Genomic DNA, 72089 nt, shown 5'->3' on the forward strand with positions numbered 1-72089 from the left:
CCTTTCTAATAGACCCACAACTGATCCAAATCAAATAAACATTCAAATCACACAGCTTTTGTGCCGTTATTCAAATTGCATTTTCACTGCAACCTAGAGTAAAAAAATTACTCACTTGTAAACAATAATGTAATTATTGCAATTATGCAGTGTGGTGTTGTAGGCTAGTCTAGGTAGGATAATTGTATTGTCCCTCAACAAGATCAATAGGGGAGCTTTTTGAGCTGCGTGTCTCATGTCTTCAATGTTCTTTCATGCACAATGATGCACCTGGCCTCTCCACTGCCTATCAGCTATTGCTATTTGTTCTTGTGGATTCATATTGAAAAGTGATGCAGCTTTAAATGCTTTTATGTGTGGTATGATTGCTAATAGCCTATTGCAGACCTGGACAGACGATCCATCTCACTACCACTATTGTCACTATGAATGGTGGATAGAGGGCAGGATAGACAGTTAGACTGGTAGACTATATTGACCTGTGGTATAGTAAAAGTTAGCATAGTGCTTAAGGGAAGTAGCAAAACACATCGGTATAGGTGAGGCACATGGAGGCAGATGAGGAAATGTGGCTATGATGGAAGAAATGATATCGTAGAACCTGCAAAATAGTCCATGCAAACCAGGGAAAAACACACTACCCTTCCCAGTGCCCAATAAAAAAACACACAGCCCTCCCCAAAGCAAAAAAAAAGTTAGACAACCCTCCCATATTTAAGACCCATTTCAAACTGTCCCTCTGTTCAACAATATATTGATTTGCATGTAGTCTCTCTGACAGAAATAAATCAAGCTACCTAGCATAAGATTTGGTTATGGTATGGCTATATATGAGAATAATTTGGGTTTGATATGAGGGAACCTTATGTGAGGGGGGTTGTCTGGGAAACATGCATGGTTACAGTACTTTGCCCTTGAGCGAAGCATTGTGTGATCACCTCAGTACTAGCAAGACTGTCCCAAACCGACCAGTACAAGATGTGGGCGGTTGTGATTTTGAACTATAAGCATATTGTAGGACTATCATTTGGCCGTGTTTCTATTTTCTAGAGGAGTAAGCGAAAAGCTGTCTGAGCACCATCAAATCAAACTGACATTGTCCAGTCTGATCCAGTGTAATGTAATTACTTTCTGTAATGTAGTCACACCACCCTATGATAGCTGTACTGTAGCTCTTTAAATGAAGAGATCTTTGTGTATTCCACATGTAATGCTAGTGTTATAAGACGGACATTATCAATATATTTTTGATTTGACATCAGTCTTTAATTTTGGCATGGAGACATGGGCTGTAGTTAAAAAGTCATCTAGTGCTGTCAGAGTGACCCAGCACTACGTTTGTAGAATGATAGATAGGCTGATCCATTCCTCTGTGAGGTGAATGAACAGGCTGCTATGCATCGGGATTAGTAGTCCTTCCACAGACTCCCAGATCAAAGACTGCATAAACTCACTCTCTTGGCTGGAACGGCAACAAAAGTGTTGAAACCTGTCTGAGTAAAAGAGATGCAGCAAATAAATTACGTCTCCCTTGTCTTAAGTAAGTATGTAAAGATTTCAGTCTCAGTGGCTGAGTGCTGCTTTCTTTTTAAGCTACCAAGCCACTGTGTGTCGAATGCAATTGTGATATGTCCTCTGACAAAAGGACAAATAAAATGTCATCTTAAAGTACTTCTTTGTCTGTGTGTTCCATACAAAGGCCTTGGCATTTATAACCACAGAGTAGGCCTACTCCCCACTGGGCAAAGACGTCAGATCAACATCCAATTTTGATGGGATTGTCAAGAAACATGAATTCAGTTTGGGATTAACCAAACCCTGGAAACACTGTTGTCGATGTTTGTTTGAAGATTTGGTTCAGTTAAAATGAAAACTATGTACATTGATGTATTTTTGTTCATTCTTAAAAGAAGAAAACATTTATCCACTGAAACCATATGGTATAGTGAATGTGAATTGATTGATGCGTTGATGGCTACTTCAATGAGCCATCGGTCAATCTTCCTGGCTAGACCAATTCAGTCCCATTTATTTTCCTATTTTCCATTAGTCTATATTTGTGTTGAAGCATTAACCGTGAGTGTCTAGTATACACAAAATTATATTTCCCATCAAAACCGTGTTAAAAATGCTCTCACCGTGAGATTATTTATCATGTTCCCCGGGGACGGTTGTATGAAAGCTGTAATTTATTTTTCTCACTCTGATGTTCTAGATGTTGCCTGTTACCCTGCAAGATGATAACAAGACAAGATCAGACAAACAAACAAAAATATAAAAGATTATCATTACATGGGACCCTCACAATGTGAAATCTTTGAACAATAGTTTATGTTAAGAAAGGTTTTGTTTTCATTTATATTTCACAGATGTTTTAATGGGTTTAATAAGTCAGGATCCTCACAGACGAAATCCTTGAATGATTCTGAAACCTACTGTGTCTGTAGCACTGTACAGCTCATTAGGCTGCAGTAGATTCATCAGAATAGTCACTCACTGCAAGTTCAGCCTGCTACATGACGTTATCTCACCCCTCTACCAAAACCTAGTAAAAGTAAGCAATCGTTTATCGTTATACTGTGGCAAGACTGGCCAATCACCTCTACCTTAACTGTAGGACCTCATAATAGCATCTAGTCATTTCCAGGGGCTAATGGCAAACTATGGTGTTAGGGAACTGTTCAGGGATTTTACAGTAACTATACATTATATACAGTATCATTAGGCTTAAACAGCATGCAACCTGAAGATGCCACATGCGCTCAGTTGTAATGGAAGTAATTCTATGCTCATGTGCCTTGTCTGTATGTTTGCTTTAGTCTATATTTATTGCTTTAATGGCATAACACAGGAACTATTTTCTTGCACCATTGAAATTAGTCCTTGATAAAGCTCAATGGTGCGGTGAGGCTGTATGTATTTAAATCTGCTGTATTGATTAATCTTGTTGCCTTGGTGCACAGCAGAGGCAGGGCTGTGGCCTCCCAGAGTTTATAAGACTCAGTCCTTGGTTCCCTCTGGCAGGACCCTTGCGCAAACAGATTGCAATTCAAATTAGCCATGATAAGCTAGCAGCCTTGAATACTAACGGCAGAAAGCAGCCAGTTCACAGGCAGGGATTGCGTTCAACTCACCTCCCTATTTGGATCTGTCTACATCCATTATTGGATGTAGACAGATCGTTAATGGTTGTCTACCGTAACAATCTGTTGAAAAAAGTGGCTTGACAATAGCCTACTTATAATAACAACATACACATTAATAATAATAATGATAATAATGCCATGATCATCATCATTATCATTTTAATCATTATTTGGATAATTTTGCAACATTCAAAAACGTATTTTTGTGTAATAATACACAATAATACCATTATAAGGTAGTGAGAACTATCTTTACACTGTTCAGCAATATCTCTTCACCCTGATACTGTCTAAATCCAATTTAACGCGCTTTAAATCTCGGCAGGCATTTACTGAATGTGTTGGATGTTGAAATTATTGGTCACCGGTGCCACACCCCCTTCCTCTCTGTAGCATATGGTATATTCCAGTGATGCTGAGTTGGTGATTGTGTCCAACAGGGAAGATTTGGTTGAAGATGAGCAGTTGAAAGATAACCCTTAGAAAAAAAGCTAGTAACTTTTAATATACGCGTTCCGGCATTACATTTCAAACGCTGTCTTGCAATTCTCTTCGAGACATTCACCGGAGCATCATAGCCTATTCAGCTGAAGCAAGTGGAGCTCAACCATCACCATTGCGTTATTTTCCAAGGATACACGAGGATACAACATATACAAATATCAACAGTCGTATTATTTATCTGAAGTGAAGCTATGACATGGGAATAAGCCTCCGGAATGGTCACATCACGCAAAGGTGAGCCATTTGTGTAGTAGGCTAGCTACTGCTTTCAGATTGTGTGTATCGCAGAATTTCTACGTGGCGCGCAATAGTCTTATCGCTTGTGAATCGTGGTAGCCTCAGGTGCACAAACATTGTGTATCGAGAAACGGGAATGAAGAGTGTAGTGATAGCCGCTTATCAACACACAAGGTGCCGGCCAGGCTATTCTCATTCCGTGGGCCCGTGATGCTAATGTACATTACCTTTATGTTCCTAGCTGGTGATACCAACTCTGAGGAAAGAGACATTCTGTGGTAACCTACCCAAACATGACGATGTTGCTAAAGGCTAAACACCTGACACGTAAACTTTACAGACAGATGGGTCATTGAGTTGACATGTCGGTCACTCACTGGGCACAAATGTGATCTGAACGCCTAGTTTCGATTTACATTTGGTTGTGAATTCAACATGAAATCAACAAAACATGTAATTGGATTTAGATTAAAAATTGGGTGAAATACGAAATTCCCTAACGTTGATGACGTGGTGTCAGTTTAACACGTTGATTCAACGTCATTCAATTGAATTGTTTTGTTTAAATGAGTGGAAACAACGTTGATTCAACCAGTTTTTCCCAGTGGGCAGTGAGCCAGTGCATTAAAATATATTTGGCTACTTGTATACAGTAAGGTTAGGTTATAATGTAGCTCTATTTCTAAATGTAGGCTATCATGGTAAACTTGTGTATCATATGTATTATCAATGGTAGGTAGTAGTATTAGACATTCAGTAGCCTATGTAATGTCTGAGAACGTATCCTTGAGAACCCGCTATCAGTTGATCAGCTCCTCAGGTAAAGATGCAAACAAGTGCATGTAGGCTATGTCAAATGTAATGCCAATGCTCTTGACTTGATGGTATGACCAGAAACAGAATATACAGTATGTTCCAACTGTCAAGGATGAAACAAAATTATTTTATAATAATATCTCAATTCTGTCTATGGCAGGTTGTATAGTTGCTGCAATCTGTTGACAACCTTGTGCAATGTGCAAGACAGACCCATCTTATACTGGCAACACAAATATGTGTTACTCAGGGGTGTCCAGTAATAGCTTACTAACATGGAACCTATGTTTCGTTGAAAACAACTATTACATATTATTACATATTTGTTACCTGCAATTATGATATTAGATATGATATCATAAGGCCACTGCGTATGATCAACACACGGCTTTCATTTACTCTCAGGCACAACCTGAAACACACAGGCTAATATAGTCAGAACAGGGGCAATGTTGCGCTTCCATTACTGCATTTTTGGAAAATGTTAATTATATTAATCTGCATTGAGTAGGCTAGATGAAACTTCTGCAGACTCCAGATGTGTAATGTAAAAGTAATATTCCGTTATGTAGGCCTACCTCATGTACTGTAATGGATATATGATGATATTCTTATCAATTGCTATGAACCTCTCCGATAGATCAATACGAATATATAATCCGAATAAAACACCACTCATAAATCTGAAAACCAGTATTGGACTGAGAAACAGTGTGACAACAGTTACTTTTCTAGATAAAAGGACACAGTCATTTTTGAGAGCCATTGATTAACAAATCTGTACAAGTAGGTCTGAGGGTTATATTTTGGGCTGTCACTAAGGAAGCGCAAGTGTCAAACGCATGTTAGTTTGCAATTTTGTCATGTTAAAACTGTCGCACTGGCATTTTCCAGCCCTAAAGCCAGGTTTGGAAATGTACCTGTCTAACATCAGCTCGCTTGCACTGAGGTGAGAGGGATGGCAATATTTGTAGTGTCTCCTTAAAAACAAGCACAAAAGTGAGGTTCATGCAGTGCTAATGGGAAGTTTGGAGACCCACAAAAAGCCAGTCTTAACGGTAACACCGCTGATAATGGAATGGATTTTGAGAGTGGAAGCTCAGCCTATCCAGCCATGACGCGCAGTGCCCTTGGAAGAGAGATTCCTTGTGCCGGTGAATTTCGTATTTAAAAACATTTTTAAAAACTATTGGTTTCCCCCCATTTCGTTTAATTTGATCAAAAACCAAGCATAGCCTACCATCAAGGCTGTTTTAACTGCATTGCATAGGTGCGTATTTTTATCCTGGCCATTAGCCAAGTAGCCTATGAATGAAGGGTTTTAAAAATATTTGGTTTTTGCCCTCATGCCTTTTAATTATTCATAATTCACTGCATACTTAATTTCGCTTGTTCAAGTAGGCTATCCATCCCCATTTTCAAAGAGTGCCCCTCATCCGCTTACCAAACACACACTCCTCCAAACTATTCAGTACTCCTATACAGCCATATCAACTGCATTTAAAAAAAAATCTGCCTTGCACAACAATACAATTGATAGGGGCTAGTATTTTGTGTAGGTGTGCAAATGTGATGCATAAAGACATTTAGGCCTACATGTGCATACAGTGAGTGCCATGGAACGAGAGAAGCGATTTATGATATCATGCTTCTGACCCCATCCTATTTAGAAATATTGTTGTTGTTTTAAAAAACTGATTGCTTGTTTTCCGTTTCATATCAAGTCCTGTATATGTATTTACTAGGGAGCAGCTCCTCTTCCTGGGGTCTATACACATTAAGGCACTTACATTACACATAAAACAAAAGATAAAACAGTGAATCATATACCATTGTTACACCACTACATATCTACAACACAAAATGTATAATACCACCATACAACAATATTACAATGTACGTGTGTGTAGAGTGCGTGTGCTAGTGTGTGTATGCACGTGTCTGTACTTTTGTGTGTCTCTTCACAGAAAGAACCCCACTGCTCCATAAGGTGTATTTTTATCTGTTTTTTTTTTATCTGATTCTACTGCTTGCATCAGCTACCTGATGTGGAGTAGAGTTCCTGTAGTCATGGCTCTATGTAGTACTGTGCACCTCCCATAGTCTGTTCTGGATTGTGGATTGTGAAGAGACCTCTGGTGGCATGTTGTGTAGGGTATTCATGGGTGTCTGAACTGTGCACTAGTGATGGGAGAAAAAATCCATACAGTTACATATCGGGATATTATTTTTGACAATATATCGTATTGCATCATTTTGACAAAATTGCAATATTGTTTTTGCGCTAGTTGGCTGTACCTGTAGTAAAACCCTAGTATTTTCCCTTCATAGCTTGTTCTCCATCTTCTTTTTAAATTATTTGATTGGAATTGATGACAATGCAAAGATCATCAATAACCTACAGAACTTGAGACCAACACATGCAGTATTAAACCATGGAACGCGTTGATTGGCAACCCACAATAAAAAATATTATAGTATACTATGGTATAAATACTATAGTATTCAATGTAGTTTTTTTGCAGACTTTACTGTAGTATTCACTGTAGTATTTACTAGAGGTCGACTGATTATGATTTTTCAACGCCGATACCGATTATTGGAGGACCAAAAAAGCCAATAACGATTAATCGGCCGATTAAAAAAATAATAATACATGTATTTGTAATAATGACAATTACAACAATACTGAATTAACACTTATTTTAACTTAATATAATACATCAATAAAATCAATTTAGCCTCAAGTAGATAATGAAACATGTTCAATTTGGTTTAAATAATGCAAAAACAAAGTGTTGGAGAAGAACGTAAAAAGTGCAATATGTGCTATGTAAGAAAGCTAACGTTTCAGTTCCTTGCTCAGAACATGATAACATATGAAAACTGGTGGTTCCTTTTAACATGAGTCTTCAATATTCCCAGGTAAGAAGTTTTAGGTTGTAGTTATTATAGGACTATTTCCCTCTATACCATTTGTATTTCATTAACCTTTGACTATTGGATGTTCTTATAGGCATTTTAGTATTGCCAGGGAAACAGTATAGCTTCCGTCCCTCTCCTCGCTCCTCCCTGGGCTTGAAGCAGCAACACAACGACAACAGCCACCACATTGAAGCGTTACCCATGCAGAGCAAGGGAAACAACCACCCCAAGGCTCAGAGCGAGTGAAGTTTGAAAAGCTATTAGCGCGCGCTAACTAGCCAGCCATTTCACTTCGGTCACACCAGCCTCATCTCGGGAGTTGATAGATTTGAAGTCATAAACAGCGCAATGCTTGACGCACAACGAAGAGCTGCTGGCAAAACGCACAAAAGTGCTGTTTGAATGAATGTTTACGCCGCTCAGTCAGATACTTAGATACTTGTATGCTTGTTTGCTCAGTCAGATTATATGCAACACAGGACACGCTAGATAATATCTAGTAATATCATCAACCATGTGTAGTTAACTAGTGATTATAATTGATTGTTTTTTATAAGATAACTTTAATGCTAGCTAGCAACTTACCTTGGTTTACTGCATTTGCGTAACAGGCAGTCTTCTTGTGGAGTGCAACGAGAGAGAGGCAGGTTGTTATTGCGTTGGACTAGTTGGATCCCCCGAGCTGTCATTGAAAATAAGAATGTGTTCTTAACTGACTTGCCTAGTTAAATAAAGATTAAATAAAGGTGTAAAAAAAAAACGGCAAATGGGCGCCCAAAAATACCGATTTCCGATTGTTATGAAAACTTGAAATCGGCCCTAATTAATCGGCCATTCCGATTAATCGATCGACCTCTAGTATTTACTGTAGTATTTACTCTTATCTATAATATAAATACTGTAGTAAAATAAAACGGTAGTATATACTATAGTAATTAATGTTGTGTATTTGCGGATTGAGTATACTGTAGTATTTACTGTAGTGTTTTTGCTGACATTACTGTAGTATTTACTATAGTTTTTTGGTTTTATTATCTTTGACTTAGAAACGCAGTCTTTCTCCTTGAGGAAAACTACTGGGGAAATACTAAAAGAGCACATTTTCCATAACCTGTATGTTGGTAGGACTGGGGTCAGAATGGATAGTTCTGAACTGCTCTTTTCTATAACTTGTAGGGAACACAATATGGTTTGTACTTGGCATGTATGTTTTTCACTTATGGGTTGCACAAATTGGGACATGGGGTAGGGGAATGGACAGGGTATATGGATATTAAATACTGTAGTATTTACTATAGTTAAAAGAGTGTAGTGTTTTTGCAGACTGTAGTGTTTTTGAAAAGATTACTGTAGTATTTACTACAGTGTTATTTTGCTGATAATACTGTAGTATTAATTATAGGATTCTGCACTGTACTACACATGATTGAGGGATACTACAGTGTGTAGTATATTATTCTACAGTATACTACAGTTTACTACAGAATTCTACAGTAAGTACTGTAGTATTTTTTCATATGGGCAGTGAGTGGCCAAGCCCTTGCCACACCTACAACTTGTTTATTCATCAAAACCCAGGTGGGATCGCGCCACTGCCAGATAATGCTCTCATAATTCTGGCTGTGAGAGATTTACCATTGCATCAGGTTTGTTAAAATAGAGCTCTCAGTGTGTTTTGAGAAGTCATGTACACTGAATTCAATTGGTTTACATGGTACACTACCAAGCAGCCATTCCCTATGCCTTATTTCTCACTCAATTCAAATTAAACCACTGGGTTTAGTGGTAGAAAAAATTGAAATGCAAGTTTCTAAATGATTAGGACTTCTAAATAGTTTGCTTATGATATTCTGCATTTATGGCCAAGCACTAGTCAGGATCCAGAATAGGTCTTACAGTTTGTACAGAAACACAGTTTGATTTGTATGATGCTAAACCAATACCTGGCCTGTCCATCTTACGTATCCTAACAATTCATCGCAGTTGGTTACTCATCTGCATAGTCTATCTTTAAACCAGAGGGGCGCTAAAGTAAATGTTTCTGTTTCTAGACCTTCATTTCACAAAGAAACCTTCTGTTATTATGTCATTCCATTACTTTTATTTTAGTATATATTTTCACAGTTCAAGGCCTATAACCTTATGCAAGGGCATTTGCCTGGAAACTTTGCTGACTTGATTGCGTTTCACATTAATCAATGGTGTATTTTAAAACAGTTGTTAGTGACTGAATGCATTGTGTGATACAATAAATGATGTATCTTATAGGTTAGGTCACAGTTTGAAGACTGGAGGATAGTTTGAATCAAATCTTAAATCAGTAAATCAGTTATGCAAATATATTCCATTCCACATCCCACACATAAACTAATGGGAGATGCAGTTTGGTTATTCTTTCATTTAATGTCCAAAGGAAATATGGAAACATATTGTTGCGACATTTGATGTCTGAAGGTGGTGAAAACAAGATCATTAGTATGCATATCTTTCCATTCCTAGATGAATGTTGGCCTGCTCAGTGACCATGCCGAAGCATACCTACTAAATGTATGAGACACAAGACTACTGTATGTGTCATTGTCGAGTATGCCCTGCTGTTTTTGCAGAAAAGTACAAGGTGACACTTTATTTAATGGTCTGGTTTTGAATTCTTAATGCATTATCACATAGTTTTAGAACCATTAAATTAAGTAAATACATATGGCCTGTTGTTCACTGGCCCTTCTAATATCAGGTTAAAACATAGACATGTATTTCCAAACGTCCATATGCATGGGCAAAGGACATACAATCATAAGCAGTTTATAAGAGGAGATGTACCAGGACAAGGAGCAAAGCACTGAGGAATGTTGGTTCCTGGCTGATAGCTGATAGCTGATCTAAGGGCACTGTTGGAGGTGCAGTATTGTTAGTGGCAGTGTTTTTTTAGTGACAGTGTTGGGGGTGGTAATGGTAGTGGTGAATGTTGTGGTGGTGGTGGTAGTGGCAGTGGTGATGCTAGTGAGTTATTCTAGGGAGGGATAACCTTTTAATTAATTACCTTTTAGTTATTTCCTTGAGACCTGCAGCTGTCTGTTTTTCTGCGTTATTGGGGATTATGTGTATATATTTTCAAAATGGTTAAGTTAATTACGTTTATTTTGCCATGTACATGTTTTGGTATCTAAATCATCCTTTATTGTCAATTTATTTTGATCATTTATCAGCATGTGACCCTTATGGAGCCCAAAGAAACCACCTAAAGGCCTAAACGTTTTCAGTTTTCTCATGTCAGATTCTATGGTTGTAATGAGGAATTCAGCATACCACAATCTCCAGTATGCATAATCATCATCATCTTCTTCTTCATGATCAAACAATTATGTCCATTAAACAATCATTAATCCATACGTTCTAGTTGCATTAAGTGTGAACTCTGCCTCTCTCCCATTGGCATTGAAACAATCAATTGTTTTCATGTCTGCCTAACCATAATTGTGTTACTTTGTATTCAACTCGTGATAAAAACATTTATTTGAAGTGAAGTTTTGGATTAACATTTCCCATAGCTCATAGTGTATATTATTTAGGTTTCTCCCCATATCATGTGGTTGTATGAGCAGGTATTTTCCCATGCACCAAGATCCCATTCTGCCAAATGTCAACTGCCTATTTTCTATTCAATTATTTGTCTCCACCTACCCATGCTTGTCTTCTCAAATGATGCCGTTGGCATACAGTACAGTACCCTGTAGTCAAATGGATTGTAGTCTTTACAACAAAGGCAATAATTTCCCCGACCCCCCCATCCTCTGCATAGCCTCCCACTTCAGCAGTGGCTTTCTCACACAACTACTGTATTATGCCTCACATTTTTCCTCATATTTATATTGTACACAGTATTTTGTCCCGATCTTATGTTATAAAATGTCAGTCTTTATAGTCATGTGTCACTCTCCATTTTCTTTTATCAGGAACGTACTGATCATAGACTATACACTGAGTGTACAAAACATTAGGGGCACCTTCCTAATATTGAGATGCAGCCCATTTTGCCCTCAGAACAGCCTCAGTTCGTCAGGGCATGGACTCTACAAGATGTCGAAAGCATCCCACAGCGATGCTGGCCCATTTCGACTCCAATGCTTCCCACAGTTGTGTCAAGTTGGCTGGATGTTCTTTGGGTGGTGGCCTGGCATCTAGTACCATATCCCTTTCAAAGGCACTTAAATATTTTGTCTTGCCCATTCACCCTCTGAATGGCACACACACAATCCATGTCTCAATTGTCTCAAGGCTTAAAAATCATTTTTTAACCTGTCTCCTCCACTTCATCTACACTGATTGAAGTGGATTTAACAAGTGACATCAATAACGGATCATAGCTTTCATCTGGATTCACCTGGTCAGTCTATGTCATGGAAAGAGCAGGTGTTCCTAATATTTTGTACACTCAGTGCAGAACGACTGTTAAAACTTCCATGATATATTAGTTTAATCTCTAAATTGTATTGATATAAATGATGCAGTTAAAAAACTAATAATTTAGAATTTCAGTACACAAGCCCATTGAAATGTCCTGAACCTATAGGCGCAGTACCTGACCACATTCATTTGGCCTCTCACTATCATGGAGAGGTGTATTGGGGCAGTGAGTTGGAAAGGAAGGGACGAACATTTGTGAGTGAAGATGAAATTCTCTCTTGACTGGAGAGGATACAGCCATAAAATGGATATTAGTAATGCACCATAACGCGTATCATGCTGTACAGTAGTGGCACTAAATCTTTGTGGATATACAGTACCTGGCTTGGGCCTGAGCAAGAGCTCTTTCTTCATTCAAGGAGTTGCTCATTGAACCATGATTTACCATGGGTTAACCCTATACTGTACTAGAAAAACGACTGTGTTGAGTACAGCATTGTCAACATGTAGGTTAGAGGTTAAAAGAAAGATCTTGAAGCCAGAGATATCTTTGAGTTATGTGTATGGAATACCCAAAGTCATATTTGTTTGCTCTTGTATAACAGAATGTGTCTGCTGAACTATATTAAGTGGACTCTAGGGAGAAACTTGATCAGCTTTTGTAGAAGTTCTTGAAATGCTAATAGGGAGGAATTACATTTTGCTTGGTGGATATGTGAATCATTGTTGTTGTCTTCTGCATACCTTTCTCTTCCCCATAGAATCTACATTATGTATAAACTGAGACTAATGACGCTAGCATTGAATAAAGCAGAGCTGGTATAAGACATTACGAAGGAAGGTTTGTTTTGAACAACTGAAGATTTCGAAAGTTTACCTCGTGCCACTAGAGACCAACGATCAAAAATAGTGCATCTGCTCTACTGTTGTCTTACAACAAAAGAGCTACAGTAACAACATCTACAAATATTTGACTCACAATCCAACTCAGTGGTTTCTATAAGGATCTATGTTCCTTATCAGAGAGGGATCAGAACGACAGACAAGACAGGATGCTTTCAGCTGATTAGATGGTTCAGAAGAAAGGACAAGGAAGCTCTGCTGTGGAGATTACTCCAGTTAACGACAGCAACACATAGTACCAAGATGAAATAAACAAATGAATGGATGACAAGGAAGAACTAAAGTAGTCTGATGTAGAATAAACAGCTTCAATTGGAATTGGAAGAGCAGTGGAGCTGAATTAAATGCATATATTCAACTACAATAGTTTTCACACTTTGCATGTCAGTGTTATTAGTTTTCGAGCAAAGCAATTATGTTTTTTCAAATGAGTTTTGACTGGTATGTGATTTAGTGTGTTCAGTACATGGCACATACATTCCATGTCTAGCACGGATGATTGGTTTGAAGGACGGGCTTTGGAAGGGCCGGCCCAGCAGAGTGGATGGGAGGCTGGGAGCAGCCAGCTGTGATGCATGGTGGAGACGCACAGTGGAGAGAGAGGCTTGACAGACGTGCCGGTAGGGATAGTGAATAATGTGTTGCATCTAAGGGCTTGTCCATGCGGGAAGGATGGAGCCAAAGTTGAATGTCAAACGGTATACTGTTGAGGGATGACAAAAGCGTGAGTGTCATACAGACATTTGACATTGGAAGATTCTGAGTGACACCTTCTTACACTCAAAATGGATGATTTGCAGCTGCAGCACAATGCAATGAGGACCATGAAAGTGGAAGATATGTCTCATACAATAAATTGTTCCCTGGTGCCTGTCAAAAGTGCACGTGCCTGAGTATAACGCCTCCATTTGATACATGGCTTGGGAATAAAGTGGATGTATGCCTTTATGGGAGTTTTCTATTCATCCTTACAATAAGATGCCATTCTCATAAGAGATCCCTCTACTTTACTTATAACCCTGGTGCCCCAAACTTGGCTTGTAATGTGAGCGAGCATCAAGAAAAACATTAGTTCTGTTGTAATCCATCTTGAGATCCATGTTGCCTGCATTGGTCAATTCATCGAAAAGCTTTTATGTGCAAATGCACATGCACATTGCTCATTTCAGTGGTACCATGCAACCGTGTTTTAATATATGGCGTAACATTGGACTATTTGACCTTATTTCCATAGGGGTTTTTGATAGGTCAATGGTTTTTATTTAAATATTCAAACAGTGTAGTCTAGAGTGATCATCTCCTTTGATATAAACAGCAGTACCACCCACAGACTCTGAACTCTCCAGCTGTTTTCAAATCATAGTTCCAGTGCTTTTAGTTCAAGTCCATTATGTGTCTGTGTCTACTGGCAGTTTGGAGCATAAGCAAAGAGATGACTTGTTGTGTCATTTCCTTGGAACTTCAGGACCAGTAATGGTGGGGAGCACCTTTAAAACCAAGTCGTCCCATTCGTCAAACTGGGAATTAAACCAGCCTATAAAAGGGTTGTACTAGTTCCCATAAACCACCAAGGATTTCTGCGTAGCTAACCATGCATACCAGGCTTATAAGCCTAGTAAACTCTGAATTTCGTCTTGAGCTAGAACTGCCCACACTCTGGGTGGGTTGCCGCATGCTGAAAAGGTTACAGGCTGGTTGCTTCAAGGGCCAAACTGGAGTTGAAAGAAAAACAAAGCAGACACCCCACCACTGTTTTGGTGAAAAGCTGAGGGATGGGGCTGGAGGAATGTACAAGGACTGACCATCTATTATATCAAAATGATGTTTTGAGGCTATACAGTGTTTGTTTACTTTTATGTTGTTTACAAACATTGGACTAAAACAAGCTTATATTTGGGGTTCTGATGGGGTACCAAAGTTGAATGAAACTCATGAGGCATTTCTAAGTTATATTCTTCAAGAATCAATGGGTATAAATCATAAATGTGTACGTCAAAAAATGTATGCGGCAACTGCAGATTTCCCTTTTAACAAATTATACTTTTGGATGTTTGTATAAGGGAGGATATCCCCTGACTTTGAGGCTGCCTACAATAGCTTACAGGGAGCAGCAGATATCAATTGCTGCTACTCAGATTCCAGGAAATATTAGGGTGAGCTCTCATTCACAACAGATAAATGCAACAGACAATTGAGCACGGTTACATGCACACAATAATATATTATATATTAATATAATAGTTCGTTTAAAACATTTATATGCATTGATATTGCAAGAAGAACGATTTCACTAATAAGCCTGTTTACATGGAAACATCTGAAATCAGGCTTCTGATGTGCCTTTCGTTAAATGCAGAAAATCTTAAATCAAACTAAGCGTTCTACCATAGTGACCGTGCTATTTGATTCTGAGTTCGGACATGTAAAGTTGTTATGTGAAAACTGTTTCTAAGACGCACTCACAAAGATGCTTGCACATACACAGATCAAATACACCGATTAAGCTGTTTACATGTCCTAATAATTCTACAGATTGTTCAGAAAACAAGGTGTTTTAATCGGCATATGCTTACTTCGATTAGGACCTTACGCTGATTAAGATAAGCAGAGTAAGGTGTTTACATGACTAATGCCATACTCAGCCATAATCAGTTTAAAATCAAATTATTAGTGTGCATATAAACGTACTTGTTCCGTAAATAGGTACGGTAGACAGCCGGTCGACGAGACTGTTGTATCGCCCATGGTAATCCCCTATAATATTGAATTATCATTGAATTATGTATACTCACCATCAAGCATACCATAGGCTTTCATTTGTGTATTTGTAGTATTTGTCTAATACACTGTATGCTACAGTGCCTTGCGAAAGTATTCGGCTCCCTTGAACTTTGCGACCTTTTGCCACATTTCAGGCTTCAAACATAAAGATATAAAACTGTATTTTTTTGTGAAGAATCAACAACAAGTGGGACACAATCATGAAGTGGAACGACATTTATTGGATATTTCAAATCAAAATCTGAAAAATTGGGCGTGCAAAATTATTCAGCTCCCTTAAGTTAATACTTTGTAGCGCCACCTTTTGCTGCGATTAAAGCTGTAAGTCGCTTGGGGTATGTCTCTATCAGTTTTGCACATCGAGAGACTGAAATGTTTTCACATTCCTCCTTGCAAAACAGCTCGAGCTCAGTGAGGTTGGATGGAGAGCATTTGTGAACAGCAGTTTTCAGTTCTTTCCACAGATTCTCGATTGGATTCAGGTCTGGACTTTGACTTGGCCATTCTAACTCCTGGATAGGTTTATTTTTGAACCATTCCATTGTAGATTTTGCTTTATGTTTTGGATCATTGTCTTGTTGGAAGACAAATCTCCGTCCCAGTCTCAGGTCTTTTGCAGACTCCATCAGGTTTTCTTCCAGAATGGTCCTGTATTTGGCTCCATCCATCTTCCCATCAATTTTAACCATCTTCCCTGTCCCTGCTGAAGAAAAGCAGGCCCAAAACATGATGCTGCCACCACCATGTTTGACAGTGGGGATGGTGTGTTCAGCTGTGTTGCTTTTACGCCAAACATAACGTTTTGCATTGTTGCCAAAAAGTTCAATTTTGGTTTCATCTGACCAGAGCACCTTCTTCCACATGTTTGGTGTGTCTCCCAGGTGGCTTGTGGCAAACTTTAAACGACACTTTTTATGGATATCTTTAAGAAATGGCTTTCTTCTTGCCACTCTTCCATAAAGGCCAGATTTGTGCAATATACGACTGATTGTTGTCCTATGGACAGAGTCTCCCACCTCAGCTGTAGATCTCTGCAGTTCATCCAGAAGGATCATGGGCCTCTTGGCTGCATCTCTGATCAGTCTTCTCCTTGTGTGAGCTGAAAGTTTAGAGGGACGGCCAGGTCTTGGTAGATTTTCAGTGGTCTGATACTCCTTCCATTTCAATATTATCGCTTGCACAGTGCTCCTTGGGATGTTTAAAGCTTGGGAAATATTTTTGTATCCAAATCCAGCTTTAAACTTCTTCACAACAGTATCTCGGACCTGCCTGGTGTGTTCCTTGTTCTTCATGATGCTCTCTGCGCTTTTAACGGACCTCTGAGACTATCACAGTGCAGGTGCATTTATACGGAGACTTGATTACACACAGGTGGATTGTATTTATCATCATTAGTCATTTAGGTCAACATTGGATCATTCAGAGATCCTCACTGAACTTCTGGAGAGAGTTTGCTGCACTGAAAGTAAAGGGGCTGAATAATTTTGCACGCCCAATTTTTAAGTTTTTGATTTGTTAAAAAAGTTTGAAATATCCAATAAAAGTCGTTCCACTTCATGATTGTGTCCCACTTGTTGTTGATTCTTCACAAAAAAATACAGTTTTATATCTTTATGTTTGAAGCCTGAAATGTGGCAAAAGGTCGCACAGTTCAAGGGGGCCGAATACTTTCGCAAGGCACTGTATGTACTGTAGGTACTACCAATACATCTTTGGAGATAATTTGGATTCTCTAAAACTATAAAACTCTCTTCTATGAACAGCCTCTTTTGAGCCCCAGAAACAAACATGTCTCTCTAAAGCAGAGAAATCAATGCCTCCATCACTTAATTTGATAGCCTCATGTAGCTAACAGTGCATTACGTGCTGTGACAACCAAGAGCACTCTTTGAATGTTTACGATCCGTAGGTGTCAAAGCACAAAGGGAAAGTCACAGTGAAACATGCTGCCTATCAGGTCGTCACCTAAAATATTCTGCAAAACTATGAAAGTTGAACCTGCGTTTATGGATTACTTTTTCAGGAGATGCTGCTTGTACTAGATTCTGGAAAGGGTTATTGCATTAGGAGGAGTCACCTTTAATCTGCACATAACAGGGTAGGAAAGAGAGGATTTCAGTGCGTCCCTCGCCTCCTCCATCTCTGGGCCCGCTTCATTAACACTGGTGGTGGGGTGGGGAGAGAGAGTGATCTCTTCACAGTCCACAGGCCTGCCTTGCAGGGCCCTGTGACAAGGTGAAAGATGATGATTGAATACAAGACCCCAGAGTTGTATAAGAGAAAAGGAGGAAGAGGCCACAGTCAAGTGCAATGGGTACCAGCATCCAAAACAGTGCTGTGGGTGTTAGTGTGTCCCTTGTTGTGGACTTCCTTAGGCTACCATTAGATGTTGGCTGTGATTACTTGGGAGACCAGTGCTACAATTGATGCAAGAGAGTAACAGTAACTATATCATTTTTAGAGTCAGAACAAGAAGCAACTGTTGACCATTCAGCAACAAGCTTGTAAAAGTTATTTCCCGAGGTGTGGGTCCTGTTCATCACTCAGAAGGCCATACTATACAATTCCATTTCACCTGTTCACCTACTGTATACAACAGCAATCAAACAGGAGAGGATAATAGTCATATATTTGTATGCCATGAATGTACAATAGTGGGATGTATAGTTTAGTGAGATATATAAAAGCTATTGAGCAAGAGACACTGAGAGTGAAAGAGAGGCCTACATGTTATTGAGCTGTAATCAAATGTTGTTATAGTACATCCAGTCCCCCACTCTGCTCTGCTCCGCAAGCTGTGACATCTCCATGTGAAGAGACAGGTGTCACAAAACAATCCCAGCACTCACTTAATTGGACTCCTGTCTTTCCTGGTGGAATGGACAGAGCAGAGCTGGTGTACTGTATATTACTCACTGTAGTGATGCACCATCTCTATAATTAACTCTTACTGGTCTTCCATACAAAAAATGGATGGACCTGCATAACTGTGTTGTCGAATATTTGACTGTGCGCTGTTAGATGGGTTTCTTACCTTACATATGACCTAGGTTAAAATAACATCTCTATCTCTTAATTCTGTACCTGCTGCTTGAATGAAGCCACATCCACATGCAGAGCTATATTGGTGAGATTATTTTTTAGGTGTACTGTAGGCCAAAAGAGCCCTGCCGGTAACCATAAATATATCAGAATGAACTGGTGGGCCCTTACGGCTCCGCGGACATTTAAGTATGAATTGGCCTTTAGTTAGCGATGGGTCGTGGTGAGGCATTGTTTGATTAGTGTTGTCACATGGTTGAGCTGCAGTAATTGACCAAGTGGGGCTGCTGCTTGCCATTGTATCCAGACACTGCTGAAATATTAATTTGATGTTTTTGCGTCCCTGTGAGCATTGCTGTTGTTTTATAGCCTCAGAGGATTACCACTTAAAAGATATATCTTATTTTCGCTATTTAGATTTTCTGCTATTTATTCATGAGTGCTGTTTTTTCCATAATGAAAAACCATAGAGTATGGGACTACTCTATTCACCTAAAACAAGAAGGAAGCCCGCTGAATATACAATAATACATTCATTTCTATAAGCACAAGTAATATACAGTGAATAAAATTGCAAATATATTCATGGTTTATTATTTAAGCGTATCAATTATTTATGGGAATCCATCTTCTATTTATGTCGCACAAATTTCCAATTTTTGAATAAGCTTACAGTGTATTAATGATTTATGATCATAACTCTTTTATGTTGGAAGAAAAAGAAGAAGAAAACTATTTTGACATTTAAATTAGTGGTGGGGATTTTTCCTCTGGAGGGAAAATTACACATGGCAACCTTGGGCAGGGCATGCCAGAATTGGGTTAACTTACATAAACAATTTCTTTGTGTGTCTGTACATGTGGGTGTGTATGCACACGTGGGTGTGTCTGTACATGTGGGTGTGTATGCACACGTGGGTGTGTGGGCGTGCATGTGTGTTCTTATCCATGTAGTGTGTGTGATGTGCAATAGCTGCAATTGTTATAGTAAATGTGAAGCAGGGAATGGGGTGTACACAGTGGATCTGAGGTGTTTTCTGTCATATACCCCCAATAACTAGTTTGGCAGTAACCCTAGATAGCTGCAGGTGCTGGGGACTCCATGGTACTTAGTGGGAACAGTAAAGCCTTTTATCACTGAGTCTTGTGGATTATCTCTAGTGCTGCTGAAGCAGAATTCCTCTCTAGGAGGCAAGAGAATCCTCTTCCTACCTGTTGACCCTATGTCCCTCAGTGAATGTGTATACCTTAAAAGCACATTCTTGGAAGATGTGGATGCCATACAAGGCTGGGCCACCAACAAAACAATGGAGCAAATGCATCCCATGTAGGTTTGCAAAGGGAGGGTATATTACTTGAAACGTTTGAAGTTTACCAGGAAACTACCAGTATTTTGGTGTCTTTCAAGGGCTTTATGTAATCTCTCACAAGAAGTAAACTACCAGCATTTTGGTGTCTTTCAAGGGCTTTATGTAATCTCTCACAAGACATCTAGTGACCCTTTTGGGTACTTCATATTATCACAGGTGTCTAATTATCTATGGCCATATGTGTGGCTTTATCGCATGTAAAATATAGGAAATACTTAAATAAGATGATTTAGAAATGTAAAATAGAATGACAAAGCAGTTAAACATTAGGCTAAATATAAACCATCAACTTAGTGAATATCATTGGTGTTTAATATTTCAGCAATATCCTTTCTATTTTTTTTACACACTTTATTTATTTTACTATGTCAGAATGTATTTGTTGTCTTTTGCTTTGGTGTCAAGCTGGTGGCAGTTGTGAAAAAAGTAAATAGTTGGAAGAGTTGCTACTATAATAATGCCATTGTTGATTAGATGCTATTTTAATTAGGCAATTTTCTCTTGAACCATATGGTTTATCTACTAGAAACTCATGGACAATATGGACACAGATATCAACAATGTATACTATATATATATATATATATATATATATATATATATATATATATATATATTTTTTTTTACCAAAGTTACTGTTAATTACCTTTCTGTTAATTACCAACATTACAGAAGATTCCAGTAACTTTTGTAAAATACCACTAATTGTGCAAACCTAATCCCATGACATTTTCATGCTACCTATTTTATATTGTGTAGGAAGGAATTACTGTCCTCCATGAACAACATTACCTTTTCTCTTTTGAATCTGTCAACATGATTTTGTTTATCTTATGCCAACAAATCATAAACTATGGAGTAAGGTAAGACAATTACACCAATATAATTAAGATATTTATATCACCATTAATTAAATTACACATCATTAATTAAAATGACTGAAAATCTAACAGGCCTTACGATGTCAAATAGTGTTCTGTTAAATACTGTCATCCTATTTCTCTTTCATTTACAACAAATTAAAACAGAACCTGTTAATGTGTGAGTTGTATTGTTGAATCTAAAACCTAGCCCAATTAATCCTCACACAAATGAATCACAACAGAATAGGAATACATGTTCTGTCAGGTTACAAAACTGTATCACTCAAACATCTCCTAAATACTAATCTACGTGTTCTATAAAAGTAGCTAGCAGACAATACTCTCTATCTCCTTTCTGCTCCTCTATGAGGGAACACAGACTTCATTATGAATTACTGGGTCGTTGCACAAAATGAGTGCCGTTTGGGTCCCTTTGGTATTTTAAATAGAAATTGTGCACCAGTATTGCATTTTAAAAGCCTGTTATAATAAATTAAGTGCCCTTTAATATAGACCACATGGAGAATTCAATCAATCTGATTCTTTCTATGAATATTACGCTAAAGTGCCAAAATTCAGCATTTTGACATGTCCCTCCGTCACTGTGTCACTTCTACGAAGATTTAAACCCACTTAATCCCCACATTTCTCAAGATTTCACCATCATTGTAATGCCCTAGTTATTTTGTTGCTTTGAGAAGGTCATTTCTGAAGATGATTATGTATTTGAATGTGGGTGGTTCGAGCCCTGAATGCTGATTGGCTGAAAGCTGTTGTATATCACAGGTATAAAAAAACCCATGTATTTTTACTGCTCTAATTACACTGGTATCCAGTTTATAATAGCAATAAGGAACCTCAGGGGTTTGTGGGACAGTATATTGCCAATATACCACGGTTAAGGGCAGTATCCAGGCACTCCGAGTTGCATCATGCGTAAGAACAACCATTAGCCATGGTATATTGGACATATACCACACCCCCTCTGGCCTTATTGCTTTATTTTATGTGATTAGTGATTCATTTGTCTGTCCTTCATTTTAAGGTCAACCCTTTTACGTGAACTGAACTCTTTTTTCAATAAGGTGAAACTATTCCTTTTTAAATATATTTTTTTGCCAAAGAAACATTGAAAATCTAATAGTCAAATCATAGAGTAAAAGCAGGTTCTACTCTTTTTGGCCATTTTCTGGTGTTTTGTGGTGGAAAACTGAGCGGGTCGAGCAAAACACATCAACCCTGTTACCCATATATAGACAGGCTAGAAATGTTTTAACCTCTTAAATGTTAAATCCCCTATTTAGGGGAACTTCCTTTTAATTTAATTGTTTTATCACGACATATCAGGGTAATTCACTTGTAAATCTACATCTGTTAGGCCAAATCGCTTCACTGCAGTTCTGCCGCTTCCCTGCTTCAATTCAGTTGACCTCAAATTACTCTGGGGCATCAGGTTACATATCCACAGCCATTGGAGGCTCGGGAGTACCGCCTTAACGCTCATTCGCTGATTGGACTGTCCATCAATTTGTGGAGGAACGGTACATCTCAGGCACACAAGCTGCATAATGCTGCAAAGCTGAGAGTCTCACATCGTTCTATGACAAACACACATCGATTTATATCAAATTTAATAAAAAAACAACTCAAACACAATTTGAAGATGTGAAACAAAACCATTTTGTGTTCATCACAGAGGGACAAATGTTATATTAGACGAAAGCTGAGATCGTGACGAATCAGTAAATTTGTGAGCCAACACAAGTTCACAGATTTTTCCTGACCACTAGTTATATAAAACATTATTACAGTAATAAGGCAGCTGAAATCTTATAGCATGTCAACTGTAAAATGTATTGTGAGTATATGTAGATTATCAACAAAAAATGCCAAGCCCTATTCCCCCTTTTTTTCAACGGTAGGATATTCATAGCATATACAATTTCAAAATGAAATTTACGATATTCTATTTTTCATACTATTTACTATAGCAGTGCATACTAGTGCAAAATGTACATATAAATCATAGATAAATAACATATTCCCCCAAAAAAGTATAAGGTATTACTAGTTACTGTTCATGGCCCTCTCATGAAGATATGTTTTATACGGCCATCCACTTAACATTAACATTCAACAGGTTACACTATTACAGGTTACACATATTACACTAGCTGTTATTAGCAGAGAGGTTTGGAGGTCTCTTTTCTTATTGGTCTATTAACCAATTTACCACATGGTGATGTCATCAGGCAGAAATTTCAGGCAGTCTTTTCAAACAGCTTTTACACTAAAAGGGCATTATCACAATGTTCACAATTTCACAGTATTATTCCAACCTTATAGTGTGGAAGAATACATAAAAGACAGGGAATTACGTTTTTGACTGCACTGGGCCTTTAATTAACAACATATATATATTTTTGTGAAGCTTGCATTCAATTGCCTCTTCCTGTTGCACACAACAAGCTTCCATTCCCCCGTCATATGGGGATTTATGGCTGATTTAAGAAGAAATAATCAACCCTGTTACTTTATTTAGCAATTATAGGCACTTACTATAGTCATTTTTATTCATCCTCTTCAGATCGTAAAACATGTTTTTTATGAAGTTGAGCTCTTTATGACAGAATGTTAAAATTGGGTGAAATCAAACATTACTCTTCTCAAAAGGCACCGAATTGGTGGAACGACCCTACTGTATGACTTGAGCTTAATTTCCCTTTAAATGATGCAGAGGACAGTGGCCTATTCCTTATTTTAATATGTTGTTTCTTGGTGGTTTTAGAGGCCATTATTAGGCAACTAGGAACAGTGAGAAGATAGTAGTAGGTAGTGTGTGGTACTGTAAGAGCTGGTCAGTTTTGCTTCATGTGTTTAACTGAGACTGTCAACTGAGACTGTCATTTGGGGCGGCAGGTAGCCTTGTGGTTAGAGTGTTGGGCCAGTAACCAAAAGGTTGCTGGATTGAATCCCCAAACTGACAAGGTAAAAATCTGTCGTTCTGCCCTGAACAAGGCCGTTAACCCACTGTTCCCTGGTAGGCCATCATTGAAATAAGAATTTGTTCTTAACTGACTTGCCTAGTTAAATAAAGGTACATTTGTTGAGTGCATCTACTGCCTTCAGTTCACTCTCTATCAGTAATGGATTTCTGACTGGATCTCACATTAAAATCAATAGGAATTGTTCTCACCAAACTATCAGATCCAGTTATTTATTTCCAACCAGTACCTGGTGTCAGCCGTGAATACACATAGGGACATTGACAAGATACACAACCTGCTACAGTGTTGGAATAATTAGCTTCTTCTGAAAGGAGGCAGTGATGTGTGGCGAGCTGTGGATCTTACTGGCATCTCCTCTGGGAGACTGTTGGCTGTATTTCAACTCTATTACCATTAAAGTTATTCTATCATGTATACGTTTTCTCTAAATCATCTTTTAATGAGGTGGGGTGTTGTTTTGCTGTGCCTCATGGAGAACACCATCATTAGATGGACATATGAATACAATAATGTCGACCAGGGATGGGCAACTCCAGTCCTCAGGGGCCTGATTGGTGTCACACTTTTGCCTCAGCCCCAGCTAACACACCTGAGTCCAATAAGCAACTAATCATAATCTTCATTTTAGAATGCAATTAGTTTAGTCAGCTGTGTTTGCTAGGGATACAGAAAAAATGTGACACTTACTTCGACCCCCGAGGACTGGAGTTGCCCATCCCTGATGACAACATTTTGGGACAACTATGTTGTAAGTCATGGGGCTGGAAACTACCTTTAACAGGCTAAACGTTTTGTATAACTTGTTGTTTATTAATGTTATTAAATTGTATAAAATACACTAACCCCTAGTTATTATATGTATACTTCTGGAATTCATAAGCATTTTTGTATTGGTTATTATTGTGTTGTTTCCATGAACAAATGGGAAACAGGAGATATGTTGATGTAATTGTGGGGTGATCCCACTACAAAACCAATGCTCTCCGTGGGACTTGTAGTAGGCCTATATCCTAGGTTTATTTTCAGTAAAAATCAAGAGTACCAATGTGAATTTAAATGTGATTTTCCTCAGGTGCATACCTCCAGCACACTGCATGGGTGTTATATGATGTTCCTGGCAGATTTTACATAATTGCGCTCAGTGGTCACCAATGAGGTGGGTAATTCTCTTTAATCATCATTGATTATTGTAGATCCCTAAGTGACAGCCCATGTTATTTTGGGTCTGTTTAAAATAGACAAATAAATAGCTAAACAACAGAGTGAGTTTGAGAGAATCTGTCATATTGCTCCTTGTAATGTTGGCACTTTACTAGAGGCTGAGGCTGAAAACTACTTTGATGTGCACTGTTAAGAGAAGATTAAAGACTTTGAATTATGGTAATGATTCAGTGGCCTGTAGGTTCTTTACCGTGTGTCCAAAATCATTGGGAAAAAACTTTGATCATCCGGGCTAACAAGGGAAGGTTTCCCTCTTTGGAACACGCTGTCAGTGAGTAGTAATTGGTTTTGTGGAAGGCAGTCACGGACCTATAGGTATGCTATAGCATTCTTGGGGAGGCAGTGATGTTGCTGTTGCTGTTATCCAAAGAGGGGTGTGTACTGTAAGTCAAGAACACTGGCAAGCATTATGAAGGTATTTGACAGTCTCGCTTTTGGGGTCATGTGAACAGAACAGGTTTGCTTTATAATGAATAATCCAACATGTCTTCCTGAAACTCCACCTAGAACACATCATCCAATCAATCAAGGAATGAGAGCAAAACATGATTTGGAGTATGTTGTTAATATCACATAGTATTACTGCCTACTCACACTCAATGTAGACCATGTCAGCCAAGTGGAACTAAGCTATTTAGCATCATTGTGCTTCTGTATCACATGGCTTTTGTAATATTTGTCTTGACACATGTCAGAAATGATATGTATTCCATAACATGCAAAACGAGACATCAAATTAAAAACAGAAAACTCATGCTTTAAAATATATTCATGTCAGTGTAGATAAATCACCACAGACAGATGACATGGTGCATCATAGAGAACTGAGCCAACCTGGGGCTATCTATTAAAAAACGTTCAAATGTTCAAAGATTCCTCTTTCATTTTTAGTGAAGGGCAGGCTTTCAGGTCTCATATCAAAGAGAAACATCAAGCCACCAAATGGGCTTGACGCAGAGGGGCCAGCATGAGCAGATCTACACAACCTGTGAACCCAGAGGGAGAGTATTATGAAAAAGAGACAGGAAAGAGAGGAACCACAACATTCCTTGTTAGGACATGGCTTGGCCAGTCTACATTTGTAAATAACACCGCCTCTGTAGAGTGTGTAATGCTCCTAATATAATGTAATCTAATGGGTTGACCTTATAGTTGCAATTAGAGTATTTATGGGAACACTGAAACCACAGCTGTTTATTTCATCACTTTGATTCTGAAATGCAAAATAGTGAACTAATTGGAGAAATAGATAGCTACCAGGCAGCATTTTGGTAAAGTTGGCATTATAACACTGAGCCAAAGGAAATACACAATGCCTAAGGAAATACTTGCAAATATTTTGAACCAGAGAAAAATGTATAAGTAAAAATGTGAGTATTTGTTTCAAAACCTAGATGATGTTGTGCGTTATTTGAATAGTCCCAAAATGTGATAACATACTATGCCTTCTTGACAGATTTGTTTAAAATGTGAGTACCACTTTCTAACAGCAAGCATGGAAAACAATATACAGGTAGTTGACATTTCCTCTCCTCATTCCCAGAGGCTATGTTTTGCTCTCTGGCCCCACTGTCATATCTTTTGCATGATATTACATACAAATTCTACTCCTTGTTGCAAGTTAAAAAGATTAATGTTGAGGCACTTGCTCTTCAGCACCATGGAAAATTGCCAAGAGCAAAGAGGTATTCTTAGTTGACCCCGAGCTTGGCTTTTACATTTACTGTTATTTACTGCTTCAGTGTCTGTGTGTGCATGTGTGCGAATGCACGTACAGTGGGGCAAAAAAGTATTTAGTCAGCCACCAATTGTGCAAGTTCTCCCACTTAAAAATATGAGAGAGGCCTGTAATTTTCATCAACTATGACAGACAAAATGAGATAAAAAAAAGTTTATCTCAATACTTTGTTATATACCCTTTGTTGGCAATGACAGAGGTCAAACGTTTTCTGTAAGTCTTCACAAGGTTTTCACACACTGTTGCTGGTATTTTGGCACATTCCTCCATGCAGATCTCCTCTAGATCAGTGATGTTTTGGGGCTGTTGCTGGGCAACACGGACTTTCAACTCCCTCCAAAGATTTTCTATGGGGTTGAGATCTGGAGACTGGCTAGGCCACTCCAGGACCTTGAAATGCTTCTTACGAAGCCACTCCTTCGTTGCCCGGGCGGTGTGTTTGGGATCATTGTCATGCTGAAAGACCCAGCCACATTTCATCTTCAATGCCCTTGCTGATGGAAGGAAGTTTTCACTCAAAATCTCACGATACATGGCCCCATTCATTCTTTCCTTTACACGGATCAGTCGTCCTGGTCCCTTTGCAGAAAAACAGCCCCAAAGCATGATGTTTCCACCCCCATGCTTCACAGTAGGTATGGTGTTCTTTGGATGCAACTCAGTATTCTTTGTCCTCCAAACACGACGAGTTGAGTTTTTACCAAAAAGTTCTATTTTGGTTTCATCTGACCATATGACATTCTCCCAATCTTCTTCTGGATCATTCAAATGCTCTCTAGCAACTTCAGACGGGCCTGGACATGTATTAAATATTCACTCCATGTACATGCTTCTCGTCTCCAGCGTCGATCCTCACAGAATGCTGACACGTCTATATGAAGCATCAGGGAGGTTTTTGTTTTGTTGGTGACGTCGGGTCCGGGTGCTGCCGCCGATGGAACTGGGGGTGCCTCAACTGGGTCTCCGGGCTTTCACGCCTTAGTTGTTTGGAGAGGTTTCCTTGCCCCGGTTGGGTCGGCAGGCTCCCATCCCACATCATATCTCAGCCTGCTCGTCGGGCTCAGAGAGGTAAATGTGGAATAATCAAATAATTATAACATTTATTTAACAATCCCTTGAAAACGGAACATACTTGTTAATGATTTTAGTAATGGTGTAAAGTACCTAAGTAAAACTACTTGAAAGTACTACTTAAGTAGCTTTTTGGGGTATCTGTACTTTACTATTTTTAAAATATTTTTGACTACTTTTAGTTCACTACATTCCTTGCAAGCCGAAGAATACCATCCCAACCGTGAAGCACAGGGGTGGCAGCACCATGTTGTGGAGGTGCTTTGCTGCAGGAGGGACTGGTGCACTTGACAAAAGAGATGGCATCATGAGGTAGGAAAATTATGTGGATATATTGAAGCAACATCTCAAGACATCAGTCAAGAAGTTAAAGCTTGGTCGCAAATGGGTATTCCAAATGGACAATGACCCCAAGCATACTTCCAAAGTTGTGGCAAAATGGCTTAAGGACAAGAAAGTCAAGGTATTTGAGTGGCCATCACAAAGCCCTGACCTCAATCCTATAGAACATCTTTGGGCAGAACTGAAAAGTGTGTGTGAGCAAGAAGGGCTACAAACCTGACTCAGTTACACCAGCTCTGTCAGGAGGAATGGGCCAAAATTCACCAAACCTATTGTGGGAAGCTTGTGGAAGGCTACCCGAAATGTTTGTCCCAAGTTAAACAATTTAAAGGCAATGCTATCTAATACTAATTGAATGTATGTGAACTTCTGACCCACTGGGAATGTGATGAAATAAATAAAAGCTCTTATAGCTAAATAAAAGCTCTTATAGCTAAATAAAAGCTCTCTTATATTGTTTTGACATTTCACATTCTTAAAATAAAGTGGTGATCCTAACTGACGTAAGACAGGGAATATTTACTAGGATTAAATGTCAGGAATTGTGAAAAACTGAGTTTAAATGTAGTTGGCTAAGGTGTTTGTAAACTTCCGACTTCAACAGTATATTTTAGTAATTACATTTACTTTTGAATGTTAAGTATTTTTAATACCAAACACTTTTAGACTTTTACTCAAGTAGCATTGTATTGGGTGACTTTTTCTTGAGTTACTATTAAGGTATCTTTACTTTTACTCAAGTATGACAATTGGGTACTTTTTCTACCACAGGGTTTTAGTGGAGCTTGTGATCTTTTTGCAGCCAAATCGAACGCTCTGCACCGTATTGTGACATTGAATTGATAATGACCTATAGAGTTTCAGACACTTGTAGAATCTATGCCAAGGTGCATTGAAGCTGATCTGGCTTGTGGTGGCCCAATGTTTCCTTTATTTTTGCAATTACCTGTACACCTATGAGTTAAGCGGATGGAAGCCCAGGGATACAGTTCTCCCTGTAAGGCATTGTTGTATATCTGAGCACTAAAATAAGAAGTCTGATATAAGGGGTTGTATTTGGCCAACACCTCAACAACAGGGGGATGGTCTGCCTTGTTCTACATTTTGTTGACCAGTAGGTTATGACTGGGGGAGGAAGCCCATCCTCGATTGTTTGCAGAGGTTGTTCAATATGGTTTTTAAGAACCATTGTTGTCTATAGTTTGTCCTTCCATATTGTACCAAGGCTTACTAAAGGGAGCATAATGCTATTCACTGTTGTTTTACTGGCTTTGTCATCTAAACAGTATGCAGTGTATACAAATGCATTTGTTCTCCCTTGGGGAGGTCAAGAAGTATAGATGATCACATTAGTCAGGATCCTTCTCTGTGGTCCATGCCAAGCTCTATGAACGTGCGTGAGTCGTTAAATCAGTAATTTCTATTAAGAGTCACAGGGGAATCGAGTTTAGTCTGAACCTCATTGCCATTTCAGTCAGAGCCCTGCTTTTAAGGATTTTATCCTTTTTCCTTGTTTTCTGTTTTCTGTGCGTGTGCAGCTAGTCTTACCAAGGCCCACTATTACAGTAAGTGTATTCAGTTGTCATATGACTCCACGAAAGCTACAGGATAGGACATTTCATAATATCTATGAATAATTGAAATGGTTCACATTTTGGTGGGATTACTGCCAGTAACACAGATACACTGTGGAGGACCTCTTTTTTTTTGTGAATTGTCAGTCTTATATTATTCATCTTTTAAATAAAAATCGTTGCTTTTTAAGTTCATTTTGCTGTCTGCCTTCACTAAGTATTTCTGGCTTGGGGGAGGTGGATGGATAGGTGGGTCATGCCAGCTTAGTGCTTCCCCAGGAGAGTGGGTCTATGTGGGGCATGTTAAAGTGGGATGGAGGGATGGAGGTAGCTAGCCATAAAGCCTGTAGTGTAGTTAATTCTGGACCTGTCTGTCACCTGCTGGATGTACATTCTGAAAAATGATATTACTTTGCTGACATTTCTCTCATCACTGAGCTGGGGGAGAAAATCTAACTGTTGATCTTGGATCATTACCTTGAAGTATGACAGCGGGCAATGGGTGGATATTTGGTCATCCTATTAAGATAAATAACTTGCAGAGAAGTGTTTTTTTAATGTATTCTATAGGGATGTAAGGATTCACTGATACGCATCGGTCCCCAAATGTTTAAGATACAAGTGCATCGGTCTGCGGACCCCAAAACCCAAAATATAAATATACATGTTTTGCTCATATTAGATTCTTTATACCACCCCCCCCCCCCACAAAATGTCATATTTTGTGACAACTGATGCATCCTCTCCTTCAGTGTTGAACTGCATGTACAGTTGAAGTCGGAAGTTACATACAACATAGCCAAATACATGCAAACTCAGTTTTTATTTTAAGAATGTGAAATGTCAATTTCTGTCATCACATTCCCTGTGGGTCAGAAGTTTACATACATTCAATTAGTATTTGGTAGCATTGCCTTTAAATTGTTTAACTTGAGTAAAATGTTTTGGGTAGCCTTCCACAAGCTTTCCCCACAATACGTTGGGTGAATTTTGTCCCATTCCTTGTCGATATAGGACTCGTTTTACTGTGGATATAGATGCTTTTGTACCAGTTTCTTACAGCATCTTCACAAGGTCCTTTGCTGTTGTTCTGGGATTGATTTGTACTTTTTTGTACCAATGTACATTCATCTCTAGGAGACAGAATACGTCTACCTTCCTGAGTGGTATGACGACTGCGTGGTCCCATGGTGTTTATACTTGCGTACTATTGTTTGTACAAATGAACGTGGTACCTTCAGGCGTTTGGAAATTGCTCCCAAGGATGAACCAGACTTGTGAAGGTCTACCATTTTTTTCTGAGGTCTTCAATTTATTTGGATTTTCCCATGATGTCAAGCAAAGAGGCACTGAGTTTGAAGGTAAGCCTTGAAATACATCCACAGGTACACTGTTGACGTTTAGACTGGTGTTTAATGAAGCTGCCAGTTGAGGACTTAAACTTTTCTGTTTCTCAAACTAGACACTCGAATGTACTTGTCCTCTTGCTTAGTTGTGCACCAGGGCCTCCCACTCCTCTTTCTATTCTGGTTAGAGCCAGTTTGCACTGTTCTGTGAAGGGAGTAGTTCACAGCATTGTACGAGATCTTCAGTTTCTCGCCAATTTCTCACATGGAATAGCTTTCATTTCTCAGAACAAGAATAGACTGACGAGTTTCAGAAGAAAGTTATTTGTTTCTGGCCATTTTGAGCCTGTAATCGAACCCACAAATGCTGATGCTCCAGATACTCAACTAGTCTGAAGAAGGATAGTTGTATTTTTTCTTTAATCATTACAACAGTTTTCAGCTGTGCTAACATAATTATAAACTTGGATTAGCTAACACAACGTGACATTGGAACACTGGAGTGATGGTTGCTGATAATAGGCCTCTGTACGCCTATGTAGATATTCCATTAAAAATCTGCCTTTTCCAGCTACAGTACAATAGTAATTTACAACATTAACAATGTCTACACTGTATTTCTGGTCAATTTGATGTGATTTTGAGGGACAAAAAAAATGCTTTTCTATCAAAAACAAGAACATTTGTAAGTGACCCAAACTTTTGAACGGTAGTGTACATCAGTTACACACACACACACACACACACACACACACACACACACACACACACACACACACACACACACACACACACACACACACACACTGTACATGTATATTGACCCATTCCCCCCCCAGCTCATGAGCTCCATCAGCAGCAGATTTTAGTTTATGATGGAAAATTAATGTGTTTATGCAGCAAATGTTAGTCTATCGAATTGTATTGTATCGCATCGAACTGAATCACATTGATTATTTTGCTAACCAAACTGAAATGCACTGAATCAAACTATGGCGTATCGTTCCTGTATCGTATCGGAGCCCATGTATATATATATAATCGTCTTGAAAGGGAAAGATGCATATCCTTAGTATTCTACTGTGTTGCATAATCTGGGAAGGACATTTTCAAATAAAAAACCTTATGATGCATCTCTTTTGAAATGTTTTAATTAAAGTAGCTAATGTTTTCTCACACATGCAGGTGTTTCTACAGTTTGCAACTGATCTGCCTCTAGTGTGGTGGTTACTGTTCGCTTCTTACTTTACAAGCCCTTAACCACAGTGCAGATCAAGAAGAGTTAAGAAAATATTTACCAAGTAGACTAAAATAAAAAATAATAGAAAGTAACACAATAACAATAATGAGGCTACAGTGCCTTGCGAAAGTATTCGGCCCCCTTGAACTTTGCGACCTTTTGCCACATTTCAGGCTTCAAACATAAAGATATAAAACTGTATTTTTTTGTGAAGAATCAACAACAAGTGGGACACAATCATGAAGTGGAACGACATTTATTGGATATTTCAAACTTTTTTAACAAATCAAAAACTGAAAAATTGGGCGTGCAAAATTATTCAGCCCCTTTACTTTCAGTGCAGCAAACTCTCTCCAGAAGTTCAGTGAGGATCTCTGAATGATCCAATGTTGACCTAAATGACTAATGATGATAAATACAATCCACCTGTGTGTAATCAAGTCTCCGTATAAATGCACCTGCACTGTGATAGTCTCAGAGGTCCGTTAAAAGCGCAGAGAGCATCATGAAGAACAAGGAACACACCAGGCAGGTCCGAGATACTGTTGTGAAGAAGTTTAAAGCCGGATTTGGATACAAAAAGATTTCCCAAGCTTTAAACATCCCAAGGAGCACTGTGCAAGCCATAATATTGAAATGGAAGGAGTATCAGACCACTGCAAATCTACCAAGACCTGGCCGTCCCTCTAAACTTTCAGCTCATACAAGGAGAAGACTGATCAGAGATGCAGCCAAGAGGCCCATGATCACTCTGGATGAACTGCAGAGATCTACAGCTGAGGTGGGAGACTCTGTCCATAGGACAACAATCAGTCGTATATTACACAAATCTGGCCTTTATGGAAGAGTGGCAAGAAGAAAGCCATTTCTTAAAGATATCCATAAAAAGTGTCGTTTAAAGTTTGCCACAAGCCACCTGGGAGACACACCAAACATGTGGAAGAAGGTGCTCTGGTCAGATGAAACTAAAAATTGAACTTTTTGGCAACAATGCAAAACGTTATGTTTGGCGTAAAAGCAACACAGCTGAACACACCATCCCCACTGTCAAACATGGTGGTGGCAGCATCATGGTTTGGGCCTGCTTTTCTTCAGCAGGGACAGGGAAGATGGTTAAAATTAATGGGAAGATGGATGGAGCCAAATACAGGACCATTCTGGAAGAAAACCTGATGGAGTCTGCAAAAGACCTGAGACTGGGACGGAGATTTGTCTTCCAACAAGACAATGATCCAAAACATAAAGCAAAATCTACAATGGAATGGTTCAAAAATAAACATATCCAGGTGTTAGAATGGCCAAGTCAAAGTCCAGACCTGAATCCAATCGAGAATCTGTGGAAAGAACTGAAAACTGCTGTTCACAAATGCTCTCCATCCAACCTCACTGAGCTCGAGCTGTTTTGCAAGGAGGAATGGGAAAAAATGTCAGTCTCTCGATGTGCAAAACTGATAGAGACATACCCCAAGCGACTTACAGCTGTAATTGCAGCAAAAGGTGGCGCTACAAAGTATTAACTTAAGGGGGCTGAATAATTTTGCACGCCCAATTTTTCAGTTTTTGATTTGTTAAAAAAGTTTTAAATATCCAATAAATGTCGTTCCACTTCATGATTGTGTCCCACTTGTTGTTGATTCTTCACAAAAAAATACAGTTTTATATCTTTATGTTTGAAGCCTGAAATGTGGCAAAAGGTCGCAAAGTTCAAGGGGGCCGAATACTTTCGCAAGGCACTGTATATACAGGGTGCACTGGTACCGAGTCAGTGTGCGGGGGTACATGTTAGTTGAGGTAATATTTACATTTATTATGGGGGTGAAGTGACTATGCATAAATAATAAACAGCGAGTAGCAGCAGTGTACAAAAAGGGAGGGAATGTAAATTGTCCGGTGGCAATTTAATTAATTGTTCAGCAGTCTTATGGCTTGCGGGTAGAAGCTGTTGAGGAGCCTTTTTGTCCTACACTTGGCGCTCCTGTACCGCTTGCCATGCGGTAGCAGAGAAAACAGTCTATAACTTGGGTGACTGGAGTCTCTGACAATTTTTTGGGCTTTCCTCTGACACCGCCTATTGTACAGGATGGCAGGAAGCTTGGCACCAGTAATGTTCTGGGGCGTTCACACTACCCTCTGTGGTGCCGTACGGTCAGATGCCGAGCAGTTGCCATACCAGGTGGTGATGCAACCGGTCAGGATGCTCTCGATGGTGCAACTGTAGAACCTTTTGAGGATCTGGGGACCCATACCAAATCCTAAGGGGAAAAGGTTTTGTTGTGCCCTCTTCACGACTGTCTTGGTATGTTTGGACCATGATAGTTCTTCGGTGATGTAGACATACAAGTATTTTTTATGTATGTCTATGAAGACATCTTCAGTTCACACAAGAATCAGTTACATCATACATTCTAAGTGATAGGTTTGTGTGCTCGAGGCGCTCAAACCAATCCCTTTGGGTACATACTAACCCTGACCTAGGAACAGTGCTTATGTGAGGGAATGAATGAGCAGGGGTGAAAATACAGTAGGGTAGAAAACACTCACCACCAGATGCATACTGTATAGAGCAATGACAATGACAGATCTCTCTCAGTTGGAAGAAGAGGTATAACTTCAGAGAATCTCTATGACAGAGATTGAGGCAAGGAGTGCCTACGGCATGCCTGTAGCACTGTAATGAAGTTTGTGGCTGGTGTGCCCATGCTGGACCGACCAGCCAGACTTTCCCAGACTCGACGGGGGACTTTCATCTGAATATTGTATCTCCCCACCTAGCTACCCAATTAACACCAAGCACTTTACCCTGCCGAGTCCCAGGATGGCGCAGTCAGGATCATGGTGCATGACAAACTGGCACCAAACAACCAAACAGCCTTTGATTAATGGACTTAATACTGTAGTGTACGACACCAAGGCAGGATATTGTATTTGTACGGAAAAGACAAGAAATCAAATATTTGTCTTTTTTTTTCTCTCGTAGCAGTATGCCTATTCTACTCTCACTCTCTCTACAGTGGTACTGATTCTTTTGTCATGGAGCTTTGGAATGTTAAGAGTGTTCCGGAATGGCACAGGCTTTCGCATTCTAAGGTTATGGACCACAAATAGATGTACAGCAACATTCATCCTGTTAAAGCCCATGGGTAATGAGCAAATGACTGTGTGTTGTGCAGGGTGGTGTTACTCTGAATGATTTGTGTGTCCACTTGGTGGTTTATTTCCAAAAACCGTAATCATCTCATTAAAAGCTACTTGGTGCTCATCAGAAGACACTGCCTTAGCCCCAATATGCTCCCATTAAACCTCTGCATTCAAAAAATATTTTGTTAAGCACCAGAGAGGTAAGGTAGAACTAAGCAGTCTTAACCAAGCAGACAAATGGTATAGTTTGCAATTATGGTGCAACTATCAACCAATATCATTATGGAACATTAGGAAAAAAAGGGATATTTACTGTAAGAGAAATAAGACTGATCGTCTCCCAAATGGAACATGATTCACATTCATAAAATGCAAGGGTTGTAATATTAACACAATGTTATTTTAGGAATGCGTAATTAAATTGCAAGTTGCTTAGAAGAAAGATAAAATGTAACATTTTCCCGGTGCTACATTATGCATGTGCCCTTTCAGAGATGGGGAAATGTATATTTTCTATTTCTGCTGATTTGAATGACATTTACAGAATAATATTGATTTTTGAGTGTGAAAAATAAGTTGTGAATATCAACCTTTTTGATTGGATTTGTTGTGCCTTATGAACTTTGCACTGGATTAAGTCCGTCTGCTATTATTGTTCCTTTTTCACCAAGAGTCATTTAATACATTCAACTATGATATGTAACATTTTTGTATTATTGATCATATCGAGAACTCTTTCAATCTCACTATGAAGATGTTCTTGTGATTTTTTTGTCTGCACATTCGGCACATGTTGGTTGTATCTATATTACTGTATCCACTAAGTTTCTTTCGTAAGAATAAACAGATCCATATCTTAGTTAAGAAGGTACACAAATAAATGATTGTATTTGCATGCGGTAGCCACCACTTATTTGTTTTTGGTCAGAGGAAGTGGTTTTGGGGCAACTGAGTGGCGCAGTGGTCTAAGGCACTGCTTCTCCATGCAAGAGGTGTCATTACAGTCTCTGGTTCAAATCTGGTTCAAATCTGGGCTGTATCACATCTGGCCGCGATTGGGAGTCCCATAGAGCGGCACATAATTGGCCCAGCATCATCCGCGTTTGGCCGGGGTAGGCCGTCATTGGAAATAAGAATTTGTTCATAACTGACTTGCCTAGTTAAATGAAAGTTCTAAAAAATAAATTAATTTGAGTGCCATTTGTGTGCACCAGTGGTCACCAACCTTTGCTGAGTCACAATGCAAGTCAAGATCTACCTCTAAAAAAAAAGTTTTTTACATAAGCCTATGCAACATTAAACAATTAAAAAGGTTTTGTAGCAATAAGGTTTGTGCAGTAGGCTATAGGCCTACTTGAATTGCTATGCTTGATTAGCCCTGCCAGTGTTGTTCTTCTCAGATGATTTAGAAATGATATTTAAAAAAAAATAGGTACAGTATATGATCACACTGGTAATAGATAATTTGTTGTATTACTTGTGAGCATAATATTTTTTTTGTTTGTTGCTGGACTGATGGCCAGTCTGAAGGGAGGGAGGATCGGTGAGGCTGCTTCTCTCCCGACTCCCCGTCCCTCTGTCCTCTGAGAAAGGAGGACACAATCTTCCAGCTGATGGCGAAACAAGTGGCACTGCATTTCTGCCTCATGCACCAATCCATGTTGTTACTCCTATGACCAGAGAAAGGGAAATATTCCTCGTTATTAAAAAAGACACAAGCCGCTAATAATAGCAACACAAGCTTATCGGAACACTTTGGTATTTTATGGCTTAAAGAAGTGTTGAACACAGTGTTGACCGTGCTAAATAACAACTTAATTACGGAATTACTGATAAAAACAGTAGCTCTTTGCTGTAGTCTCTCTCTAGTCATGGATTTAAAGGTTTTTAAATCTCACAGTATCAAATGTACTGTTTATTTTTACAGTCTATGGATCGAGTAAACTGTGCAGACACTGTGATCTGAGCTATCTGAATGACTGCAGTAGGCCTATAGGTGCACTTGATTTGCTCTCTGGGCCTGTTGGGTAGGTGGAGTTCTACCTTCAGACACATGAAATGGTTTAAAATGGAAACACTTTGCCTTCCTGGTGCTAGGGCTGCAGAATGAAGTACATCTACCGCCAACAGCATGAAACAAATCAAATGAAATAGGAACGCAAGGCTTTATCGTTGTTGTTTTTTACAAAAATGTTTGGTGATCAACTAGGAATATTCTTGGAAATCGACCAGTTGATCGCGATCGACCAGTTGGTGTACACAACGCGTCCATTAACTGTCTCTAACCTCATGATAGAGAACAGGGCAGCCTATTTAGTTGGTGTGGAGCTGCAGCAGAAGAGTCAGAGGATCAGGTGTAACAATAGGTGGTAGGAGTGGTAGAACTGGTAGAAGACTGAATCAGATATGTATTTTTAAGAAATTATGAAAATAGTTGATAACAAAAATACTTAACATTTTTTTTTAAATCATAACTGGAACTGCCAATAGCAATATTACCACAACTGGCGGACAAATGCGAAAATAGCCTCAAACAGGCAAAATGCCCATAAACTCAAGCATCTAAATATTATGGCATAGCTAGTCACATCATGTTACCAAGACAAAAATCTCTACCTTAATCCTTAATGAGGAGATGTGAGAACAGGCATGCTAAAAGGTTTTGACTAGATGGTATACAGCTACGGATAGAAGTGACGTTGCATAGCAGATTAGGAGAATTTACGCAGAAGGTTAGGAGAATAAACGTAGCAGGTTAGGAGAATAAACATAGCAGGTTAGGAGAATAAACGTACCAGGTTAGGAGAATAAACGTAGCAGGTTAGGAGAATTAACGTAGCAGGTTAGGAGAATAAACGTAGCAGGTTAGGAGAATAAAGGTAGCAGGTTAGGATAATTAATTTTAGGTTAGGAAAAAAGTAAGGGTTAGGGCTAGCTAAAATGCAAAAATTCTCCCTGACATGATTAAAACATGCAACTTTTTTTTAACGGTTTCTGTAAACCATAATCTAACCACAAACATGCTAAAAGGACCTGACCATTCGGCAGGTAGCCTAGTGGTTAGAGCACTGGGCCTGTAACCAAAAGGTTGCTGATTCAAATCCCTGAGCTGTCAATGTAAAGATCTGTCATTTGCCCCTGAGCAAGGCAGTTAACCCACTGTTCCACGGGCGCCGAAGACATGGATGTTGATTAAGGCATCCCCCCGCACCTCTCTGATTCAGAGGGGTTGGTTTAAATGCAGAAGACACATTTCAGTTGAAGGCATTCAGTTGTACAACTGACTAGGTATCCCCCTTACACCTTTCAATGTCACGTTCTGACCTTAGTTCTTTTGTTTTAGTATGTCAGGGCGTGAGTTGGGTGGGTTATCTATGTTAGTTTGTCTATGATTTTCTATTTCTGTGTTTGGCCTGGTATGGTTCTCAATCAGAGGCAGCTGTCAATCGTTGTCCCTGATTGAGAACCATATTTAGGTAGCCTGTTTTCAATTGTGTTTTGTGGGTGGTTATTTTCAGTCTTTGTGTGTCTGCACCAGACAGAACTCTTTCGGTTGTTTCTTTGTTGTTTGTTATTTAGTGTTCAGTTTTTTCATTCGATAAGATGAACACTTACTGTACCACGCTGCGCTTTGGTCCTCTCCTTCATCCAACAGCCATTACATTCAAAAAGGGTCATTCTAATTGTACACTTTCTGATTATACACTTTGATGGCAATACTATTGCTCAAATAGACAAACAATGACCACAAATGAACGTGTTTATGAAAATAAAGGCATCATTTGCAGAAACATGACCGTTTCTGATAAACAATGCAAACACTCCCACAACTGGATAAAACAAACACAGGGAGGTGGGCAACGTGTGTCTAAAGCCCTGAACTGAACTACCTTATAGTCTATACAGTAACCTCACAAAAAAACAGCTTTTTTTCAACTGGTGGTGCTGACTCCCCAATCATCATTTTCCAGCCACACCTACCCTGAGTAATTACCTCTGCACGCACAGAAGAACAGCCTTGTCCGGCCAGGGGGCTGGCCACAGCACAGAATACAAATGGCCCATTAAAATGCTTTCAACTGCCAATTAGTCAAGCAAGATATGTACTGAACTTGCAATTAATAACCTTTTACCACAAGCCGGGTAAAAATGACACAGCCTAATGAGCATTTGATTGTCATATTTGTCTTGAATGCTGTTAAAGATTACAAATGTCAGAGGGCAAACTTTGTCAGAAGCCTCTTCTGATTTCTTGCTGAAATGTGTAATATGGGAAGTTTTTACCTGTCTGTTCCCAGAGGATAGAAGCACAGTGGGGTGAAGACAATACTCTCTGCTTCATGGGGCGAGTGTTTGGGTCAAGGCCAAGTTTTAGTGGCTGTCAGGCAGCAATGATAGAAATGTCAGCCCAAGCAGAGCTCAGGGCAGAACAGACGGGTTCATGTCAAGGTTACCAATGTGCTTTACACTACACAGCAAAACACTACTGTGCTGTGATGAACTGCACTAGAACTCAGATGCAAAATAACAGCATTCATCATTGTGCTACTGTTATGTTTCTACTGGATAATGCTAATTTTAAACACTGATTCTAAAAATAGTGCCAGGTATCAGGATGTGATGTTAGGATACAATTGAGAATTCAAACCCTGCTATATTAAAGTTGCACTATGCAGAAATCACTCCGCCATTTCCTGGTTGCTAAAACTGTAATATTTCGGCTAATTTCAGTTTATGTAACAAAATAAGCTAGTATAGTGTAGACAATCATTGTTTCATCTAAACCGCTGTGAAATATATTTTCCATAAACAAAAATATTGTTGTTTCGGCTGTTTGAAGCTGGTGTATAAAACCGAAAGTAAAAGATGCGAAAACAAAACGTAAGAATGGAAAGCATAGGAATAGCACACATAGAACAGTTATATCACTTCTTAGACTTGCTTTCAACTAGAATGATAGATCTATAATAATTTCTGTGAATTTAGTCAGGTCGCTCAAAAAGTTATATATTGGCACTTTAAGTAGTGTGTAGGAAGACATTGCTCTAGGATGCAAGAACTACATTGTTCACCACATGATTTATGTCATCGTATTTGATAGCAGTCCATCAGATTCTGTTGAAAATTAAAGTTATCTCTCAATCTGTTCCTACAACGGCTCCTCCTCCCCTGTGTCTCTTAAAGCAACTCAATCTTCTACCACACCACACAGCAGCAATCCCTTAGAACAGGAACATGTTGATTAAGGACACTAATATCCAAATAATTACTTTTTAGTGATGTATTTTTTCTCACAATACTGAGACACAACATTATCCATGTGTGAGGTATATTAATTGTTCTAAATCTGTACTCTGTCTGCACTCTCATTCTCCCTCCAGATTGGTCTTGCATTGTGGATCCCATGACTGAATGAGCTTGGTTCAGCGTTGCCAGGCATGGAGCAGATGGATTGTAAGCCTTACCAATCATTATCCAAGGCCCGGAATGAGATGGAGCTTGCATACACCAGCTCCTCAGACGAAAGCGAGGATGGTAGGAACCTTTGCAAATCCTACACATCCCGAGAGACCCTGCCCGACTACGGCCAGGAGATGAGACTCAACTACAACAGCCACAGAGCCAAGCGGAAAACAGTGGACGAGCCCACTGGAGGTACGGCATAACACCACGAACCAAAAACAAGTTTAACCAGTCAAAGTGAGATGGTTAAATAGTATTTGAATTGAAATAACAATTCATTTGAATTGGTAACTGCAATGGAGGCATTTATTATGTAAATGCCTGTTCCATTTTTGAGTTATTGATAAACTCCCAAGTTCCAGTTTTGACATTCCAGGTTAATCAGTTTTCCCTGCACACAGGTTATGGTCAGTTATGAAGTCAAAATGGCAGAGAGGTTGCAGGGGGAAACAGGTAAATGCAGTGTGACTGGATAACTGATTGTATGCATGATAAGACATTGCAGCTTATCATGACTTTGCAGCTAGCAGAATGAATTTCATAATCTCATGTTTCCGTATCCACATATCCCCTGGTAAATGTAGGAAAACGCTGCTCTGCTGCTGCAGTGACTATGGAAGTATTGCATTCTAATGTGGAAGGTAGACTCGGGTTGTATATTGCTGCAAAAAATGTGAATTAGAGGTAATTCAGCTATTCCATCAATTGTTTCCTAGTCAGTCACACATAGGAGCTTTTTAACACCTTAGGGCTGTGTTGGGGTTTGGTGGGTGGGATGTGTATGGCGGAGGGGTTGTATAATTAGGTTTGAATTTACTTTTTCTCCGTAGAAAATAACACAATCACACCTCTATTTCATCCACGCTAAACACATCTATCGTTAGGAAATGAGAATAAGAAATGTGTGTTGCAGGGAAAACAATGTAATCAAGGTCAAAACTCAAAGAATTATGAATGGTTTGAGTGGAGATGTTTTTACTCCGTTTTCCATTGCAGTCTACATTGTTATCTACCTTATTCACTGGAGACATTGTGCAGTATGTCATCACTGTCTTTTGATGGTTCATCATGAAAATGTCACAGGGTCTGGTCTGCTTCAGGAAGACATGAAATACCACTATGGAGATTAAAGGAGGTTATTCCAGGTCCCATCTAAACCACTGGTTGAATGTTTACCTTTCACAATACACATTATAGGTCTTGAAATTATTATAGACTCATTTCTAATTTGATAAGACATTTGATAAGGTAAGAGTAATTTCCTACATTTCCATATTGCTTTATTACTTGTCAAAGATTCATGGTTACTAGGGATGCCCAGATAAGAGAAATCTGGGACAAAAACCAATATTTTCTTGGCTGTGATGGCCAATACTGATATCGGGGGGAAAACAAGCGGTTGTGAGATTCGGGCAACAACACAATCAGAAACGGCAGTGTCATTGGAAAACAAAGATTTATAGGAGCTACTGTAAGATTTTCCTCACAACAGTTGTATATTTTATGTTATGGCAATTCTACATAGGACCTATACGAAAGCTAAGGTTATTGGGCATAAGTATGTACAGGTGCAGAAGATGGACGAAAACAGATTACCGTAGAACATTATCGTAATGGTGATAGTACACTTGTACCGCTGTAGTTTTACTTTGATCAGTGTTGCTCTTCTTATGGTTTTACATACGAGTTCTTCTAACCCTATTCTGTCTCTTCTCATAGAGTCCTGGAACAAACACAGAAATATAGTTGACATGACACATTCCTTGATCATTGGGATATCATTTGAAGAGAATAATTGGAGAACAAAGTAGTCATGCTGAAACTATGAGTCTGGTATAATGACCATGATGTCATTATAATCTATATGAGGATCCTCTCTAATGATGCCTATCAGTGATTGATCATTAGAAGATTAGAGTAGGTATTTCTAATTCAAATGATGATTTTACACTTTCTAAAGAGAACACTTAATATTTATTTCACATACAGTACTTGCCTATTTGAAGGCACATTTTACATACCTATGAATAACACCTGAACTTCATATCCCTCACATTGATATGATTAACAGTGACATATTTCTAATCAAATGATCCTCTTTATACTGTAGTATCTTCTTTTCTTTAGATTTACCTTCAAACCTCTGCGAATGATGAAAATACATATTTTCATCTATTGGTTTGTTTTTAACTGCAAATGTGAGCTCAAATCAGCTTTATGCTCCCATGTATTGCGGTATTCAAATTATACACTGAACAAAACATTTTGTTCTGGTTACCTTGGAAACTGCATAAAATGAACAAATGGCATTTGCTCGGAGCAGCAGCTTTTTCAACCTGAACAGATTGATAGCAAAACAGTATGCACAGGATTTCAGCCCCTTTCGTGGAGAGGAGAACATTCTCTGTGCTCATTTATGTGTCCATTTTCCGCTGGTGCCTCCATTTCGCGGCTGTGATTTTAAGGGGCAGGAGGTCGTAGAGAGATATTCACTGACAAGAAATTGGTCAAGGACATGGGTTCCTGACTGGCGTAATTAGTGTAGAGATTATTACTTGAGAGTGAGGTCAGGCAAGTCACCTTGGTGAGGGATTCTCAAGAGCAGTTTAAAGAAAGACGACACCTCTCCATATGCAAGCCGCACCACAGTGTTGTGTACACACCATGGCCACAGGCAGATATTACTGAATCTAGTCACACAGGATTCTGATCTACATCTGATTATTGTGCAGCCCTGACAAATCCATTAAAACTGTTGCTAAACCAATTGACCTAAAATGTACAGTTTTAGAACACCTACTCGTTTTCTTTTCTTTTTACTATTTCTACATTGTAGAATTGTAGTGAAGAAATCAAAACTATGAAATAACACATGGAATCATGTAGTAACCAAAAAAGCGAGATTATTCAAACAGCTACCCATTGCCTTGATGACAGCTTTGCACACTCTTGGCATTCTCTTAACCAGCTTCATCAGGTAGTCACCTGGAATGCATTTAAGGTAACAGGTGTGCCTTGTTAAAAGTTAATTTGTGGAATTTCCTTCTTAATGTGTTTGAGACAATCAGTTGTGTTGTGACAAGGTAGAGGTGGTATACAGAAGATAGCCCTATTTGGTAAAAAAACCAAGTCCATATTATGGCAAGAACACCTCAAATAAGCAAAGAGAAATTACAGTTCATCATTACTTTAAGACATGGTCAGTCAATATGGAACATTTCAAGAACTTTGAAAGTTTCTTCAAGTGCAGTCACAAAAAACAGAGTTTCCTGTGGACCGCCACAGGAAAGGAAGACCCAGAGTTGCCTCTGCTGCAGAGTTCATTAGAGTTACCAGCCTCAGAAATTACAGCCCAAATAAATGCTTCACAAAGTTCAAGTAACTTACACATCTCAACATCAATTGTTCAGAGACTGTCTAAATCAGGCCTTCATGGACGAATTGCTACAAAGAAACCACTACTAAAGGAAACCAATAATAAGAAGAGATTTGCTTCGGCCAAGAAGCATGAGCAATGGACATTAGACTGGTAGAAATGTGTCCTTTGGTCTGGAGTCCAAATTGGAGATTTCTGGTCCCAACCGTCATGTCTTTGTGAGACACGGTATGGGTGAAAGGATGATCTCCACATGTGTATTTCCCACTGTGAAGCATGGAGGAGGAGGTGTTATGGTGTTGGGGTGTTTTGCTGTTGACACTGTCAGTGATTTATTTAGAATTCAAGGCACACTTAACCAGCATGGCTACTACAGCAATTCTGCAGCAACTCCATCCCATCTGGTTTGGGCTTAGTGGGACTATCATTTGTTTTTCAACAGGACAAGGACCCAACACACCTCCAGGCTGTGTAAGGGCTATTTTTACTAAGAATTAGAGTGTTGGAGGGCTGCATCAGATGACCTGGCCTCCATAATCCCCCGACCTCAACCAAATTGAGATGGCTTGGGATGACTCGGACCGCAGAGTGAAGGAAAAGCAGCCAACAAGTGCTCAGCATATGTGGGAACTCCTTCAAGACTGTTGGAAAAGCATTCCAGGTGAAGCTCGTTGAGATAATGCCAAGAGAATGCAAAGCTGTCATCAAGGCAAAGGGTGGCTATTTGAAGAATCTCAAATATAGAATATATTTTGATTTGTATAGCACTTTTTTGGTTACTACATGATTCCATATGTGTTATTTCATATTGCTGATGTCTTCACTATTATTCAACAACGTAGAAAATTGTAAAAATTAAGAAAAATCCTTGAATGTGTAGGTGTTCTAAAACTTTTGACAGGTAGTGTATTTTTTTTAATGATCAATATATTTAATTAAATAATTTTTTTGTATCACTATACAGTATAACAGGTCTCAGGTATCTGCAATAATTTACATACTACTCTTTGTATAGTTTTGATAATATAATTTAATTAGATAATGTACAGTTCATCTTTGTGTGTAAGGGTTAAGTGAAGGTACTCTGTTATATTTTATTCTGGTTTAGCTATTTGACCCAGTCTTTATCACAAATTATCTCTAAGGTGAGGTCATTTCATGCTCAGCAGTGTAAATGTTGATAAAGATTGATCCTCCTTCACAGAGAGAGGTGGAGGTCCTGAAATAGACTTGCAGCAAGATGACAATAAACTGTAAGTCCTTTTGAGATGACATCTGTGAATCATTATCAACGAAAGTCATTGATCATTATCAATGACTGGGAAAATAGACTACCTAGGACAGTGGTCACCAACCGGTCGATCGCGATCGACTGATCGTTCCTCAAGGCATTCCTAGTTGATCACCAAACTTCTGTAAAAAAGCCAACGATAAAGGCTTGTGCACCTTTTTTTTGTGTTGTGCTGTTGGTGGTAGGTGCACTTGATTCATAAGCCCTGCGCACTGGGTAAGCAAAATTTTCCTATTTTGAACCATTTCATTTGTATGAAAAGACTAACTCCACCTACCGGGCAGACCGAGAGATCTGTGGCTAAAGAGTGTGCCTACTGCACTAGCCAATCGGGTAGCTCAAATGAAGGTGCCTATAGAGCTTCCATGACCCCGGCCACAGCAAAGTTTGATACTAGCCTACACAAGATTGAATAACTGATAAAACCATGACCACAGAGAGACTGTTAAAGAATACAGCAAAAAGCTGCTGTTTTTATGAGTGAGTTCATGTTAAAAAAAAATTCATCACTATTACAAAACATAAAACTCACATCTCCCTAATTCCACTTGCACTGGGCCTCCCGAGTGGAGCAGCGGTCTAAGGCACTGCATAACAGTGCTAGAGGCGTCACTACAGATCCGGGTTTGATCCTGAGGTGGCGCACAATTGCTGCTCTCTCCCTCCCTCTGCTAAGACCCGTGTTTAAAACAACTGAGAACTCGGAAATCTCCATCTTCTGACTTCAGTGTGTTCTAGACAACTGGGAACAAGGAATATAAAGAGATTCTACTGTGAAAAATATTTTTGAATGGGGCAATTGCACCGGCTTTCCAACCTGAAGATCACTGACGTGATCAGTCTAGCAACCTTTTGGTTACTGGCCCAATGCTCTAACAACTAGGCTAACTGCCTACCCAGGTAGCCTAGTGTATAATGTATTAGGCCTACTGCACAAACTTCATTCCCACAGAACTGTTTATATTAGGTTAATGTAAAAAAAAATGATACGTCATGTTTAAAAACATATCTGAGCTGTAGATCTCGGCTTGCTTTTCGACCTCGAAAGTGATCATGACTCAGAAAAGGTTGGTGACCACTGATCTGAGGGACATTCCAGGAGGAATAACATCGTTGTGGATGGCATATCATCATTTTCACATGAGAACTGGGCCAAGTCTGATGAGAAAGTAAGGAAAATTATCACTGAAAAGCTGTAAATGGATCCTACGAAGATTGATGTTGAGCACGTCCACTGGTCTGGAAAATATGTAACCTTCCTAGGTGACAGACCCAGGCCAATAGTGGTTAAGTTCCTGAGGTTTAAGTACAAGATGGCTGTTCTGGAGAGAGCCAAGAACTTGAAAGGAACCAACATCTTCCTCAACAAGGACTTCTCTGAAGCTGTGTGCCAGAGTCGGAAAGAACTTATCCCAGCTATGAAAGCTGCCAGAGAGCATGGGAACAGTGCTTACATCTGCTACAACAGGCTCGTTGTCCACCTTCACTCCCAAAGACCCGGGAGGAATGAGAGAACCAAGCCTCAGGGTCAGTAACTTCAGTCCCACATCACACACATATTTATTTTGTCTCCATATTATGTCTATCTTCGATAAGCTACCAAGGAAAGGGCTAAGAATCGTTCATATTAATATATGTAGCCTCATAAATAAGGTTAATGAAATCATTAACTTGCTAACATCGGATAACATTAATATACTGTCAATCTCTGAAACTCACTTAGATAATTCATTTGATGATACAGCAGTAGCAATATAGGGATATAACATCGACAGAAAAGACAGGAATGCCTATGGGGGAGCTGTTGCTGTGTATGTTCAGAGCCATATTCCTGTGAAGCTTAGAGAGGATCTCATGTCAAATGTTGTTGAAGTGTTGTAATTGCAAGTTCAACTGCCTCATCTAAAGCTTCTTGTCTTGGGGGGCTGCTGTAGGCCAAGAAATGCTAACAGTCAGTATTTGGATAATCTGTGTGCTATGCTTAATAATGTGTGTGATATTAACAGAGATGTCTATTTCCTGGGTGACCTGAACATTGACTGGTTAGCAACTAGCTGTCCTCTCAAGAGGATGCTTCTAACTGTGACTATTGCCTTGAATATGACTCAGGTTATTACTCAACCAAGTAGAGTGCATACCAATAGTTTTGGATCTGTTACTTCCACTGTAATCATACAGTACCAGTCAAAAGTTTGAACACACCTACTCATTGAAGGGTTTTCTTTATTTTTACTATTTTCTACATTATAGAATAATAGTGAAGACATCACAACTGAGAAATGACACATGGAATCATGTAGTAACCAAAAATGTGTTAAACAAATCAAAATATATTTTATATTTGAGATTCTTCAAAGTAGCCACCCTTTGCCTTGATGGCAGCATTGCATACCTTTGGCATTCTCTCAACCAGCTTCATGGGAATGTATTTCAATTAACAGGTGTGCCTTGTTAAAAGTTCATTTGTGGAATTTGTGGAACTTCTTTCCTTCTTAATGCATTTGAGCCAATCAGTTAGGTTGTGACAAGGTGTGTGTGTGTGTGTGGGTGGGGTATACAGAAGATAGCCCTGTTTGGTAAAAAAAAAACATATCATGGAAAGTTAGCTCAAATAAGCAAAGAGAAATGACAGTCCATCATTACTTTAAGACATGAAGGTCAGTCAATCTGGAAAATTTTAAGAACTTTGAAAATTTCTTCAAGTGCAGTTGCAAAAACCATCAAGCGCTATGATGAAACTGGCTCTCATGAGGACTACCACAGGAAAGGAAGACCCAGAGTTACCTCTGCTGCAAAGGATAAGTTCATTAGAGTTACCAGCCTCAGATTGCAGCCCAAATAAATGCTTCAGAAAGTTCAAATAACAGACACATCTCAATAGCAACTGTTCAGAGGAGACTGTGTGAATCAGGCCTTCATGCTCAAATTGCTGCAAAGAAATCACTACTAAAGGTCACCAATAAGAAGAAGAGACTTGCTTGGGCCAAGAAACATGAGCAATGGACATTAGACCGGTGGAAATCTGTCCTTTGGTCTTATGAGTCCAAATTGGAGATGTTTGGTTCCGACCGCCATGTCTTTATGAGACGCAGACTATGTGAACAGATGATCTCTACATGTGTGGTTCCCACTTGAAGAATAGAGGAGGAGGTGTGATGGTGTGGGGGTGGTTTGCTGGTAACACTGTCAATGATTTATTTAAAATTCATGGCACACTTAACCAGCGTGGCTACCACAGCATTCTGCAGTAATACGCCATCCCATCTAGTTTGCACTTACTGGGACTATCATCTGGTTTTCAACATGACCCAAAACACACCTCCAGGGTGTGTAAGGGCTATTTGACCAAGGAGAGTGATGGAGTGCAGCATCAGATGACCTGGCCTCCACAATCCCCCAACCTCAACCCAATTGAGATGGTTTGGAATGAGTTGGACTGAAGAGTGAAGGAAAATCAGTCAACAAATGCTCAGCATTTGTGGAATCTTCTTCAAGACTGTGCCAAGAGTGTGCAAAGCTGTCATCAAGGCAAAGGGTGGCTACTTTGAAGAATCTAAAATATATTTTGATTTGTTTAACACTATTTTGCTCACTACATGATTCCATGTGTTATTTCGTAGTTTTGATGTCTTCACTATTATTCTACAATGTAGATCATTTTAGGACTAGAATGAGTAGGTGTGTCCAAACTTTTGACTCGCAATGTATATATTCACTAATGCTGCAAAGCTTTGCTCCAATTGTTGACAAGCATGCACCTGTTAAGAAACTAAGTGTGATAACTATTAGAGCCCCATGGATTGATGATGAATTGAACAATTGTATGGTTCAAATAAATTATGCAAAAGAGGTGGCAAACAAGTCAGGCTGCTCAGCTGTTTGGTTGACGCACTGTAAGTTGAGAAATGTTGTGACTAAACTTAACAAAAATAAGAATAAATTATATTACCAAAGAAAGATAAATGACATAAAACACAACATAAAAATACTTTGGAGTACCTTAAATTATATTATGGGAAGAAAACCATTGAAGTTGATATTGCCAATCATTTCAACCACTATTTCACTAGTACAGTAGAAAAAACTCAAAGTGAAATGATAACATTAAACACTGAACCATCATCACTTTTTATAAAATATCTAATAATGAAAGAGAAGGAATGCTGTTTTGAATTTGGTCAAGTTATTGTGGGAGAGGTGGAAAAACTATTGTTATCCATCAGTAATAAGTCACCAGGTGTAGACAACATTGATGGGAAACTGTTGATAATTGTTGCAGACTGTATTGCCACCCCTATTTTCTATATCTGTAACCAAATTCTAAAGGATTGTGTGTCCACAGGTATGGAAGGAAGCTAAAGTAATTCCACTGCCTAAAAATAGTAAAGCACCTTTTATTGGCTCTAACAATCAGTTCACTGCCTGTTCTTTGTAATCTGGTGGAGAGGATTGTGTTTGACCAAATACAACCCTCTTTTTTCAGAGAACAAGTTGAGTACTGACTCAGCATGCATATCGAGAAGGGCACTCAACTTGTACTGCACTGACGCAGATGACTGATGATTGGTTAAAATAAATGGATAATAAGATGCTAGTTGGAGCTTAATTGTTAGATTTCAGTGCAGCCTTTGATGTTATTGATCATAAATTGTTATAAAAAAACAGATTGGCTATTGCTTTACATTACCTGCCATCATATGGTTGTATAGTTTTTATCCAATTAAACCAAAGAGTGTTCTACAATGGAAGCTTCTCTAACATCAGATAAGAACAGTACGGTATCCCTCAGGGCAGTTGCATTCGGCTAATACGCTTCTTTATTTTTTACAAATGATTTGCCACTGATCTTACACGAAACTAGAATAACTACAGTGCATTCGGAAAGACCCCTTCTTTGATTGGAGTCCACCTGTAATAAATTCAATTGATTGGACATGATTTGGAAGGGCACATACCTGTCTATATAAGGTCCAACAGTTGACAGTGCATGTCAGAGCAAAAACCAAGCCATGAGGTCAAAGGAATTGTCTGTAGAGCTTTGATACAGGATTGTGTCGAGGCACAGATTTGGGAAGGACACCAACAATTCTGCAGCATTGATGGTCCCCAAGAACACAGGGGCCTCCATCATTCTTAAATGGAATAAGTTTGGAACCACCAAGACTTTTCAGAGATCTGGCCACCCGGCCAAACGGAGCAATCAGGGGAGAAGGGCCTTGGTCAGGGAGGTGACCAAGAACACGATGGTCACTCTGACAAAGCTCCACAGTTTCTCTGTGGAGATGGGAGAACCTTCCAGAAGGACAACCATCTCTGCAGCACTCCACCAATCAAGCCTTTATGGTAGAGTGGTCAGACGGAAGCCACTCCTCAGTAAAAGGCACATGACAGCCTGCTTGGAGTTTGCCAAAAGGCACCTAAAGGACTCTCAGACCATGAGAAACAAGATTCTCTGGTCTGATGAAACTAAGATTGAACTCTTTGGCCTGAATGCCATGTGTCACATCTGGAGGAAACCTGGCACCATCCCTGTGGTGAAGCATGGTGATGGCAGCATCATGCTGTGGGAATGTTTTTCAGTGGCAGGGACTGGGAGACCAGTCAGGATCGAGGGAAAGATGAATGGAGCAAAGTACAGAGAGATCCTTGATAGAAACCTGCTCCAGAGTGCTCAGAACCTTAGACTGGGGAGAAGGTTCACCTTCCAACAGGACAACAACCCTAAGTGTACAGCCAAGACAACACAGGAGAGGATCTGCAGAGAAGACAAATACAGGTGTGCCAAGGTTGTAGCGTCATACCCAAGAAGACTCGAGGCTGTAATCGCTGTCAAAGGTGCTTCAACAAATGTAAAGGGTCTGAATACTTATGTAAATGTTATATTTCAGTTATATTATATTTCAGTTTTTTATTTGTCATTATGGGATATTTTGTGTAGATTGAGGGGAAAACAACTATTTAATCAATTTTAGAATAAGGCTGTAACATATAAAAAATGTGGAAAAAGTCAAGGGGTCTGAGTATTTTCTGAATGCACTGTATGTATGCAGATGATTCCACACTCTACATGTCAGCACCCAAAGCCAGTGAGCTCACACAAATTCTAAATAAAGAGTTACAGTCAGTATCAGAATGGGTGATTAATAATAAACTGGTCTTAAATACTTCTAAAACTAAAAGCTTTGTATTTCGTTCAAAATTCTCTAAGACCTTAACCTCACCTGGAGTTTTACATAAGGGTTGTGACCATTGAGGATGTTGAGGAAGCTAAACTCCTAGGTAAAACATTGGATGGTCAATTATCATGGGCAATTCATATTGACAAAGTTGTTGTGAAGATGGTTAGGGGTATGTCTGTTTATAAAAAGATGTTATGCGTTTTTACACAAAAATCAACTGTACTAGTTGTTCAGGCTCTGGTCTTCTCCCATCTTGATTACTGTCTGGTAATATGATCAAGTGGAGCAAAGAAAGTTCTAGCAAAGCTGCAGCTGGCTCTGCCCTTAACTACACATACAACTAACATCAACAACATGCATGCCAGTCTTTCCGTTTGAGCGTTAGCGAGAGATTTACGGCTTCTTTTCAATTTTTTATGAGAAATAATACTGTGATAAATTCCAGATTGTCTGCATTATCAAAAACATTCAACTCAGACACCCATACATACCATACAAGACATGCCACCAGTGGTCTCTTCACAGTCCCCAAGTTCAAAACAAATTCAAGTCAATGCACAGTTTTATACAGAGCCATGATTGCATGGAACTCCCTTCCATCTCCAATTACTCATGCAAACAGCAAAATGACCTTTAAAAAAGGGATAAAAAAACCAACTCATGGAACTGCGGGGACTGTGAGGGGACACACATACAAACATATGCAAAAACAGATACACTCTAACACGCACATTATTTTTGTATTTGTATTTTTTAGTTGCATTGTTTGAATATAGCTTTATTTTAAATGTGTGTGGCTGTCCTTGTCTATCAGTGTTTTGAGTTTATTTGTGGACCCCAGGAAGAGTAGCAGTTTCTTCTGCATAAGCTAACAGGGATCCCAATAAACAAATAAACAGATAAATCATAATGAAAGATTAAACCTTGGTCTTTCTACATGCTGAGTTTACGGCTGAAGCTTTGGGCACTGTTCTTTTTGTAACTGTTGGAAGTTATGATTTGACCAAACAGTGCAGAACAGATTAGGAATCAAATAGGATGCATCATCCTCTCTGGAGTAGGTTCATTTCTTTTTTGCAAAGGATATACATAGACACTTTTCACAGCTCAAGTTAATATCGCTCAAGGTCACACCTGTTATAGAGGTGCAAAGCTGACGTGGAAGAAGTGTGTCTAATTTTCCCAGATTTAGTCAATTAAATGCTTCGTGACATAGAGTATTTCTGCTGCTATTTCAAGTGAAAACAAAACTTGCCTTTTTGTGCCATGCCAAAAATGACCTAGAAATCTGGCTTGTGAGTTAAAATTAGTATTCTTAGTCTTTAATTATTTATTTTGAAGGATATCATATTGTATTCTGTCTTGAAAGGTAACTGGGGGAATTACTGTTCACCCATCCCTGATCTGGAGGTGGTGAAAACAGATGGTGCTCCCAACGCCTCATTCTGTGGGAATACTCACAGCATCCACACACTTCCACAATGCCTCTCCAATTTCGGAACATCAAATGAAGAGAGAAAAAGAGAATGTACCACTCTACTAATGTAAATATTGTTGCAGAAAATGGTAGGCAGAATGTACCAGATTTAACCTGGTCCCAGATCGGTTTGTGCTTTTGCCAGCTCTATTGTCATTGTCAAGCCAAACATGATTGTTATCAGGCAAGAGACTTCTCCTTAGGACCAATGGAATGGTCGAAAATTAGCAAAACCGGGGCACTGGGCCATGCAAAACAAATTCGCCCATTGATGTGTTTAGCATGACAATTAACCCTCAGCTAAGCCCCGCCCCCTTAAACACAGACTACTCCTTGCTAATCAGGCGCCTCTCTGGTATGTTGTGGTGGACTGTCATAACAGTTGCTTCACAGGAACCTGGTAAAATAGTGTGACTAGCCACTGAATGGCTCGGTAATGTCAGCATGCAGTCAAAGCAAGCAGTACTGGAGCACCAAGTCTGGGACCAAAAGGCTCCTTAGCAGCTTCTACTCCAAACCTTAAGTTTGCTGGACAGTTAATCAAATGGCTACCCGGCTATTTGCATTGACCCCCTTATTTAATTATTATCTATTATAATGTTTTGCAATGACTCTCTTGCACAGGCTCGATGTACACTCACTGAACTCTAACCACTGACCCCACACATACTACACTGGCACTCCAACACACACACACACACACACACACACACACACACACACACACACACACACACACACACACACACACACACACACACACACACACACACACACACATGTATATTGACCCATTCCCCCCCACACGCACACACATACATTCACATTCCTTCACACTCTTCACTCTTCAAATTGTAATTGTCACAAGGTTGTATTCGGCGCATGTGACAATTACAATTTGATGTTGACAGCAGATGAGAGTTCAATTCATAATATAGCTAACTTAGGTAGCTAACATCCATTTGGATAAAACAAGTTATATTGACTGGCTAGCTAACTAACTAGTGTTTTGAATTCGTAAAATAGGCTCTGCATTTCAGGAATCACAGTCGCAAGTACCTCTGGTGCACTTATCAATTATTTAGCCATTTAAACCTTGTATGTGAAATGTGAGTTTGTCTGAGGCAGGTCGGATTCGAGCCTGGTTGATGACAGTTGCTATCCAACGGAGCACTGTGATTGGCGGGGCTTAGCGAAGGATCAATTCCATAAGGAGTTGGCAAGAGAGCAGAAATAGTTTTACCCAGGCTATACCAGTGTAGGTCAATGTACCACACAGTATACTGATAGGTATCAACGTGCAGTAGTAAAATGTTTTAAAATGGTTCTGTTTCTCCGTTATAAAATGGTTCTGTTTCTCCGTTATAAAATGGTTCTGTTTCTCCGTTATAAAATGGTTCTGTTTCTCCGTTATAAAATGGTTCTGTTTCTCCGTTATAAAATGTTTCTGTTTCTCCGTTATAAAATGGTTCTGTTTCTCCGTTATAAAATGGTTCTGTTCACCAAACACAAAATGTGGGCTAAACATTGTTTCAAAATGATGTGCATTGACAAAAATATGACGTGTTGCACTCTAGAACAGCCTTTGCAAATCTGCTTTCACTGCCACCAGCTACCTTTCAATAAATAGAGTATGACAACATAGTGGATACTGTGATACCTATGAAGCCCATTCTCTGTAAAGAAATCTGACTCTTAGAAACAATTTTCATATGTTTGTTGAGCACTTCCCCAAGGGATATGTAACTGAGCACCGAAAATATCTCTTTCCGTTGCCTTATTTGGGAGATCTAAGAATGGGAAAAACTCAATTTACTTCACAGCATTTCGTCCCTGAAACCATATGTCACTATGAATTATCTCACGCTTTTATTAGAATAGAAACAGTCTTTGTTTCTCATTTAGTTAGAATGATCTGTAGATGGTTGTTCAATGATTGGTGTTTAAAGGTGAGCCATTTAGAGGTATATTGTGAATTTAAATGAATAGCCAAATGGTTTAAATAAAGCCTGAAAGTATTACATTCTAAAGTATTTTCTGACAATATCTGTCCAAAGAAGGTAGCGTTCCATTATTGGTAGCATTACAACAGTTCTACCAAGTACTGTAGCTTTCAAAATAGTGTCCTCTTGGCTCTTGCAGTGCCTGTTTATTTCATATATTATTTGCTTCTTCGGTGATGAACTTACTGCAGTGTACAGTATAATTCTTTGTTTTGATATATGAAATAATACAACAACATAAAACACTGGCGGAGATATGAAAATAAACAAGTTCATATTGCTATACATAAGGTATGTGACTTGATGTTGTTATTTCCTTTCTCTCTCCTAGAGATGGACTTCTGTGAATCCACCCAGCTAGCGCGGCCCAACTACCAGGCAGAGCTTCGCTCTACCCCCCAGCACGGCTACCCACTGGGCATGGGTTCTGATGTGGAGACAGAAACAGAGGGTGGGACTTCGCCCGACCACGCCCTAAGACTCTGGATGCAGGAGATTAAATCAGAGCACAGCTCCTGTCTGTCCAGCAGAGCCAACTCTGTCCTGTCTCTCACTGACACCGAGCAGGAGAGGAAGTCAGACGGTGAGAACGGTAAGACCACACGGCACGGGAAATGCAACATCATGGGATTATTCACCATTTATTTACATATCCCACTGTCTGTGTGTTCTTATCATTTCATCAAAATGTATAAAACAAAACACATTTTTTGTTCATAACCTGTTAATAACTATGCTGTACGTAGGATTGAGCTTTGTTCAATAGGTAGCTGTGAATCCCACTGTTTTCCCATAATTTCGCTAAGAAAATAATGAAAATGGGTCCCTCTGCACTAAAGCTAAACACTTCTGTTATGTTTTCCACCAAATCTGTCCATGATGTCAACCCAAGAACTCCATAGTGACCACTATTGCAAGGTGTCAGGTAAAACCTTTTGTAAGGCGGCAAGGTCCTCAAGGCATTGGGACTTACTGTACTATACACCATAAAGTGACAGTGTGTGTACTGCGACAGTGTGTACTGAGGAATATAATGATTTTGAGGTATGTATTTATCTTGAAGACCCGGGGATTCAGTCAGCGGGTAATGAAAGCAAACAAAGAGCAGGCTCAGTCTATTGATCGTCAAGAGAAGTGATATTTGTATCAGGGATGTCACGCTCTTAATTCGCTATGCACACTCTTCAGTGAGAGGCAGAACGTTAGTGTGAAATTAAGTTTGCTTGTGTGAGGAACCTTTTCCAGGGTCAAGTCTGATGAGAGAAAGGAGTGAGTCTGTAGCAGCCTCATTTCTCATGTTGAGGTCCATTCAAAATGTGAATTCAGACAGCAGTGTTAGTTACCCATTTCAGGTCTCCAACAGCTGTATAAAAATATATATATCAATATACAGTATGTGGAGGAGAGAATAAATCAAGTAATAATTTGATTTATATCAGCTTGTTATTTTGAATGTTTGTCTCAAAGTGCTTTTACACGAGGTTCATGCATGGTGTCATTTTGTGGTAATAATGGAAGAAATAGAGCATCACCAGAGAACATTATTAATAAAACAGATGCAGATGAGTTGTTTTTGAGAGTGTAAGCTGTGGACTGGAGGGTACTGTCTGCTGTGATGCAATGTTACTGCCATCCAAATGTACACCTTAGCCTTCACATTGACTATCCTGCCAGAAATGTGCATTTGTGAATGAGTGTACAAAACATTGAGAATACGTTCTTAATATTGAGATGCGCCCCCCTCCCCTTTTGCCCGCAGAACAGCCTCAATTCATTGGAGCATGGACTCTACAAGGTGTCGAAAGCATTCCACAGGGATGCTGGCCCATGTTGACTCTAATGCTTCCCACAGTTGTGTCAAGTTGGCTGGATGTCCTTTGGGTGGTGGACCATTCTTGATACACACGGGAAACTGTTGAGCGTGTAAAAAACAGCAGTGTTTCAGTTCTTAACACAAACTGGTGCAGCTACCATACATACCTTTTACAAAGGCATTTTGTCTTGCCCATTCACCCTCTGAATAGCACAAATACACAATCCATGTCTCAATTGTCTCAAGGCCTAAAAATCCTTCTTTAACCTATCTTCTCTCCTTTATCTACACTGATTGAAGTGGATTTAACAAGTGACATCAATAAGGGATCATACTGTAGCTTTCACCTGGATTAATCTGGTCAGTCTATGTCATGGAAAGAGCAGGTGTTCCTAATGTTGTACAGTCAGTGTATATCTGCTGGGAAGCATGACCACGTTAATCGCTGAGGTCATTACATAGACAATGTTGTCATTGTTGTTGCTTTATTATTAATATTGCCTTATTGTCTTTTTCTGCACCAGAATGTCCCTCAGCATTTATTTATTCTCAGTCAGAACGATTATCACTCTAGGGAATAAATATTGCTGTGTGGTGGGAAAAAGGCTGTGTTTGAAGTGGGAATATGGTGGGCCTTGTCTTTCTCTTACCATCCCTGACTCCTGCTGATCTGTTAAGACTGACAGACCAATGGAAAGGAAGAGCAGGATGGTGTTTTGAACTGGCATGGCACTGATGAGGTATGTGATCTGAAATTTTAATGAGCTTCAGCGCAGAGGGAGGTTCAGATGCAGTTTACCTCCCTCCCTGAGTTAATGTCTTGGCTCCTCACTATTAAAGTATCTAATGCTATTCCTCCCCATGTAGAAAAATATTATCACTGTTTCTTAATGCAGTATTTATCAGTTTACTCTGAACGGATCTGACCTTTATACTCCCTTGGAAGAAACCAATTGCTCTTGTTGTATTTTGGCAACTTGATGTCACAGTACTCTGTCCTCTCCTGGTATTTCACAGCTTATGTTGGGTAAATACAACTATTGTTCTGTAAAGGATTACCATGCATGTAAAACCACTGTGGATGAGTGTAGAAATGAATGCTATGCACCATAGACAAGCACGAAGGCTAAGAATGAATGAAAAGGCTTCTTGTTATTCTTTGATTTGGAAAGGAGTGGCTTTGTCCAGTTCTTCAAGGGGTTGGAAGTGTTATTTGAACATCTGCTATGGTCAGGCTGTACATTATATATTAGCATATTTGGTTCATATATTCATGTACATTAAATATTAGCATATTTGGTTCATATATTCATGTACATTATATATTAGCATATTTGGTTCATATATCATACAGCACATTTGGTTGATTGCCATAAACCCTCCTCTTCGTTCTAGGCTTCTGCACCCCTTCAGAACAAACACAACGATATCTAATGCCAAACATTGATGGATTAGGCCCCATTGTGGCTGTCACATGCATGTGTGAGGTTGTCCTCAAGATAATAGTTGAGGTTATACCCTTGGCCAGCAGTGTTAGAAATCATAACACCTTAGTTGTAGTAGTGGTGGTAGTAGTAGTAGTAGTAGTAGTAGTAGTAGTAGTAGTAGTACATGGGCACTTTCATGTTATGAACAGTATGTATCTCTGATGCATGGCTAACTACAGTACATTCTAGGCAGACCCTAGGAAATATTGATAATTTGATTCTAGAATAGCTGTACAATAATTCCATCTTGAGTCATATTCGCTGTGTGTATCTATTACCCTGCATGAGCCTACATTTTCACTGGTGTCAATCATAGCAGTAACATAAATCTGTATGTATCACCTCCCCCTGTGCCTTGCACCACCAAAGGGTTTCGTTTTTTTTTTATGTTCCTGAGAAATTCAGAGCTGAAACAGCCAAAACTCCGCAAACAAAATTATCGAAGAAAAAGATTCCCATCCGATCAATATCTCCTTATTTGTAAAGTGAGACTTTGTGACAGATTTGAGACTTTGTGACAGACTCCCAGTAACAAAACTACAGGAGTAACTCACTCGGTCATTAATGGATTTATAAGAAAGGATTTGCCAAAAACAATTTGACCCTGTGTTTCAAAAGTTCAAGCTTCATACTGTAGCTTTATATACAGTATGTGTTCTTATCTATCAATTCATGTATTCTTCATTTCTCAATCCAGTTCATGCTTTATAAGTACTTCTGTTTATTAATCTTCACTGAATGTTTTGAAGTGAGGGGTTAAATAGCTGATGGGTAACAGACGGTATAAATACTCCCAAAATGCTTCCCATTAATGGATGATGCTCATGTGTACTTCATTTTCCGGATGAGGTCTACAGTATAGATGCTGTCGATGGGTTGAACAGTATTCTTGTTACAAGACAAAATGTTGTAGAGTTGATCTACATCCTAAATGTGTCATGATGTTGAGGATTTTACAATTTTGCCTTTATTCCAATCCATGTACTACAGCATATTGTATTTATCTTACAAAGATATTGCAAATGTAGCTCAGAGCTGTTTTGCCATCTAAAGTTTTACTACATTTTATATTGTCTTTATGTTTTATTTAGTGTAATACTTTATCAGAACTAGAACAATCTTTTGCGTCCTTGTTTTGATATACAATGATGCAAAATCTATTTGTTTAAGTTGTTCATGCCAATGTGTACAGAGTAAGTACTATGCTGTACACAAACAACAAAGTTTGTTTCCTCTCTTGGTGGAATGCCACATAACAAACTGGCCTGGATCCGTTCCAGGAGTGGTCTTGTGGGATTTGGTGTGAGATTAGGCCATGTACAGCGGTCCCCTGGACATCTTGTGTAAATGCATTTGGCTTTTAGCTCCTGAAGCCCAGCCTCTGGTGAATTATCGACCATTCCATTCGTCACCTCAGAGGGTCTTTAGCTGATATGGTACTACAACATGTCCCTGGGCAATTAAATAGAAATATAAGGCAATAATCAGGACCACATTTGTCTGTGTGTCTGAAGGGCTCCAGAAACAGACATAAGTAGTCATGGGCTGATTATATTCCCTGTGCAGAAGAAAGTTAGTACAGGGACTCTTTGCATGTTTCAAATGTGATTTTAACTGCCTTGTTCTTTACATTTGGATCAGATTTCCAGGAGACAATGACAGTATCTTGTAGAAAGTAAAAAAGTATAATAAAGAATCCACACCTCTGGGTTTCATCCCACTGCATTGTCAAATATATCTCATTTATATGAATTATGCTCTATATAACATTTGTATTCAAGCTGTGGTGATAAAGTTCTCTCTCAAACTGTCCATCATGTAATTTAATACAAGTTTAACAGGTGACAAGCCTTAATCTAAAATTCATACCAAAAAGGTATTATTTGTTCAATTTGTTTTCTCCCCCTTCCATTTCATGCCGGAAAATTGGCAGGAGTGAAAATGAGAAAATGAGAACCTGAGCTCTGCAGTGGTTCAATAAGATGATTCTATTAATTATTAATATTTTAACGGCCCCCATATGCCAGGACTGATATTGTGTGATGGATTCACATCTTTGAATTAATTTCATCAGTTTAATGTAAAGTGTCGACATCAGAGCCATCCTCCTCTCCCTCTGGCTACTCTGAGACTAGATGATTGGGGGCTGTGAGACACACGAACCCTCGGTAGACGGACACATCAAATACCCTCCTAATGACTGACTGAGACTCCGTTATGGAAACGTACGAGCCATATCAGTCTAAATAAAGCAGACGAGCTTGAACAATTTCATCAGGAAAACATCAAAGGGAAGGATTACACCAAACTGTTAAATATGAGATGAATTAAGAGCATTAGACAGAATACCGTGGTGTGTATTCCTCTTAGGATGCTAGCTTGTTTATCATTAGATATTAGCTTGTGCCCTTTTACTTTTACTTAATGTTTTCTGGCTGTAATGATGATGGTTTTAATGATCAGGGAAGTTACTCACTGTAACGACAGTGCTGGCTGAATGTAGGGTCTGATTATAGGGGTCATTATTTAAAGAGACCATGTTGTCTAGATTTCTGACAGATGTGGGCTTTGATGTTTTGGGGTTTATCGTATGTCTGTATTTGGAGTAGACGGTCCATCTGATTGGACTATGCACTCTTAAAAAAGGGTTCCAATAGGAATATTCGGCTGTCCTCATAGGAGAACACTTTTGGTTCTAGGTAGAACACTTTTTGGTTCCAGGTAGAACCCTTTGTAAAAAAGGGTTCTACATGGAACACAAAAGTGTTCTACCTGGAACCAAAATGTTTCTACCTGCAACCAAAAAGGGTTCTTCAAAAGGTTCTCCTATGGGGACAGCCAAAGAACCATTTAAGGTTCTAGATAGAAAAAAGGTGCTAAGTGTGCTCAAGTCAAGACTGTCAGCCTGTCTGCATCAGAAAGTGACATCTTTTTGATGCATTGTGGGCCTTATTGTCTTGGATATAGGATATTTTACGTGTCTGATTGTATTATTGCAATTTGTATTATTTTTCCAGTGGAAAACAGTTATTTGACTGATTCCGTCTCATTGTTTTGTCTTTTGCATCCGGAGCCTTTCTGTCGTCAACCCCACAGTACAGAAACAAAAAAAATTGTTTATAATTCTGCCGAATTACCATGCCATTCTTGTGAGGGAAATGTACACTGAGGAGGTTGTTGAATCAAACTTAACTTTTTTCGCCCCCAGATTAGAGACTTCAGAGCAGGCAGCTCCAGTGATAATGAGCCTGATTAATGCTAAAGGTAGCAACCAAGAGAGATCCCTCATATGTGTCTGCCTCTGCTGTCTGACTGCTGGAACAGCCTGCATGTCAAAGCTGAGGCTTCTACATCTGCCACTGCCGCCTGATGCGGTCTCCAAGGTCTAAAGCAGCCTGTCTGTCCTGGCTATGAATGATACTCTTTTGAATGCAATTGATGTGTAGTTACAGATGTAGGATCTTCATTTGAGACAGTTTTCTACAGCAGGAAAATAAATAATCCTGCAGCAACAGGAAATGTGAATTATTGTGTAGATTATAATGAATAGACATTTTTTGTAGGGGTTGATACATTTTTCGTTAGGGCAAATCAAGTCTGATCAAGTTTGCATTTCCTGCTGTGCAGGCAAATTCTCAGCAACAAAAGAGTGATCAAACTAAGATCCTACATCTGTATTTTATTTCCAATTTACCCATAATATACTTCACAGGGCAATAGATGGATAGATACAAATAGATGATGAATGGATGAAAATGTGTACATTTAGGGAGACCTTTGGCTGTTTTATTATTGTTCAACATAATATGCCTACTTATAAAATAATGCCTTTTTAATGAATTCTTAAAACCCTCCAGTATTAATATTTAATTTTCAATATCTAAAGCCTAATCAGAATAAGCCAGAGAACAGGAAATGAGGCTCCATTTTAGGATAAGTGCCGTTATTATACCACTCTGTCTTAAAATTTGAGGAAATGGTTAAAATTAAAGAATTGGTGAAATGTGCTAGCTGGTGCAGTTTCACCACTGCAAAGGCCCAGCTCTAACACTAGCTAGTGTGTTTGTTTGGTGATAATTGACATGTGTGCTGACTGCAGCACCATCAGTGTCCTGCTGAACAAACATGAGGAGGTCATCCACCTGCCAGTACAGGCTACTAGGCTGGGGAGAGAGGATGAAGTCCTCTACTACAATGTTGTTCTACGTTGATCCTCCTACGTTGATCCTCCCGTTTATACAGGCAGCCCAATTCTGATATTTTTTCACTAATTGCGTCTTGACATTTTGCCAATAATTGGGCAAAGATCAGAATTGGACTGCCTGTGTAAATCCAGCCCTGGAGACACACTGTGCATCCTGGATTTACCGCCAGCTGAGTATCAATTAGACACTCATTAGTAGATCTGATTGGCTAAGGCCAACCAATTAGCTGGAAGATGACTCTGAATCGCCTGTCTAAGACATGTTGATAGACAGATTGCCTACATCAATCTACACACAATTCCCAATAATGACAAAGCAAAAACAGTTTTTTTTTTATTTTTGAACTAATTTATAAAATAAACTGAGATATAAAATTGACTTAAGTTTTCAGACCGTTTACTCAATATTTTGTTGAAGCACCTTTGGCAGCAATTACAGACTCGAGTCTTCTTGGGTATGACAATACAAGCTTGGCACACCTGTATTTGGGGAGTTTCTCCCATTCTTCTCTGCAGATCCTCTCAAGCTCTGTCAGGTTGAATGGGTAGTGTCGCTGCACAGCTATTTTCAGGTCTCTCCAGAGATGTTTGATCGGGTTCAAGTCCGGGCTCTGGCTGGGCCACTCACGGACATTCAGAGACCTTTCGCAAAACCACACCTGCGTTGTCTTGGCTGTGTGCTTAGGATCAAGGTCCTGTTGGAAGGTGAACCTTAGTCCCAGTCTGAGGTCCTGAGCTCTCTGGAGCAGGTTTTCATCAAGTATCTCTCTGTACTTTGCTCTGTTCATCTTTCCTGACTTGTCTCCCAGTCCCTGCTGCTGAAAAACATCCCCACAGCATGATGCTGCCTCCCCCATGCTTCACCGTAGGGATTGTGCCAGGTTTCCTCCAGATGTGACCCTTGGCATTCAGGCCAAAGAGTTCAATCTTGGTTTCATCAGACAAGAGAATCTTGTTTCTCATGGTCTGAGAGTCTTTAGGTAACCTTTTGGCAAACTACAAGCGGGCTGTCAGGTGCCTTTTACTGTGGAGTGGCTTCCGCCATGCAACTCTACCATAAAGGCCTGATAGGTGGAGTGCTGCAGAGATTGTTGTCCTTCTGGAAGGTTCTCCCATCTCCACAGAGGAACTCTGGAGCTCTTACATTTAAGAATGATGGAGGCCACTGTGTTCTTGGGGACCTTCAATGATGCAGAAATGTTTTGGTACCCTTCCCCAGATCTGTTCCTTCAACACAATCCTGTCCCGGAGCTCTACGGACAATTCCTTCAACCTCATGGCTTGGTTTTTGCTCTGGGACCTTATATAGACAGGCGTGTGCCTTTCCAAATCATGTCCAGTCAATTGAATTTACCACAGGTGGACTCATATTGACATGTTTCAAGTTGAAGAATCGTGTCAATATGATCAATGAAAACAGGATGCACTTGAGCTCAATTTCGAGACTCGTAGCAAAGGTTTTGAATACTTATGTAAATAAGGTATTTCAGTTTTAGATTTTTAAAACATTTGCAAAAATGTCTACAAAATTATTTTCATTTGGCATTATGGGGTATTCTGTGAAGATTTATGAGGAAATAAATTAATTTAATCAATTTTAGAATAAGGTTGTTATGTAACAAAATGCGAAAAAAAAGTCAAGGGGTCTGAATACCTTCCGAATGCACTGTATATGGCCCTCTTCCTGCTGAAACTACTATTTTTTTGTCTTTCACCCTGAAGTCGTCTTCCTCTTCTGAATAGTCACCCATTAAAACTGTGCCCTTTTTACCACTTCAAATGTCTTTCTCTCCAACTTTGCTCTGAACAGCTATGTTCAGTAATCAGGAAAAAGCTTGCAGACAGACACAATGGAAGAGATCCAGACCAACATATTAAGCTGCCAGAGCTCCTAATCTTGTCCATATCATTCTCCTCCATAGAAAAACTCCCTCATCTGCAATCTGTCACTGGATATGCTTGTTAACAATGCCTTCCCTGCCTGTGTCTTTTCACTCATAAATTCCTCCTTGCCGCTTCTTTGCCGTCATTACTCCTAGATGATGACTCTTTCCAACCCCCACACTCCCCACATTCCTGGCAGTCATGGACTTATTCCTATTAGTCCTTTTTCATCCGCCATCCACTGCTCCAAATACGTTCACCCTCCCCAGTACATCTCATGTTGACCCCCCTCCCCCTTCTCCCCTCCTGGACCCCCCTCTCACCATTTCTTCCTCCCTTCTCTGCCCTCTGTTCTTTTCTCAAGAGCTGTTCTCTTTGGCTTAAAGCCATCTCTATCTATATTCCTGCTCCTCTCCCTCTCACACCATGAAATATGAAAAGGACTCAAAAATAACATAAATTAGTGATGATCAGACGCAGCCAAGTTAACAGACCTCATATGGCTCTTAGAGCAGTTACAAGTCTAAGCAGGGTTTTTCATTCAGGAGTTGGAACTCAAATTGGAATGTCAGCTTAATGACCACAATAAGCAATAGCCTATACTCTTTTCTGGATCTTCCATACAACATTAAAATGGCAGCTCTAAATTTGACCCTCATTAAATATAGACGGTTGGCATCTTCTGACTCTCTGGCTTGCACAGTCTTTTTCAAAATGTAATTATGAAATGCATAAGCTTCCTCATCTCAATCCGACACCACCAAGACCTAACTTTATGAGCTGCACCAAGTGTATATTCATAGATCTCTCCAGAGGTGACAGCCCCACCAAATCATAATGATCATTGTTTTGATTCTCTTACGTTGCTCAGGAAATAAAGTGGCGTTTTGAGTTTTTAAACTACGTTTTGGGGGAAATGAACATTTCACAAAAATCCATGCCCTCTTCAGTTGCATTGTTAGTGAAGAGGAATTGCCATAATTGTATGTCTCTCCAGCATCTCTCTGAGCATTCATTGGACTAAGGTCTTCTCCCTGGTTCTTTTAGAAGAGTTAGAAAATGGTCTTGTTTCAGAGTTATAATCAAACAAACTTTGGATGTGGTTTCCATCAGAATGACTTTTTATTCTGTGCATGGCTGCAACTGTGGCAGTAGTTTATCTTCAGCTTGGTTGACAGGCTTTATGCCATCCTACCTCCTACTCATAAGGGTAGATGATGATGCTGTTGCCGCACACAGACACAGCACAACTCTCCCAGTGAGTGTCGGTGAAAGCGGGCGATATTGTGGCTTGCTTTAGGAAGAAAGCATAAGGCTTCAGTCACATGGTAAATGGAGGCATCACTCTGGGGAACGGACATATTTTCTAAAGGACTGACACATCTGGCTTTCCTGGCTCCACTGGAGAGATTCATTTGCTGCTTGTTTGTGTAATTAGGGAGGTTAACATTCAACACTTTAACAGTCTCAAGAGCAGCAAAAATCTCGTAAAACAAAGCACAGAAAAGGGATTCAACATATTTAAAGTTTAAATGGTTTATTTCAATTGCATATTATACACATGTAAGTCTCCTCTTCTGGTTCCATTGCGGTCGTTGCAGTCGGGGGTTGGGGCGGGGGGGGGGCTGATAGATTTTTATCCAACTCTCTTAATTATCGGCTTTCGTTTCCTGCCACTTGGAACTAGGTCTGTCTTGGGGATTTATTTGATATTCAACGAGAACCTGGATAACAATGCTGGAAAATCTACATTATACACTGTACAAGGGGTGTGAGAGAGAGAGAGAGAGAGAGAGAGCACACTCCCACTTGGCCCAAATGCTAATAATGTTCTACTCCCCTGCAGATGCTCATTGCTACTGTCTGCCCTGGAAAACACAGAACAACACCTGTTTCATTTGTTTGGTCAACAGGCCTTTGATAACATTTTCTTATGGAGCTTTCTGCCTTAATCCACCAAAGTCAAACATCTATTTGCAATGTCCCCAAATTCCATTATGATTTCGGTAATAGAATGGCAGCGGTGGGCTCTTATCTGTTTGAAATGTCAGGAATGATAATGGATTGACCTCCGACAGAATGCGTAATGCTGGCAAACTGGGGCTGGCTCTTGCTGTTGTCACACACCACACACACACACATGCATGCACGCGTACACAAACACACACACACCACTTTTATGCCTGCATTGTGTCTCATTCTCTAGGGTTCTACAAAGCATGGGAGGTTTCATCTTCTTGGTCTCTCTAAATGCAAATTCAGACATTTGTTCAAAGTGATTATGTTTTATATGTGCCATGTGATAAAGATATACTGTTATAGAAAATGATAATAACAGGTTTGGTAGAAATGGAACGGTTCAGACAATTTTAATTATCAGTAATTTGTAGTTGCGGAATTTAATTGAAGAATGAATAGATTGAATCACCTCTATTCCTCTGATGAAATGAATACACTCGATTATTTGTTTGTGCTCGTTGTTGTTATGTGTCCATTGGTGCACATATTCACTGTTATGGTGTAATGACTGCATGAATGGAATGGTTCTGTTATAAAACAGCATCTGATTCAGGCAGGAACATCTGTACTGGTCCCCTGGGATGCAGAGACAGACGAATGGAATGCTAAGACCACAGAAAGCTAATACACAGAACACTGGATCCCTTTGGTATTCAACCTGAGTATGTAAATGCAGTGTCCAGGTCCATGTTAATGTTTGTTTTATGGAAACGTAAAACCCAATAAAGGGCCTGCACACTATCCTGTTAACCTAGACCAAGATTTTCTATGAAAACGCCGCAAATAAAAGGAAGCAAGTGTGTCTAGTCCCTGTCCATGGATTTGTATGGCTTCATACAGTAGCAAGTTTGAAACTTTAATTTAATTCAACATTACAGTAACTAAATCTACATGAACTTATCACTTAACATGCAAGTGGGATACAGTGGAAATAATATGCATGGGAAACAGAAGAATACAAATGTAATTCATCCCTTTCAACATGATCAAGTATAATATTCCAGGCTAATGATGATAGTCATAACATACAGAAGCAACATGGTCATCTTAGATCATGGGGTTTTAAACAGACAAATCAGTGTTTCCAGCCCTCCCCCATTAGATTCCAATGTCAACATTCATAATTATTTGACATGATGAGAATTCACCTGCTGAACATTTACAAATGCTTATTACACAGATAAGCTGATCCTCTTTGATACTCCATCATCAAATGGCAACATCGAATGTTTGATTTGCGCATGTCTGAAAAAGGTAGAGAGGAAAAAGGTATGGGAAAAATGGGTAGCTCCATATTCATGTTATTTGACATAAACCTTTACAGTAGGCTTACTAAATCCCGTTATATTAATTGATTAATCTTATCTTAATGATTCATTGATAATGTTAAGGATTTTCTGTCAGAACGAGCCCTCTGGCTAATGTCGCTTTCTCCTCTTGATGGCGGTAGATATTCAGCATTCCTCTCGGGACCCAGGAAAATGGATGCATCATTGGCGTAATCGTTAGGCTGGTAGAGCTCTCTGGTTTGGAGATGCTAAACGCAAAACTTCAATATTTCCCTAAGGCATTGTCCAAACACATTTGCCAAAAACACATTTGAAATATCTGAGATAGCAGGGTTGGTGAGCACTGCTGTGATTACTCAAAAGCCCTCTCTGACCTGAAAGATCATTCCAAGTAGTAGAAGATTTCAAGAGTGTCCTCACTCTGCCAATGCATTCCATTCCTCTGTGCGTCTGTGACGTGAAATAAAACATTGGCACGGCTATAGAGCAGCATCTGAAATATTGACACTAGCAGAGACCTTTCCACCCTTCATGCAGGCCCCTAAAAAGTGATATGTGTCGCTGCTCTGAACAAACACATGGCTGTGGCACAGGCAGCTGGCAGTTCTGAGGAGTTGAATTGAAAATCCACATAATAGGTGCTTTTCCCTTTGCCGCGAGTCAAGCTTATCGCAGAGTGCACACTAACCACCCTGAGAATTAGCCTTCCTCACCCACTATTGTGCTGTCAGGAATACAAATGATGACCCATCTAAATAAAGATTGGCTCCATCGCCATGATGTATGAAGTGCTTTTGGCTAAATGTACTGCTCTTGAAGCGATAAGATTGTGCACAGGTGTGTCTAAAAAGTGCCCTTTTTGGGTGGGAGTGTGTGCAGTCATAACTAGACCCTTGAACAAAACCAGACTTTGTTCTTTGTTATCTCTATTTATTTCAAATAAAATCTGTATTTGTCACAGATGTCACAGATGTTAATGCGAGTGTAGCGAAATGCTTGTGCTTCTAGTTCCGACAGTGCAGTAATACTGTGTATGTACATGTGTATGTACTGTGTATGTATATATATATATATATATATTATCCATTTACAGTATATGAATGAGCGATGACCGAGCGGCATAGGCAAGTTGCAGTAGATGGTATAGAGTACAGTATATACGTATGAGATGAGTATTGTAGGGTATGTAAACATGATTAAAGTGGCATTATTATATTTAAATCAATTAAATCAATTTATTAAAGTGGCCAGTGATTTGAGTCTGTATGTTGGCAGCAGCCTCTCTATGTTAGTGTTGGCTGTTTAACAGTCTGATGGCCTTGAGATAGTTTTTCAGTCTCTCGGTCCCAGCTTTGATGCACCTGTACTGACCTTGCCTTCTGGATGGTAGCGGGGTGAACAGGCAATGTTGTCCTTGATGATCCTTTTGGCCTTCCTGTGACATTGGGTGCTGTAGGTGTCCTGGAGGGCAGGTAGTTTGCCCCCGGTGATGCGTTATGAAGACCGCACTACCCACTGGAGAGCCTTGCGGTTGAGGGCGGTGCAGTTGCCATACCAGGCGGTGATACAGCCCGCCAGGATGCTCTTGATTGTGCATCTGTAGAAGTTTATGAGGGTTTTAGGTGACAAGCCAAATTGTTGCGCTGTTTCTTTTGCCTTCTTCACCACAATGTCTGTGTGGGTGGACCATTTCAGTTTGTCCATGATGTGTCTGCCGAGGAACTTAAAACTTTCCACCTTCTCCACTACTGTCCCTTGGATGTGGATAGGGAGGTGCTCCCTCTGCCGTTTCCTGAAGTTCACGATCATCTCCTTTGTTTTGTTGACGTTGAGTGAGAAGTCATTTTTCTGACACCACACTCCGAGGGCAATCACCTCCTCCCTGTAGGCTGTCTCGTCGTTGTTGGTAATCAAGCCTATCACTGTAGGGTCGTCTGAAAACTTGGTGATTGAGTTGGAGGCGTGCATGGCCACACAGTCATGGGTGAACAGAGAGTACAGGAGAGGGCTGAGAACACACCCTTGTGGGGACCCAGTGTTGAGGATCAGAGGGGTGGAGATGTTGTTTCCTACCTTCACTACCTGGGGTGGCCCGTCAGAAAGTCCAGGACCCAGTTGCACAGGGCGGGGTCGAGACCCTGGGTCTCAAGCTTAATGATGAGTTTGGAGGGTACTATGGTGTTAAATGCTGAGCTGTAGTCAATGAACAGCATTCTTACATAGGTATTCCTCTTGTCAAGATGGGATAGGGCAGTGTGCAGTGTGATGGTGATTGCATCGACTGTGGACCTATTGGGGCAGTAAGCAAATTGGATTGGTTTTAGGGTATCAGGTAGGGTGGAGGTGATATGATCCTTGACTAGTCTGTCAAAGCGATAGTCATTTAGTTCAGTTACCTTTGCTTTCTTGGGAACAGGAACAATGGTGGCCATCTTGAAGCAAGTGGGGACAGCAGCCTGGGATAGGGATTGATTGAATATGTCTGTAAACACACCAGCCAGCTGGTCTGCGAATGCTCTGAGGACGCGGCTAGGGATGCCTTCTGGGCCGGCAGCCGTGCGTGGGTTAACACATATAAATGTTTTACTCACGTTGGCCATATTGAAGGAGAGCCCACAGTCTTTGGTAGCGGGCCGTGTCGGTGGCACTATATTGTCCTCAAAGTGCGCAAAGAAGTTTTTTAATTTGTCTGGGAGCGAAACGTTGATCTCCGCGACGGGGCTGGTTTTCTTTTTGTAACCCGTGATTGTCTGTTGACCCTGCCACAAACGTCTCCTGTTTGAGCCATTGAATTGCGACTCTACTTAGTCTCTATACTGACGCTTTGCTTGTTTGATTGCCTTGCAGAGGGAATAGCTACACTGTTTGTATACGATCATGTTTCCAGTCACCTTGCCATGATTAAATGCGGTGGTTCGCACTTTCAGTTTTGCGCGAATGCTGCCACCAATCCACGGTTTCTGGTTAGGGAAGGTTTTAATAGTCAAAGTAGGTACATCTCTAATGCACTTCCTAATAAACTCACTCACCGAGTCAGCGTATACATCAATGTTATTGTCTGAGGCTACCCGGAACATATCACAGTCCACTTGATCGAAGCAATCTTTAAGTGTGTACCATATTTTGTTTATAATTCTGTATACATGCTAATTTTTAAACCTTAGTCATTTACATGTATTTTTCTTTGAATTTTCCTTTCAAGCACGTCTGAATTGCCTACTGCTATAGACCAGATATTAAACGTGTACAAAAACAACTACGATTAGGGCCTCCACTCTGATTAGAGCCAGAGCTGCATGGTAAACTGTGAAGAGAGATTGCATGATGTGGGTAATCTTGTTATAGAGCCCTTAATGAGAGTGGGAGTCAGGGCAGCAGGTGTTATAATAATCGGGGCTCTGAGCTGAGCCCCAAACCTGCTGCGGATTTACACACCATGTTGTGTGACCTCCCATAATCCAGCCAGTGCACACCAGTCACAACATATACCAGGATCGGAGTTGACTGTGAGATTCAAGTGTGCTGTTTTATATTTACCTTTCATAATACAGGAATTAAAGCACAAATGCCTAGAAGAAGGATACATTTAATCCTGATCTATGGGCCAGTGGGACTACAAGCTCCATGTTTCTACTGCCCTGATAAATGTAGCTGCTGTATTTTAATTATGCTGTCTTTCATTGCAAACATCTAGCAGTACTAATGCAGATTGAGTGGTTGATTGTATTCCTTGTGTGGTTTTGACATCACTCTCTCCTTATATTCTCATCTCCCTTCCCAAGACATACAGAATGATCAACATCCCATTTTGTTAGATTTTTAATTGAGCTGTCAACAAACATGAATTAGTTTCCAAATCTAACAACCATGAAACCTTGTATATCTTTGGATTGTATTGAGACACAAATTGTGAACATTGATGATTTTTTGAAAAT

General features: G+C 39.6%; 1 protein-coding gene across 1 annotated transcript; it reads left to right on the top strand.

The window, feature by feature from the left end:
* The first annotated feature begins 3515 nt into the window (after positions 1-3515).
* LOC149979117 (teneurin-1-like) lies at positions 3516-57200 on the top strand. Its single transcript, XM_090192128.1, has 3 exons — positions 3516-3884; positions 41051-41324; positions 55790-57200. Exons 2-3 carry the CDS (start codon positions 41108-41110, stop codon positions 56176-56178), a joined length of 606 nt encoding a protein of 201 aa, XP_090048254.1. The 5' UTR covers positions 3516-3884; positions 41051-41107; the 3' UTR covers positions 56179-57200.
* Positions 57201-72089: the final 14889 nt, after the last annotated feature.

This window comes from Oncorhynchus mykiss, chromosome 12 (assembly GCF_057628025.1).
Source record: "Oncorhynchus mykiss isolate SJ-2025 chromosome 12, ASM5762802v1, whole genome shotgun sequence".
In the NCBI taxonomy this organism is placed as follows: Eukaryota; Metazoa; Chordata; class Actinopteri; order Salmoniformes; family Salmonidae; genus Oncorhynchus; species Oncorhynchus mykiss.

Bases quoted from the DNA above. Each gene is read 5' to 3' on its own strand.
- LOC149979117 (XM_090192128.1), top strand. From the start codon at position 41,108: ATGGAGCAGATGGATTGTAAGCCTTACCAATCATTATCCAAGGCCCGG. The intron at 41,325-55,789 runs GTACGGCATAAC...TCTCTCTCCTAG, and splicing joins AGTGGACGAGCCCACTGGAG to AGATGGACTTCTGTGAATCC.